General features: G+C 55.0%; 1 protein-coding gene and 1 pseudogene across 1 annotated transcript; both read right to left on the reverse strand.

The window, feature by feature from the left end:
* Window positions 1–1,162: 1,162 nt before the first annotated feature.
* LOC141476438 (uncharacterized) lies at window positions 1,163–2,528 on the reverse strand (annotated as a pseudogene).
* Window positions 2,529–16,764: 14,236 nt separating this feature from the next.
* On the reverse strand, window positions 16,765–40,617 carry LOC141476417 (uncharacterized). The gene is given in 8 exon segments (XM_074165095.1): window positions 16,765–16,911; window positions 17,069–17,100; window positions 18,233–18,355; window positions 36,169–36,196; window positions 38,356–38,403; window positions 39,233–39,353; window positions 39,355–39,564; window positions 40,187–40,617. Coding segments are annotated over 8 exon segments (1,140 nt in total).
* Window positions 40,618–70,418: the final 29,801 nt, after the last annotated feature.

A 70,418-nucleotide genomic window follows, 5' to 3' on the forward strand; every position in this document is an offset into this window, starting at 1 on the left:
ATCAAAGTGAGTGGACCTCGGCTGTTACAGCAGTAAGTGTAAGCAGGAGCCTCTCTGCACACCATCCCTGGGCATTCGCTGTAAACGTCAGACCTCCTCTGCGAGAAGCAGGCACTGAAAACCGTGCCGTTAATTTCAGAGAGTTAGAAGAGACTTAGCTGAAAAGTAAAATTACTGAAAAGAAAATTGGTTTGACCTCAAACCAGGACTCCTGGCATCTGAATTTAGACACCAGTGCAGGTCAAGCAGATACAACATGCATCCTAATGGTGACCTGGGCATCTCCAGGTTGGCCTTTGGAGGCCGAGCAAGGTATCACAGACTGCATGAAGTGACAGAATATTTCTGCAGGGTCTTCCTCTGAGCCTGGCAGTCTCTCTGTGGCGTAGCTCACCGTCCTGAGGGTCATGCCCCAGTAGTTCCTGCCAGTGAGAGAAAGAATGAAACCGCAGCAAATGCCTGTAGCTGCTGGTCAGCGCTCATCCCCTATTTCCCCTCTTTTGAGCAACAGGTCAGACCTGCTTTGTTCCTTCAAGAAAGCTGGCTGCCCTACCTCCCAGGAGGGCGGTTCACTTGAGGATGAACGGAGCATGTGGTCCCCCTTTGAGGATGAACGGAGCACGTGGTCCCCCTTTGATGGTGATACAGACACCGACACTTGACTTGTGCTTAGAAACTTTTCTTGCAATTAAGGACTAATTGATTCCTTGCAAGCAGGAACAGTGAAAACCAGCACAATGTTCAGGAAGGACCAGCTCACATTTCGCCTGCCCTTTAAGACCTGAAGATGTTTCCTCCTTCTTTGCTTATTTCTTCCCTGCTTTATGCAAAGACAAAGCCTGAGTAGCCGAGATTGTCCAGGTAACAGGATTAGAAGTACCAGTTTGGGTACAGATATAGCAAAACTAGGACCAGAAACTGATACTGGGGTGAAAAAAGAGAGGTGAAAGAGCAACAAAATGAGGGCAAAGAGATAGGAAGAGGGATAATAAGGTGACCAGTGCCGACAAGACCTGCTCCGGTGTAGAAGGAGGACTGAGATGGGAACAAGGCGGGTGCTTTCCCCAGCAAGCCCAGGACAGACAGATCGAGCCTCCTGGTGTTGGTGCATCAGCACCTGCTCTGGCCCCTTCGGCAGGAGTAGCTGCCCACCTCTTCAGAACTAACTGCTGGTTTCTGAAGTCTATTCTGTTCTGGAGGTGAGAGGCACACTTTGTTTATCTGCTTCTTGTCTCCCCCGCATCTCTCTAACAACACACTCTACAGTTTCCTTTATTTTTTTCATTGTGTTTCTGAAATCTACGTTTTCCCAGAAATTAGCATTATCTTGCTGGAGAGAAGGTTTCACTTTCTCTTGCATTATTTGCTTTGCACGCTCTTTCTTCTTTTTTTCAATGTGTTTCCTTACTTCTTCCTCTAATAAACTCTCCAGCTTGTCTTTCCAATGTTCTTCCTTATCTTTACAGCAGGAGCAGAAGTGGAAAATGCGGTACAGACCATAAAGTAAGCTGACAAGAGCAAGAATACCCATCCCTGCAATCTGGAAGAGAAAATATTAAATCTACTTATGTCAATGGACTTTATATTCCTAAAAATGTTTTGCACCTGAGTGAGGGGAGAACTTTACCATATTAAAGCCTTGCACTATTATTAAGCCACACAGTTCTTCTTGTAAAAGACATTCCTTGCTCCTGCCATTGCTAAATGACGACTGATGGTAAGAGAGAAACTCACTGAAACAAGGAATGTTGGTGTCTCTCTCTCAAACAGTAAATAATCTTATTTCTGATTTTCATAGAACTTGCTTTAAGAGCCAGATGCAAAGCACATGTGTAAACTTCCAGAATAACCATGGAGTCAGATGTTCAAAGCTCAGGTTTTAGCCTCAGAAAGAACATGTGTATTATAAACTTGTACTGATAAAAAAAGGTAATGCAAATGTAGGAAACATATCAAATAAAAATCAGAATTGCAACTTTACACTTCATTCTCCAGATGAAATGGTTTCCATATTACTGCACATTCCAGATTATTCACACACACAAAATAAGCGATATTAAAATACCTAAAGTCCTAGATTCCCAGGGCTCTTACCTGCCATATTGTGGAGGTTTCACTGGGTAATTCTGCTGCACTGCTTTGATTTGCATTTTGATCTCTGTTTCCTTGGCTTCTTGAAGCCACACAGTCTATGTCTCTGCCATCGCACAGCAGGATCACACACCAGATCAGAGGAGGTAGAAGTATCCTAAACATTATCTTAATCGTCCGGCAGCGCGAGCATTTCCCAGCGCAGCAAATGCAGGTCATGTATGAAGGATTGGAGGTAAGGTCAGGAAAAATACAATGAATGCTGGAAAGAAAAAGTAGGAAAAAACGCACCAATGCTTTAATGATGCCTTCTGAGGACATTTAAATTCAGTCTCCATTATTTCTTCGAGCACAATCAGAATTATGGAATAAAGTGATACAGACAAGACATTATAATGACTTTTCCAAAAACCCAAGAATTGATTTCTGACAGACATCTTGTTCGGTGGTCAATACTTCACCAACTCAGAGGACTAAGGAAGTCTTCTGCTCCTCTATATCACACAGCTCGTCTTCTTAAACACTATTGCTATGTTTGCAAGTGATTAAACAGCAGAGAGGAACTGGAAATTAAAACACACGGGGTAATTGGCTGCATACACAGCTACAATCTGACTTTCTAGATTTTGAAACCTGTGGTTTCAGATGTCACGTGCTCTGTACAGAGTCATAGATGCAGAGACTAACTGAGGCTGGAAAGGATCTCCAGATGTCATCTGATCCACCCCTCCTGCTCAAGCAGGGCCACCTGGAGCCCATTCCCCAGGACCTTGGCTTTTGAATATTTTCAAGGATGGAGACTCCACCACCTCCCTGGGTGGAGGGAGAGCCTGTAAGACTCGGGGAGCTCAAATTCAGTTTGGAGCTCAATGTCCTTCCTGTATTTTTCTGTGCATATGACATCTTCTTGGAGATTCACCTTGGTTGGGTAAGAGGCAAGAGACACAAGCTGCAACATGAGAAATTCCAATAAAACTTAAGGAAATTTGTTTTGGTTGCTTTTTACCATGAAGATGATCAAATATTAAAACAAGCTGAGGAAATTCCACCCTTGGAGGAGTTCAAGGCTCAAGCATCCTCATCTTACTAGACCTGCTTTGATCAGAGCATTGGAGTAGATGACCTCCAGAGGTCCCTTCCAACCTAAATTATTTTGTGTTTCCTTGGGTTGGTTTGTTTTTTTTTTTTTCCTTACTGATACAAGGCAAAAGAAGGCAAATAAAAATGAGAAGCCATTGACTCTTGCCATTGCATTATTGCCAAAATCAGTGTCAAGTCATAAAGTTTCTCAAGATGATGAGAGCTGAAGCCGAGTGCCAGCTGTACTTGTACAGACTGAGACCCCGAAATAGAGAGGTATACAATTAAACAAATTAGAAGAGGGATGCAGATAGAGCTCAATTGTGAAATCTAAGCTTTTCAATAAAATGGGAAACTGAGTGAGATGCAATGAGAGATGCCGAAGAGAAAGGAAAATAAAGTCATGGTGTGCTCATATACCCAGGATGTAAAAAGGGTTTGCTCTTCCAGCTTGAGATGCCTTGTAGACAGATTAGGGAAGCCTGCTCTAATGTTAATTTAGTTGTTAAACATCACAGTAACAATTACTAATTGTGAATAATCTTGACCTCCCAACTCAGACAATTAATAAGCAGCTATTTTACCTTGAGACAAAGGACGTACGATATCACAACACATGAGGAAGTGCTCTAAACCGGCCGCGTAACATTAGTTATCAGATGGGAGATCTCTGCACTTGCTGAAGACACACAAAGTCAAGGCTGTTTCTGGTGAAAGCTCCCGGAATTGCTTTCAAGTTTTGACAGTAGTTGCTTTGAACACTGTCTGCGCTCTGGTTTACACCACCGCTTTTGCTCTCTGTTCATCTCTGCCGGGCAATAACTCATTTGCAACTGGGCCCTGACCCCTCTCCGTTTCGTGCTCCAAGGATGGACACAGACTGCACCAAGTCTGGCTTTCTTCTCCCAGTGCAACAGCCACAGGGTGCCCCTGCAGACCTGGACTCTCGTGGCCCCTCTGTGACACGTGTGTGCGTGATCTGCAGCTCCAGGCTGTGCGAGATCTGCAGCAAAGCCGTGTCTCCGCTTACGTGCACTAAACCACTCACCAGGGTGACACTACAGAGCCTCCTCTCCTCAATAACCAGCCTCCTGCCTTCATCTTGGAGGTCCAGGTGGGCAGCTGGGGGACTTGGAAGAGAAAGTTGTTAGTCATAAAATATTGTCAGCTTGATATGCCGGCAGCCAAGGGTAGGTCCCTGGGCACCAGAGGGCTGATCACAGTCCCCTTGTAGAGGCACCTGGGTCAGCTGAGGGTCCCTGGGAGGCGAGTTATAAAGGCTTTCCTCAGAAGAGGGCGGCTGATGTTGCTCCTCTGTCTTTGAGTGAACCCTCTGAGCAGAGCTGGGAGAGCTGCTTTACTCCTGACTGGTGGGGCCACGTGTCCTGGGAGGGAGCTTTCAGCCCCAGTGCCTGCTGATCCAAGGCTTTCCTTCTCTGTTGCCATCACACCAGCAGATATGTCCTGGAAAAGTGCCGACCTGAGGATGGCTGAGCCCACCTGCCCATAGTCAGGCCTAAGGGGTGGCTGTGCCTGGCCCTCTGCACCCCACAGCCACCCCTCAGGGCTGTCCATCTGAGGGGCAGATGGGGATGGGGTCTCAGCATTGGCAGTCTCCAGACCTGCACTCCAACCCCCACCTGAAGGGTCTCCAGAGGGGCTGAAGGTTCCCCCAGAACCACAGAAGGGCAGAGATTGGAAGGGGCCTCTGGAGATCGCCCAGTCCAACCACCCCTGCCAAAGCAGGGTCACCCAGAGCAGGTTAAATGGAACACATCCAAGCGGGTTTGGAATAACTCCAGAGAAGGAGACTCCACACCCTCTCTGGGCAGCCTGTTCCAGGGCTCTCCCACCCTCACAGGAAAGAATCTTTTTCTTTGTGTTGAGGTGGACCTTCCTGTGTTCCAGCTTGTGCCCGTTGCCCCTTGTCCTATCACTGGGCACCGCTGAGAAGAGCCTGGCCCCATCCTCTTTACTCCCATCACTCAGATATTTATAAGCATTGATAAGATCCCCTCTCAGGGGATCCCCAGGGCTCTCAGCCTTTCCTCATCAAAGAGATGCTCCAGTCCCTGATCATCTTTGTAGCTTCCGCTGGACTCTCTCCAGCAGTTCCCTGTCCTTCTTGAACCGGGGGGCCCAGAACTGGACACAGCGCTCCAGATGTGGCCTCACCAGGGCAGAGCAGAGGGGGAGGATGACCTCCCTCAACCTGCTGGTCACACTCTTTTGAATGCGCCCCAGGAGACCATTGGCCTTCTTGGCCACAAGGACACGCTGCTGGTGATGTCACCTTTCAATGCTCGCAATGCTGAGTCGGGGCTCATCTGGAAAAAATAGGGCTCATCCAGGATTTTCAGACTTGTGGACATCTCCGAACATCTCCTCTGCAGACCTGGTGCCCTCTCTAGGAGACCTCTGCCCACCTGGGACCCCATGCCCTTGACGACCACCCCCAGAGTCCTGTAGCAAGTTCTGACCCTGCCCGGTTTCCCCCGGCAGAATCACTTCCATCCCCATTGAAGAAGAGCCGGGAGGAGCAGTCAGCAAAGGGCGAAGGAGAGTCGGGGAGAAGGGGCAGGAGGGCTTTGCCGGGAGGATGCTGCCCCCGAGGGACAGGTAAACACGGCTCGTGCTCCTGTCTCTGAGGGGAGGGAAATGAAGGCGGGGGCTCTGCAGGCGCAGCGTCCGCAGCGGGGGCTGAGCTCAGCAGGGCCCCCGCTCCTCAGAGCCTCTCGCTGTGGGAAAGGCACTGCTGGCCACAGACGTGCAGCAGTGGCCACCCCAGGCACGCTGCAAGCCACGGGCCAGGCAGCTCTTGACCCGCTGTCCCCAGCCCAGAGGAAAGCAGAGGCTTCAAGGAGAGGCTGTTGCCGCAGCGCCCCAAGAAATGCTGGGGCGGGTGGGATGTGCCGGGCTGTCTCCTTCTGGCCCTGCCTTCCTCCTGCTGCTGCTGGGTGAGTTGGGGGATTCCTTTGCCTTGGGGCTGAGGGCGGGAGGGGTGCTGAGCGGGGCAGGAGAGGGCCCGTCCTGGGCAGAGGGGAGGATGGGGACAGGCTGTGGGGAGCAGCCGTGCAGCACTGAGGGGCAGAGCTGCTGGGCTGAGGGGAGGGAGACCATTGCTTCCTCCAGCTACGGGGCAGCTCTCGGCAAAGGGCACCTTTCTCCAACACGTCTAGGGAGTGTTTGGATCGCAGGATGAGACTGAGTGGATGCTGGAGTGCTTTAGAGAGCCAGGGGCATCCACCTGGCTCCACAGCAAAACCACACAGGACAGGCTCCGGGTTGTGTCAAGGGAGGAGATGGAGGAGGTGCAGGATGGAGATACCTGGGTGGGAAGGGGCTCTCCCAGCAAGGACTCAGCGGTGGGAACCTGGGCAGGGGCACATGGGTGAGCTGGGTCACTGTGCCTCTAACCAAAGCCCTCTCTGCCCCACGCTGCAGGTGCCAGTGTGACCACCCAGGACATCTGCAGCTGCCCAGGGGATGGTGAGCACAGGGATGGGCCAGACAAGGGAGGAGTGCAGGGGTGGATGAAGGACGAGAGAGGGGGATGACTCCCCGTGTGTGATCCACTGGAGAAGACACTGTGGTAACGCTGGCAAATACCATCCCTGTGCCATCTCTCCAGGTGATCTCCTGGCTCCTGAACTCTTCCTGAACACCTCCAACGCTCTGGAGGGGGAACAGGTTTTGTTTCGCTGCTCCATTGAACGCCAGGCTCCAGCCACGAGAATTGTCTTCTGCAAGGATGGGGTGGAGAAGAACAACCAGAAAGCCCAATCGGGGCAGCAGAGCTACTTTTTCCTGCTGGATGTCATGCTGGGGAGCGCAGGGACATACAGGTGTGGGTACCAGCACAGGAAGGCAGGCAGCTGGGTGAGCTCTGCCCTCAGCAAACCACGGAACCTGGCTGTCACAGGTGAGATGTGGCACTGGGCACGGGCAGGCTCCACTCCAGAGTCCTAATGACACTAATTGAGGATGGGATCCCCTTCGTAACCCATAGTGTTTCCTTGGGCAGTTGGGATGCTCAGCTCAGTCTTTGCATCTGGGGCAATTCCACCGGGTTACGGGGGAGCATCCTGCTCCTCTCCTGCCCCAGCATCACGCAAAGGGCACAGTGGTGGTGCCAGATCGAACCCGGAGCCACAGCTGTGCAATGCAGGGATGGATTGATCCCCAGGGTTGAGAGATGGTGGGTGAGGGGGGCCCCACAGGTGCTTGGTCTGTGCAGCACCTGAGAGAGCTGGTGTTGCCAAGCGGTTGCGTGGTCAACATGTGAGGCTGCAGAGCAAGCAGGAGGCAAATACTTCGCTGCTGAGAGAGCCAATGTGAGAAAGGGACGGCTATTTTTAGAGCAAGGTCGCCTGAGCACGACCAGCTGCAGCGAGGAGCAGTGGCTGGGCTGAGTTGAGATGGTGCTGAGCTTGGCTGAGACCATACTGCATGGTGGGTTTCTGTGTCCTCTATGAGCTAGTCTTGAGAGTCTGGGATGCTGAAGATCCCTGGAAAAGTCAGGAGCATCCTCCTGCCCTCATGTTTCTGCCTGGCATTTCCTTCCTGACCCATCACAATTGGAAGAGGGCTCCCAAATTTCCATCTCTCTTCTCCAGGGCAGACACACATGACCATGTCCCATGCACAGCTGGGAGCCTACTTCCTCACAATCCCTTGTGACTTCTCAGATGCTGCTGTTCCTCTCCCTGGGCCAAGACAGTCAGTCCTGGTGGCAAAATCCCTCCCTCCTCCATGCAAACAGACAGGCTGCCACCAGAGTCCTGCTCCACCAACCTGTCTTGTTTTAGTCTGTTGTATCTGCAGGGTCAGATGTTTGGGGCTGGGCAGGAGATGACCCATAGGGAAAGTGTTCCCAGATGTGGGTCTTGCCAAGGCAGAAAGAGCAGGAGAGGCTGCTTGTTGAGAGCCCCTGACATCCCATGGCCAAAGACGAGCTCAGGAGACTCAGCCAGCCCACAGGCACGAGAAGGAGTCAGGAGAGGCAGGAAGAAAAGCCCCAGAGGATGCGCAGGGGTCAGCAGAGGACCGCCAAGAGACTTTGCGGCTCCTCTTTGTGGGGAAGCGCCTGCGGCCACACGTGGGTTGTTCCCAGGTGCAGCAACGCCCAGAGCGGACACCTCTTGTGCCGCTGCCTCAGTTGCTCAGAAAGCAGAGCCTGCCAGCTCCGGCCAGCCAGGGATGGGGAAGGGGCCGTCGGGCAGGGCCAGTTGGGCGCCCATGGCCCATCTCCCCACCATCGCCTTGCTGCTGTTGGGTGAGTGGGAGCTGAGCACATGTTGGGGATGGGGCTGGGGCTGCCAGGCTTTGGGAGCGGGGCCTGGGGACTTGGCAGAGAAAGGGTCTTGTGGGACTCGTGCGTGGGGAGAGGGAAGAGGCAGAGTTTTGTCATTTTTATTGTGCTGAATGGAAATGAAAGTTCTTTTCCTGGTGGTGATGGCAACTGTCATCTAACCAACGCCCTCTCTCCCCCATGGTGCAGGTGCCAATGTGATCGCCCAGGACATCTGCAGCTCCCCAGGGGATGGTGAGCACAGGGATGGGTGCAGAAAAATGGAGTGGTGCAGGGGATGGAGCTGGGAAAGGAGAGGAGTTTTGTTTCCTGGGTACAAGCCCTTGAAGGAGACTCTTCCCCTTCCCTCTCCAAAGCATTTTGCAGCCCCGCCATCACAAACACTTCCCTGTAGCATCCCTGAATCATTGCCTTTCTTCCAGGTGACCTCCCGGCTCCTCAGCTTACCCCCAACTTACTTTCTGCTCAACCTGGTGACACAGTTCTGGCTGGGTGCTCCATCCTGACAGCGTCCCCTGTCACCCAAGTTGTCTTCTGTAAGGATGGGGTAGAGGAGCACATCCTGAAAGGCCAGCACGGGCAGATGAGCTACTTCGTGGAACTAAAAATCACCCTGAGGAGCGCAGGGACGTACAGGTGTGGGTACCAGCACAGGAACGAGAGCAGCTGGGTGAGGAGCTTTGCCCTCAGTGCTCCCCAGCTCCTGGCTGTCACAGGTGAGACACAGCCCAATGGTGGGAGCAGAAGGGACAGGGAATTGCCACCACACGGCTCTACTGAGAATGGAGCTCTCTTCTGGGACAGGCAGGGCATGGTGCTGGTGTCCTTCTCCTGTGTGAGTGTGTTGCTGCCACTGATGGATGCTCTAAGGACAGATCCCCTCCAAGGGGGTCCCTATCTCCCCCCATCCCACACCTCTGCTGCAGACATGGGGCTCGGCAGTGCCCAGGATCAGAAAGCCAGGGCTGGGGCTGCTGAAGGAGCCTGGGCTGTGCCAGAGATGCTCCAAGGTGTCCCCTCTACCTCTTAGAACTTGTGTCAGGGAAACGGGACATTTGCATGAGCGGGGTTGTTCCCCAGGAGCCCGATGAAGTGAGACATGAGCTGCGGGGTGTGCTCAGTGTCCGGGATGGTCCCATTACAGGACAGGGAGACTCACGAGGTCTGCATTTCTCTGACAGGCAGCAGCCCTTCACCAGGAACAGTGCTCCCTCCCAGAGGTTGGTGATTTCCTTCAGCCCTTCCTACCATGTTGTTCCTTCAGGACTTGTCCACGTTGTGACCCTCCTGTCTTCCATGGCCAGCCATACCCCTCTGGATCTGAATCCTTTGCTCTGGCCTCGCGTTGCTCCTCCTGGTGTCTGCCCCCATCATCACCCTCATCCTGGAGAGATGCAGCCCCTGTGCCAGTGGGACCAGCCAGACTGGGGACATCCCCGTCACCATGACCTCACTGCCCTGGGCTCTAGGCTGTCCCCACTGCAGCCTCAGACAGCCATGCTCCCCAGGCCCTGCCTCCCACCAGCACTTCCCATCAGCCATGCTGTGGTGGCAGGAAAGGGCAGGTCATGGGGCAGAGCCTGGCTGGTTCTGATGCCCTGTGCAGAGACACCTTGTCTGGCAGAGGGTCTGTGGGAGACGAGATAGAAGGGGTTTGTTCACAAGTGGGGGGCTGATGTGTCTCATCTGTCTTTGAGTGAAGCCTCTGAACGGAGCTGGGAGAGCTGCTTTCCTCCTGACTGGGATGGCCACGTGTCCTGGGGAGGGAGCTGCCGTCCCCTGCATTTGGGAATCTGAAGTCTTGCCTCCTTTCTGCCATTGCCCTGGCACATGTGTCCTGGAAAAAGTGCCAACCTGTGGATGGCTGACCCCATCTCCCAAAACACTGGTCCAAGGGCTTACCAGGCCTGGCCCTCTGCAACCTACACCCACCCATTTGTGGGGGCAGGTGAATAGTCTGAACACCTCACCAAAGATAAAGGACGAAGGGCATCTCCAGGCAAATGAGGATGGAGTCAACCTCAGCAGACGCCAACATGCACCTCAGGTTCAACCCATCCTCCCACGGAGTCTCAAGCCTCACATAGCAACACCTCCTGTTACTGGCCTGAGACAAGAATGGGTTTTAAAGAGGCTGACGCTGTTTGGTGGTCTGGTGCGGAGCTGGGGTCGTCCAGCCACAAGGCAGAGCCCAGAGCGTGAGCAGCTGGGGCAGCTCTGGCCCCGAGGATGCAAAGCCGGGTGGGGGAGAAGGGGCGGGAGGGCTTTGCCGGGAGGATGCTGCCCCCGGGGGACAGGCAAACACGGCTCGTGCTCCTGTCTCTGAGGGGAGGGAAATGAAGGCGGGGGCTCTGCAGGCGCAGCGTCCGCAGCAGGGGCTGAGCTCAGCAGGGCCCCCGCTCCTCACAGCCTCTCGCTGTGGGAAAGGCACTGCTGGCCACAGACGTGCAGCAGTGGCCACCCCAGGCGCGCTGCAAGCCACGGGCCAGGCAGCTCTTGACCCGCTGTCCCCAGCCCAGAGGAAAGCAGAGGCTTCAAGGAGAGGCTGTTGCCGCAGCGCCCCAAGAAATGCTGGGGCGGGTGGGATGTGCCGGGCTGTCTCCTTCTGGCCCTGCCTTCCTCCTGCTGCTGCTGGGTGAGTTGGGGGATTCCTTTGCCTTGGGGCTGAGGGCGGGAGGGGTGCTGAGCGGGGCAGGAGAGGGCCCGTCCTGGGCAGAGGGGAGGATGGGGACAGGCTGTGGGGAGCAGCCGTGCAGCACTGAGGGGCAGAGCTGCTGGGCTGAGGGGAGGGAGACCATTGCTTCCTCCAGCTACGGGGCAGCTCTCGGCAAAGGGCACCTTTCTCCAACACGTCTAGGGAGTGTTTGGATCGCAGGATGAGACTGAGTGGATGCTGGAGTGCTTTAGAGAGCCAGGGGCATCCACCTGGCTCCACAGCAAAACCACACAGGACAGGCTCCGGGTTGTGTCAAGGGAGGAGATGGAGGAGGTGCAGGATGGAGATACCTGGGTGGGAAGGGGCTCTCCCAGCAAGGACTCAGCGGTGGGAACCTGGGCAGGGGCACATGGGTGAGCTGGGTCACTGTGCCTCTAACCAAAGCCCTCTCTGCCCCACGCTGCAGGTGCCAGTGTGACCACCCAGGACATCTGCAGCTGCCCAGGGGATGGTGAGCACAGGGATGGGCCAGACAAGGGAGGAGTGCAGGGGTGGATGAAGGACGAGAGAGGGGGATGACTCCCCGTGTGTGATCCACTGGAGAAGACACTGTGGTAACGCTGGCAAATACCATCCCTGTGCCATCTCTCCAGGTGATCTCCTGGCTCCTGAACTCTTCCTGAACACCTCCAACGCTCTGGAGGGGGAACAGGTTTTGTTTCGCTGCTCCATTGAACGCCAGGCTCCAGCCACGAGAATTGTCTTCTGCAAGGATGGGGTGGAGAAGAACAACCAGAAAGCCCAATCGGGGCAGCAGAGCTACTTTTTCCTGCTGGATGTCATGCTGGGGAGCGCAGGGACATACAGGTGTGGGTACCAGCACAGGAAGGCAGGCAGCTGGGTGAGCTCTGCCCTCAGCAAACCACGGAACCTGGCTGTCACAGGTGAGATGTGGCACTGGGCACGGGCAGGCTCCACTCCAGAGCCCTAATGACACCAACTGAGGATAGGAACACCCTTGTAATCCATGGTGTTTCCTTGGGCAGCTGGATGCTCAACTCAGCCTTTGCCACCAGGGCAACTCCTCCCAGTCCGAGGGGAGCATCCTGCTCCTCTCCTGCCCCAGCATCACGCAAAGGGCACAGTGGTGGTGCCAGATCGAACCCAGAGCCACAGCTGTGCAATGCAGGGATGGATTGATCCCCAGGGTTGAGAGATGGTGGGTGAGGGGGTCCCCACCGGTGCTTGGTCTGTGCAGTACCTGGGAGAGCTGGAGACTCTCACCCTGTCCCTTTCTCCTCCCAGGCAGCGGGTCCAGCTCCCAGGCAGGGCCGTCCACCACAGGTGAGTGATTCCCTCCCCGCACACCCAGTGTCCCCCAGCATCGGGACCAGGGATGCTGGGCTGCTGGCACCAGGGTGTGGGGAGGTTCATCAACCAGTAACTGGTCTGGCTCTAAGGGAAACTCATGCTGTGCTTCTCTAACAGCTGTCACCTCCCCAACGCCTAGTACCCTGAAAGTCTATCCCTTCCCCACTGGCATCGTTCTGGGAGTGGTGGCCGTCTCTCTCCTCCTCCTGGCTGCAGCCACCTACTGTGCCGTGAAGAGAGGTGAGTGATTTGGGGACACTGAGGGGAAACAACGAGGTGAAACCCAGAGGGGAGGTTAAATCACCCATCCTGGTTGAGCATTGCCAGTTCGTTACCCCATATCACAGGAAGGGGAAGGAACCTTTCCTTTATCACCTGTGGGGAGGAAAGTTTGCTGTGATGGGGAAGACCAATTTTCTCCGTACAGGTGGGAAATATTTTCTCCCAGCCCTCTGGGCACAAGAAGGGAGTCTCCGAGCTGGCCTGAGAGGGGCAAACACGGCTCCTCGACACTTGGGCTGTCCACAGCTGCTGAGAGCTTGGGAGAAGCCCGTCTGGACTCACGGTTGCATAGGCTAAGCCTAAAAACATGCCCCCCTGAGTGAGGTGTGGAGGTTCAGCCCATCATGTTCATGGGGCAGCCCAGAGCATGGAGAGCCAGGGCTGGGCAGTAACTCTGGCTCCCTGCCTCTCCCTTCCTTTTCCTTGCAGGGCCCTGCAGAGAGAGATGCCAAAGGTGAGCAGCAATCCCTCCTGGCTGCGGGACTGGAGGGGGGATGGACCCTGGGGTGGTCTTTGGCCAAGGTCAGCATGGTCTGTGTCCGTGGATGGCTTCCCCTAGGTAGAGGCCGGGAGCAGTGGGTCTTCCCTGGGCTTGACTCCAGCCGTGGGCCCGATGTAAGAAAGCACCATCCACGGGAATGTCCCCAGTGACCCCATCGCAGCCAGGGCACAGACCACAAAACCCTTTCTCCACTTTTCTCCAGGCAGCAGCATCAGCTTCCCAGCCACGAGACTGAAGTGACCGTCGACAATGAAATACAATGTGAGTACCACCTCCTCCCCCCGGGTGAGCCATGGACCCCTCTCTCCTTGGGGACCCCCTTTGTGTGGTTGGACTGCCCTCCAGCACCGCCAGCAGCCCCGAGCCCATCAACCAGCCGTGTGCTGGTCTCAGAATCTGCACACAGTTCCAGGGATGTGATCCGCTTTCCACCATCTCTGTGTCCACCCCTCCTTGTGCGGCCCCGCAGGACCTTTCCCAATGCCACCTACAGTCCCTGCAATTAATTTCCCAGTGGGATATGCAAAACAACTGCCCGGTGAACAAGGGCAGATTTCTCCCGGCTGCGTTGCACCCCGCTTCTTCCCCGCAGGCACAGCCCAGCTTCTGCCTGCAGGAGAAAGGTGACAGCAGCCCAGCCATCAAGGTGACCAACACCTTTTGAGGGCAGGGACTTCCCCCCACACTCGGGCCCCAGGCTGCAACCCAGCCCCTTGGGGCTTGGTGTTTTCCCCCTCTGCATTTTGACTTCACCCTGATTTGTGCTTCAAAGCAGAGCGCAGCAGCTGAGGATGTGGGTCCATTGATGGGCGCCGGTGGGGAAAACATCTCCTTGCAAACTCTGACACCCCCGGCTGCAGCAAAGGGGGTGCTGTGGGTGGGGGAAGGAAGGGGGAGATCTCCCCACCCTCCCTCTGCCTCCGTCTATTTTCAGGGTGACTTTGGTTTCAGAACTGGGCGCAGAGCGGCAGAGAAAGGTCTGCTGGTTGGGCAAAGAGAGAAAATGCCGCGGGTTGGGGGAAACGCAGGCAAAGCCCCACATCCCTGCTCCACCTCCCCAGCTGGAAGGGCAGCTCGCTCTGCTGCCCAGAGCGGGGTGAAATGAGGGGGAAACAGGGCAGGGGATTCAGTCCTGACCCCAGGGGAGCTGCTGTTCCAAGGCAGCTGGGTCTCACCCAACCCACAACGGGAAGCAAGAGCTGACAATGTGGTTTTTGTCCCCCAACAGACGCCACCATCGCCCACGTTGGACATAACAGGGTGAGTCGTGGCAGAGCTTTGGTGCCAAAGCAGGGAGCGGGGCCCCCAGGGACGGGATGTGCTGGTCGGGGTCTGCGGCGGTGGCTTGGGCTGGGGAGTCCCACTGGGTTGTTCCCACCATGAACCCAACCAATGCCTTTGGAGAAGACGACATGAATTACTGCGTCCACCTGCCCATATCTTGCTTCACCTGATTCCTCTCCATGGGTGACACTTCTCCAACAACAAAATATTTTTCCACCAAGAAAATGCTTTTTTTCTTAGTATCTTCAAAAATCATTTTCCTGCTTATCTGAAGTTCACAGCTCCCTCCACTGCTCTGATAGCCCAGGGAAGATGCTTGTGCAGGGCTCGGAGCCAGCAGGGGAACTAACAGGGTTTCATGTTCCCTCCACAGCCTGGCGTGCAGGAGATGAAGCCCACCACAACGTATGCCACGGTGAGCCGCTCCCGCAGCCAGCCCAGATAACGCTCCAGCACGGTGAGGGCACAGGGAGCCTTGCCCACCTTGGCCTTTTCTCTCGGGCAGAGAGCTCCCGCGCTGGGAAAATGGGGCTGCTGTGCCCAGGTTGGCCTTTCTTGGGCTTTGCTGTCCCAAGGAAAGGGCTGTGTGTTGGGAGCCTTGGGGATGCTCCCCCACCTCCTCACCTCACCACCGTCTCCACCTTGCCCTTCCCAAACCCACCGCCACCCACCAGCCAGGTCGGGGCTGACAGGCAGCCTTGGGAGCTGCCCGCGGCTTTGTCCCCATCACCAGGACCTTGCCGTGTCCCAACCCCTTCCCTTCTCCAGTTCTTGCTGGGGAATGGCCAGCGCTCGGCTGGGGAGGGCAACGCCCACCCACAAGCCCTGTCCATGCCAACACATCCACAGCCAACCCTTCCACCGTGCCCAGCCCTTGCCACACGCATCATCAATGGATTCTGGAGGACTTTCACCAACAGTGTCTCTGTGATGTGCACAGATATGTACAATGTGTGATATCTCAATGCATATAAAATACATGCCATCTATTGTGGATGTACAGGTGAGCGCCTGGAGTGCAGACATCTCCTTCCCACCCTGTAAAGTGTAACGTGTGTGTACATGAGCTGTGTGACACAGCTACGGGTGTGCTCTGATATCTCCCCGCACCCACGCACGACTGTAGATACGGGGACACAGGGACACGGGCACTGATGTGCTCACACCTCTCTCTCAAGAGCTCTGTGCAAGGATGAGGGGGTTTGGCTCAAATGAACAAGAAACCTCCAGGGATTTCTCTCAGCGCTGTCACCTCTCTCTGATCCCGTCCCTTAAGGAATGGGCTTGAGCTGCCCAGAGACAGCCGTAGAGATACAAAGGGGGGGCTGTCGAGATATGAAGGGACACACGGGGATGGAAAGGGGAGCTCTCTCTTGTCGGAGCTCACCTGAGACATCTACCACACCCTAAGCCCTTCATCTTCACACTCTGCTGCTGCCTCTCCTTTCCCATCCGGGCCATGATTTCCTTCCCAAGCCCAAAGCCCAGCCACAAGGCATTTCCTGCCCTCGCCGTACCCAAAACAGCCCATACAATTGGGGTGCTGAGAGGCCAGGCAAGGTCCTGGGGACACCTGGGCTCTCTCAGACCATGGTCTTGCATCAAAATTATCATCAGGTGGTGACTACGGGTTTGCATTCATGCTGAGGCTGCAGCTGGAGAGAGCTTTGCAGATTCCCATCCTGGCTGGGTTTTGATGTCCCCATGTCAGCCCCGTGCAGCAGGTTGTGGTCACAGCCCCTGGAGACAGACAGACACCGCTCTCGGGGGGCATTTCCCCTGAGACCTCTCCTGGGATAAGGCAAACAAGACAAGCTCCTTTGTGTTTGGGGGGAAACTTCATGCTTTTATTAACTCAGAGATCTTCCATGCTTTCCCCATTTGTCTCTGCTTCTCTCAGAGAACTTGTGGGGAGACTTCCTCCACCTGCACATCATGATCTTCACAGAGCTGGGAGTGGGGTGTTTTAGTTGAGGGGCTCTTGGGGTCTTCTGATGTCTCTCCAAGGAAACATTTCCTCCAGAAGAGCTAAAGCCCTGACTGAGTGGAGAAAATGAGAATTGTGTCCCATGAAGTTGCATTCCTGATCCCCCTCCAGAAATGTCCAGTAAATTTCCAGAGGTCCTGATGGAGTGGAGACAGAGCCAGCAAGGATCCATGTGAGCGACATGTCTTAGGTTGGATAACTCAGAAACTGACTGCATCACCCCTCTTTTTCTGTAAGTTGGCGTACAGTAAGGCGCCGGAGCAGTTTGGTCTGGAGATCTTCAAAATGCCAGAGACAGCATCCTCGCCTGTCTGGTGCCCATCACGGTTACAGGCCCTTGGGCCAGCCTGGCACAGTGGAAGGAGGACAATGAGAGCCACAGCAGAGCCATGGGAAAATCCCAGCCTCAAGAGGATTGGGCTTTGTCCTCCCCAGAAAACAGGACATCTTGGAGCCAAAGAAGAGCTTGCCCAGCCTGAAAGCCTCTGCAGGAGCTGCACTCACCTCAACTCTGCCCAGTTCACCAATGTTGACATCTGCAGGGAGAACTTGAGTTAGTGTCACACCATCAGTAGGACATTGGAGACATCAAAAAATAAACAGTTCTGGAAGGGAGGAGCCCCAGGTTTAAATGAGTAGATATTGGGACGGAATGGGGAATTTTGTTACAAGGAGGGTTTGAGATAGAGATTTATTGGGAATTAATTGAGAATACAAAGCATATTATTAAAAACATTGTATAGGGGACCAGCTCTGCATTGCAAGTGAGGACCCTGAAGCAGAAGATCATTGCGCCCAGTGCCAGGAGTGTAGGGGGAATCATCACTTACAGCAACTCCCGTTGTCAGCAGCAGAGAGCTCAGACCTTTAAGCATCCCCGAGCGGTGTGGAGAGAGCAAGGAGAAAAGGTGTTGAGGGTCTGTGGCCCCACTGCCATTGCGTAGCAATGGGCCATGGGCCTTTGGGGTCATTCCCATGGATGGTGATTTTTATATCGGCTCCATGCCTGGAGTCAAGCTCATGGCAAGTCCCACTCTTCCCTGCCTCCACCCCGGGGTACAAAACCCATGGACACAGACCATGCTGCCCCTGGTCAAGGACCAGCCCGCTACACCCAGGATGCTACGATCTCCATCCCCCCCAGCCCCGCAGCCAGGAGGGATTGCTGCTCACCTTTGGCATCTCTCTCTGCAGGGCCCTGCAAGGAAAAGGAAGGGAGAGGCAGGGAGGCAGAGTTACTGCCCAGCCCTGGCTCTCCATGCTCTGGGCTGCCCCATGAACACGATGGGCTGAACCTCCACACCTCACTCAGGGAGGGATTTTTCCAGCCCAGCCTGGGCAACTTTGAGTCCAGATGGGCTTCTCCCAAGCTCTCAGCAGCTGTGGACAGCCCAAGTGTCGAGGAGCCGTGTTTGCCCCTCTCAGGCCAGCTCGGAGACTCCCTTCTTGTGCCCAGAGGGCTGGGAGAAAATATTTCCCACCTGTATGGAGAAACTTGGTCTTCCCCATCACAGCAAACTTTCCTCCCCACAGGTGATAAAGGAAAGGTTCCTTCCCCTTCCTGTGATATGGGGTAACGAACTGGCAATGCTCAACCAGGATGGGTGATTTAACCTCCCCTCTGGGTTTCACCTCGTTGTTTCCCCTCAGTGTCCCCAAATCACTCACCTCTCTTCACGGCACAGTAGGTGGCTGCAGCCAGGAGGAGGAGAGAGACGGCCACCACTCCCAGAACGATGCCAGTGGGGAAGGGATAGACTTTCAGGGTACTAGGCGTTGGGGAGGTGACAGCTGTTAGAGAAGCACAGCGTGAGTTTCCCTTAGAGCCAGACCAGTTACTGGTTGATGATCCTCCCCACACCCTGGTGCCAGCAGCCCAGCATCCCTGGTCCCGATGCTGGGGGACACTGGGTGTGCGGGGAGGGAATCACTCACCTGTGGTGGACGGCCCTGCCTGGGAGCTGGACCCGCTGCCTGGGAGGAGAAAGGGCCAGGGTGAGAGTCTCCAGCTCTCCCAGGTACTGCACAGACCAAGCACCGGTGGGGACCCCCTCACCCACCATCTCTCAACCCTGGGGATCAATCCATCCCTGCATTGCACAGCTGTGGCTCTGGGTTCGATCTGGCACCACCACTGTGCCCTTTGCGTGATGCTGGGGCAGGAGAGGAGCAGGATGCTCCCCTGTTGCTCAGAGGAGTTGCCCCGGTGGCAAAGCTGGGCTGAACTGCATCCTGACCCCCAGCATCTCAACTGCCCAGGGACAAGCTATGGGGCACAGTAGGGTCCCCATCCTTGGATTTTGTTTATTGGAGTTGCACTTGCTTGTGCCCAGTGCCACATCTTACCTATGACAGCCAGGTTCCGTGGTGTGCTGAGGGCAGAGCTCCTCACCCAGTTGCTCTCGTTCCTGTGCTGGTACCCACACCTGTACGTCCCTGCGCTCCTCAGGTGATTTTCAGTTGCACAAAGTAGCTCTGCTGCCCGTGCTGGCCTTTCAGGCTGTGCTCCTCTACCCCATCCTTGCAGAAGACAATTCGGGTAGCAGAACATGCTGTCACGATGAAGCACCCAGCCACAACTGTGTCACCAGGATGAGCAGAACATAAGTCGAGGCTGAGGTGAGGAGCTGAGAGGTCACCTGGAAGGAAGGCAGTGATGCAGGGATGGTAGAGGAAAGTGTTTGTGATGGGAGGTGTGGGGGAGAGGGAAGGAGAGAGGGCTGAAAAGTACTGTAGATCAGGTACAGAAGACTCTCTCCTCAAGGACTTTTACCCAGGGAAAAAAGCTCCTCTCTTTCTCAGCCCCTCCCCTTGCACCACTCCTTTTTCATCACCCGTCCCTGTGCTTACCATCCCCTGGGGAGCTGCAGATATCCTGAGCAGTCACATTGCAACCTGTAGTGTGGGGTAGAGAGGGTGTTGGTTAGAGGGGCTGTGACCCGGCTCACCCATTTGCCCACATCTCCACTGCAGAATCCTTCCTGCTCAAGCAGTTTCTCACCCATGAACCTCCTGGATCTCCTCGGTCTCCTCAATTGACACAACCGAAAGCCCAATTTGGGTGGTTTTGCTGTTCCAGGTGGATGCCCCTGAGTCCCTAAAACACTCCAGCCTGTTCCCAGTCTCACATTGTGACCCAGACACCCTCAGAGGTGTTGGAGAAAGGTGCCCTTTGCCGAGAGCTGCCCCGTAGCTGGAGGAAGCAATGGTCTCCCTCCCCTCAGCCCAGCAGCTCTGCCCCTCAGTGCTGCACGGCTGCTCCCCACAGCCTGTCCCCATCCTCCCCTCTGCCCAGGATGGGCCCTCTCCTGCCCCGCTCAGCACCCCTCCCGCCCTCAGCCCCAAGGCAAAGGAATCCCCCAACTCACCCAGCAGCAGCAGGAGGAAGGCAGGGCCAGAAGGAGACAGCCCGGCACATCCCACCCGCCCCAGCATTTCTTGGGGCGCTGCGACAACAGCCTCTCCTTGAAGCCTCTGCTTTCCTCTGGGCTGGGGACAGCGGGTCAAGAGCTGCCTGGCCCGTGGCTTGCAGCGCGCCTGGGGTGGCCACTGCTGCACGTCTGTGGCCAGCAGTGCCTTTCCCACAGCGAGAGGCTGTGAGGAGCGGGGGCCCTGCTGAGCTCAGCCCCCGCTGCGGACGCTGCGCCTGCAGAGCCCCCGCCTTCATTTCCCTCCCCTCAGAGACAGGAGCACGAGCCGTGTTTGCCTGTCCCTCGGGGGCAGCATCCTCCCGGCAAAGCCCTCCTGCCCCTTCTCCCCCACCCGGCTTTGCATCCTTGGGGCCAGAGCTGCCCCAGCTGCTCACGCTCTGGGCTCTGCCCCGTGGCTGGACGTCCCCAGCTCCGCACCGGACCAGCAAACAGCATCAGCCTGACTCCAATCCTTTCGGGTCCCGGGCCAGTGAGCTGAAGCACTGGTGTGGGAGGCTTGAGACCCTCCTGGAGGGAGGGAAGGTTGTGCCTGGGGAGGAAATCAGGGGATGCTGACACCCCATCCCCATTTCTCCCACAGCTGAACACCCCCACTCCTTTGTTGCGGGTGAGGATTTCAGCCCAGTCCCCCTGCCCCACGGATGGATGGATGGATGTGGGGTGCAGAGTCCAGTGGACAGCACTTTGGGATGATGGGCTCAGCCATCCTCAGATCAGCACTTTGCCAGGACACATCTGCCAGCACGATGGCATCCGGGAGGGAAACCCTCCGATCCCCAGGGGCAGGGGACGGCAGCTCCCTCCCCAGGACACGTGGCCATCCCAGTCAGGAGGAAAGCAGCTCTCCCAGCTCCGTTCAGAGGCTTCACTCAAAGACAGATGAGACACATCAGCCCCCCACTTGTGAACAAACCCCTTCTATCTCGTCTCCCACAGACCCTCTGCAGATAAAGGAACCCCAAAAGGGGCCCTTCAACCAGCCGGCCGCTTCCCAAGGAACAGCTCTTGGCTGCTGGCATCACACCGGTGTTGGGAAGTGCTGGAGGGATGCAGGACCTGGAGGGCATGGCTGTCTGAGGCTGCAGTGGGGATAGTGGGAGCCAAGGGCAGTGAGGACATCAGATGACAATGGGGACAGGGGTGTCTGCAGGCTGGCCAGCAGGAGAGGCAGAGGGGCTGCATCTCTCCAGGACGAGGGTGATGATGGGAGCAGACATCAGGAGGAGTAAGGTGAGGGCAGAGCGCAGGATCCAGATCCAGAGGGGTATGGCTGGTGCTGGAAGAGAGGAATCACAATGTGGACAAGGAGTGTCCAGGTGGAAGGAGACGGTGGGAAAGGTTAAAAACAATGGCTCACCTGTGGGTGGGATCACTGGTTTTGGTGAGAGGCTGAAGACTGTCAGAGAAATGAAGTCCTTTTGAGTCTCATTCTCCTGCACTGGGACCATCCCAGACACCAAGCTGACCCCCAGCGCACGTTCTGGCTTCACCAGACTCCTGGGGAACCACCCAGCACATGCAAATGTCCCCAGTTTCCCTGACACAAGCTCTAAGAGGTAGAGGGGACACCTTGGAGCATCCCTGGCACAGCCCAGGCTCCTTCAGCAGCCCCAGCCCTGGCTTTGTGATCCTGGGCACTGCCGAGCCCCATGTCTGCAGCAGAGGTGTGGGATGGGGGGAGAAGGGGACCCTTTGGGAGGAGATCTTTCTCTAGAACATCCATCAGTGGCAGCAACACACTCACATGGGGAAGGACACCAGCACCATGCCCTGCTTGTCCCAGAACACAGCTCCGTCCTCAGCAGAGCCGCGTGGTGGCAATTCCCTGTCCCTTCTGCTCCCACCACTGGGCTGTGTCTCACCTGTGACAGCCAGGAGCTGGGGAGCACTGAGGGCAGAGCTCCTCACCCAGTTGCTCTCGTTCCTGTGCTGGTACCCACACCTGTACGTCCCTGCGCTCCTCAGGGTGATTTTTAGGAGCACAAAGTAGCTCTGCTGCCCCCATTGGGCTTTCAGGCTGCGCTCCTCCACCCCATCCTGGCAGAAGACAATTCTTGTGGCTGGAGCCTGGCGTTCAATGGAGCAGCGAAACAAAACCTGTTCCCCCTCCAGAGCGTTGGAGGTGTTCAGGAAGAGCTCAGGAGCCGGGAGGTCACCTGGAGAGATGGCACAGGGATGGTACGTGCCAGCGTTACCGCAGTGTCTTCTCCAGGCGCTCACACAAGGGGAATCATCCCCCTCTCTCGTCCTACATCCACCCCCGCACACCTCCCTTGTCTGGCCCATCCCTGTGCTCACCATCCCCTGGGGAGCTGCAGATGTCCTGGGTGGTCACACTGGCACCTGCACCATAGGGGAAAGACAGCGTTGGTAAGGTGTGGCCCATCCAGTTGACTGTACCCTGGTCCCCACTGCTGAGCCCTTACTGGGTGAGAACCAACCCACCCTTGAGTGTCTGCGACACATCTCCTCTGCCTCCTTGCGTGTCACCTCCCCAAACCAATTGTGGGTGGGTTTCATGTTTCCAGGTGGGTGACCCTGTCTCACCCACGGCCCCACAGCCTCACGGTGTCAGGACGGGCAGCTCTTCTGCTTTTTCCCAATGAATACTGGAAGGAAGGGTCTTTGCTCATTTGTCCTTATGCTGTGACCCACCATATCCACTTCAGAGCTCCACAAGCCAACAGTGAAGGGTCCCCAGTGAAGAGCCACCCAATAGCCCAAGTGCCACCTCGCTCTCGGCACAACTCACGGATCACTGCAGGCACAAAGCTTCTAATATGACAGTTGCCATCACCACCAGGAAAGGGATTTTCATTTCAGTTCAGCACGAGAAAAATGACAAAGCTCTGTCCCTCATTCCTGCCCCTGTACGTGTCCCACAAGACCCTTTCTCTGGGTGCTCAATACAGAACACAAGCAGTAATTCGTAAAAAGAAAAGAGAAAGAAGAGAGCCGTCCATCCCCCTTCTCCTGGTGCAACATTGGGGACGGGAATACGGGATTGGGGTCTGCGAAAAGGGACCATGGAGCCAGTGGCCTCTTCAAGCTGGTGAAGTACCCGAGAGGGCTTTCATGCCCAGCTCCTGGGTATAAAATCCCAGGTCAGACAGGCCTGTGCACAGATCTTTGCCCAACGCTGTGCAACCCATGGTCTTGAAACCTCTCTCCTGATTTAAGGCAGCTCTCCACAAAGCCAAGTCCCCAGGCCCCGCTCCCAAAGCCTGGCAGCCCCAGCCCCGTCCCCAACACGTGCCCAGCTCCCACTCACCCAACAGCAGCAAGGCGACGGTGGGGAGATGGGCCATGGGCGCCCAACTGGCCCTGCCCGACGGCCCCTTCCCCATCCCTGGCTGGCTGGAGCTGGCAGGCTCTGCTTTCTGAGCAGCTGAGGCAGCGGCACAAGAGGTGTCCGCTCTGGGCGTTGCTGCGCCTGGGAACAACCCACGTGTGGCCGCAGGCGCTTCCCCACAAAGAGGAGCCGCAAAGTCTCTTGGCGGTCCTCTGCTGACCCTTGCGCATCCTCTGGGGCTTTTCTTCCTGCCTCTCCTGCCTCCTTCTCGTGCCTGTGGGCTGGCTGAGTCTCCTGAGCTCGTCTTTGGCCATGGGATGTCAGGGGCTCTCAACAAGCAGCCTCTCCTGCTCTTTCTGCCTTGGCAAGACCCACATCTGGGAACACTTGCCACAGGGATCCTGTCCAGTCAGCCCTGAACATCTGGCTGAGTTGGTGGAGCAGGACTCTGGTGGCAGCCTGTCTCTCTGCATGGAGGAGGGAGGGATTTTGCCACCAGGACTGACTGTCTTGGCCCAGGGAGAGGAACAGCAGCATCTGAGAAGTCACAAGGGATTGTGAGGAACCAGGCTCTCAGCTGTGCCTTGGACACGGTCATGTGTGTCTGCCCTGGAGAAGACAGGGGGAAATATGGAAGGGCTCTTCCAATATAGAGAAGTCAAGGAGGAAATGCCAGGCAGAAACATGAGGGCAGGAGGATGCTCCTGACTTTTCCAGGGATCTTCAGCATCCCAGACCCTCAGGACTTACTGCTAGACAACAGTGGATCCCACCACACAGCATGGTCTCAGCCGAGCTCTGCACCATCTCAGCTCAGCCCAGCCACTGCTCCTCGCTGCAGCTGCTGGGCCTCGGCTGACCTGGCTCTAAAAAAAGCCCTCCCTTTCCCCCCTCAGCTCTCTCAGCAGCGAGGTATTCGCCTCCTGCTCGCTCTGCAGCCTCACAAGTCGACCTCGCGACCGCTTGGCCAGAGCACTCCTCTGTGCGCGCAGCAGGGGCTCTTCTCTTGAGAAAGGACATTTCCCTCCCGCTCCCCAACATCAACCCAACCCCTCCTTCACAAAGACCCGTGTCCCCCCCAGGCTTTGCTGGGCTTGAGCTGGCCTTGGAGCAGAACTGAAACCAGCAGCAGCAGCGGCTGCAAATCTCCAAGCGCGGGGCCAAAAGTTGGTGGGGGAGGGCAGGGGGCCGGAGGGCTGGCAACTGGACCAGCTCTTCCCATGGCCATGAGCCCAGCTGGCTGTGTTCCCCACTGCCTGAGGAAGGAGACAGGCTGCAGCTTTCCCCCCTCCTTAGGAAGGCCTTTTCAGCACAGCCTGGGAGGCTCTGCAGTGCTAGCACCCCCATTAGGTCGGGATGGGAGATGCGACCTCCTCCCAAATTGTCCCAAAGGAGCTTCATCCCCATTCACAAATGCCGCATCCCTGACGGGGAGGGCACTCCAGCCAAACCACGCACCCCCCTGCCAGGCAGGGCAAGGATTGATGGCGTCAACAGCATCCTCTGGAGAGAGGGATGGAGCCAGAGGAGAACAAAGCGCAGTTCGGGTGCCTGCACCCCACCAGGTCCCACCTTCCCAGCTCAGCCCCAGGCTGCAGCCATCCCCCAAACCCTGAAGGAGGGACACCCCCCTCCAAGCACCACCAGAGCACAGGGGCTTGCAAGTCGCATTGCTAAACCCCCCCAAGCCCTGACATGCTGGAGGTGCGGGACTCACCAGCAAACCCCACCCTGAGGCTATTTCGAGAAGACACACAAGCCCTGGCCTTTCTTCAGAGCTTTGACGGGCTTAGAAAAAAAAAGCCTTGTGGTAGGAAACAAGCCCTCCCTTCATAATGCAGCGTTTGAGGGGGCGGCTCTGCTCCCCTCAAACACCCTCTCTTGAACCAGCTTGGGTGCAGCTGGGGAAAAGCATCTGCAAAAGGCCTCTGCCTCACTGGTGGTTGCATTTTCCCTTCAACACTGGGAATTTCCCAGGCTGTCTGGGCTCTGGGATTAACTGGAGCTGTTTTCTGCTCTTCAAAGCTTTTCAGCTTCATGTTCTCCCCAATTTTCCAAAGCTTCCTCACGGCTAGAGAAGATGCAGAGCGCTGGAGAAGCTCTGGTCCCTCCACGTTCTCCCCAACATCAAGCCTCAGCCCCCCCCAAGTCACGTTCTACCCTTGGGGTACCAGAGAAGAGAAACATCCCAGAGCAGGAAATACAACTGGAGATTTGAAAAGGAAACCAAAAGCAAGCGGCCCACAATAGAAACGTGCAGGAGGGGAGAGAAAGGGCAGACAGAGGTCTCTTTCTGAGGATCTTCTGGCGGGCGCACTCCTTTGGCTTCAGAGGCAAAGGTGCTTCTCCCTGGAGAACATCATCTCCACGCCTGCCCCACAGAGGGGGTTTGACCCACCAGGGAATGAGGGATCCCAACCAGGTGAATCCAGCCCCCCTGGGGACGGAGCGCAGGGACTGAGCCCAGTGATTGTGCAGCAACCGGGGAGGATACACGGGTCTGGGAGGGTCTGGAGCAGGGGAGGATGCGCACGGGACCACGGAGACCCCTCTCCACCCATGGAAGCTCAGAGGAGACTGGACTGAAGAGCCGTCTCCCATTGCTCCTGGGGCAGATGGGGGTTCTACAAGCCTCAGCTCCACGCTCGCCACCTCTCTGAGCTCCTGCCAGTGGAGCTCCACGCTTGGTTTAATCGAGCAAATGCAGTGGAGCTCCCAGGCTGGTTTGGAGCAGACAAAGGCTCCTTAGAACTCTGGAGATCCCCTGGGCTTCCCCCACAAGCTTGTTGCTCCCTCCCTGTGGTGAGACCAGAGAAATGCTCTGGGCAATCCCTGGCAAGGACCATGCTGAACTGCCAGTTCCCGCAGGCCCTGGCTGGGGGAACTTGGCCCAAGATGGCATCCCTTGGCTCAAAGCCACCTGCACCGCATCTCCAACCTCCACAAGCACCTCTCCAGAGCCCTGGGCACCCAATTGCTTCATCTGCAGCCTCAGAGACACAGCCCTTGGCCAAAACCCACTGCCCGAGCCACTTGCAGGAGAAGAGTTGGCTCCAGCTGTCAACATCATAGCGGCATTTCTTGGGCATAAATGAAATTAAAAAGGTCAGTTAATTGAAAATCTGTTTGGCCTCTGATTGTCAGCCATTTGCGTGGGTCTCTGAAGGCCTCGTAGGTGCTTAATCCTCCACCACACGGAGGTAGGAGCCGGAGTCCCTCCCAAGTCTTGGCTGGAGACCTCGCCTCATACGGTTGGAGCCCAACAAGACATTGCCCAAAGGCACGTCCAGCACCGGGACCTGTTGCCAGCAGCACCCAAGCATGGGAGAGGATACTTCTGGAGGGCCTTCTCATCAGGAAGGTCCATCAAAGGCCCCATCTGATCCACCAGACTTTTGAGAAGGACTAAGGGGTGAAGGGAAAAGGGAAAGGTGGGTTTTGGGCTGGTGTCACCCACTCCCTGTCTGCAGGGAGGGAGGCCGAGGGGATGGGAGGTGGTGGAGAGGGCTGATGGAGACATCTCTGCATGGCTTTGCCCGTTCCCACCTCTCAGCTGCCTCTAACTCCTCAGCCAGTCACAGGAAAGTGCTTTTCCACTTGGGACAGTAGAAATAATACTTTTTTTCTTGCACCCCGTTGTGGCTTTGCACCTCATTTTCCCATTGGTTTTTTGGCTGTTTAGTGCTCTGACTTTACCTGGGCTGATAAACCGTGTGAAATCCATGGCAAAAAAATCTTATTTTTTTGCCTTTTTGAGACATTTCAAGTTATTTTGTCCCTGGTTTGCAGGCCGTTTGCCACCAGAAGAAGAGGCCACGTGTGAACCCCAAAGACAAGCCCACGCCGGGGCATCACCACCCGCAGCCCCACAGCGCCTGCGGCTCCTCCGGGGATCCCGGGACCTCCCTGTGCTGGGACTTGCCCTGAGGTGAGTGCGGAAGGTCAGCCCTCCCTTTTTCTTCCCCAAATGCCTCCTTTGGGTTCAGAAAAGCACCCTGGGGGGCGGGGGGGGTCCGGTGGGGGCAGAAGGGAAGGGCAGCTGGAGGATTGCCCTTGCCCAGGTGCCTCTTGGTGGTTTCATTTGACTTTCAACCCAAACGAATCTGTCTTTTTGGAGTCGGGGAGACCTTCCCCGGAGCCGTGAGGTTCAGAGCGGCCCCTCCTTGTGCAAAACCCTCAGGTTTCCCCTTTTTGCCCAGGACAAACTCAAGTTCCGTTGAGTTTTGTGGCCCGAGGCTTGCACACTCCAGTCCCTCACAGTCAGCAAAATGCCTCCAGTTTTAATTTGACCTCATTTGAAGTGATTGCCCAATTAATTGTCACATTATAACCCCCAATGATCCATCTTGTTTAACCACCGACGTCCAGAACGGTATCATTTCACGGCCAAACAGACCAGGAATTCACACGAGTAGGAAATAACGAATCTGAGTCTAATGGATTTCTGGAGAAAGGACTTAAAAATCCCTTTTTTTCTCTCATTTCCAGAGTATTTGAGAAGATCCTGACGGGAAACACCCCGATGAGGCTCCATCCCCCCCGGGCTGTTTGAAAGGCCCCGGGCACCGACACCGACCCACCGGCGGGGCCATTTTTCCCTGCATGGCGGGCCTGTGCTGGTGACTGGGAGCGCTCCCTGCCCTCCCTGCCAACAACAGCCCATCCCAGCAGGGAGAGCTCCATGTGCCCCTTGTCCCCCCCAGACCTCCAAGGCCCCTGGCCCTCCCTCCCATCGTTGCCACCCCTCAGCACTGGCAGCTCCCTGTCATCCCTGCACCCCCCAGAAAGCCAGCCCCCCCAGCCCCAGAGCCACCAACTGTCCCGTGGTGACAGCCTGTCTCTCCTGTCCCTTCGGGAGCCCCTGGACTCCTGGCCCCCCCTGCCACCCCTGAGCCATGGCCAGGGCCAGGCGTGCTCTCCCAAGGAAGACAGAGCAGAGGTGCCAGGCTGGATGGGAGGGAGAGGAGCCGGCAGGGACAGGGACAAGGCTGCGGAGGGACATGGCCTGCTTTGGGCCGGGGACACGGATGCTTCTCCTGGAGGGAGGGCAAGAAGAGAGACAAAGGAGAGCGACTGGGAGATGGAGACGAGCTCCTGCACCCTCCTCGCACACCTGCCAAAAAGAAAGGGTTTTGGAACCCGTCCCTGCTGCTGTGGTTCATCCTCCCGTCCCCCGGCCGGGGCTGCCACCCCCTCAGTGCCCGACCCCAGCGGGACGGGCTGGCACCGCCGGCCCCCAGCAAACTGGGGGGTGGTGGTGGCTGGTAGCCCAGTGGGTGTGCTGGGGCCTGGGGAGCTGGCTGGGCTGGAGAAAGGGGCCAGCAGGAACCTCTTGAAGGTCAACCAGTGCCTGGTTCCTGGGGAGGAACAGGCCACCTCCCCCTGGCCCAGACCCCCCCGATTCCCCCTAAACTGGCCTTTCCCCACCCTCCCCCCGAGTCCCCCAACCCGGACCTCCCACCCCAGAAGCCCTCAAACCAGTTTTGTCCCCCTCCCCCAAACATGTCCCTGGCGTCCCAACCGCGGGGCCGTTTTTCACCGTTGGTGAAAAGAAACCACTTTTTCCTCTGCATCCGGGCAGGGGTGTCGAATAATTCCTAAAATATCATTTTTATTAGAAATATATGGCATTGTTCACACATTAAGGAAAGGTATAAGATCAAAACGTTTCCAGGGTGGAACACGGCAGCAGCTGATGTGCGAGGAATCCGCTACAGCTACGATTCCCTGAACACTATTGCTGTCCAAGCACCACGGAGGATGGAGTGGAGTGAAGATCCCACGGCCAAGCTCTGTGATCACACAGCAGATGTGGGAACGAGATGGTCCTGTGGAACTGACAAGCGGCATCTTTGCTACCCTGAGCCAGCCGTCTGTCAAATTTTGGTGAAATGCTGCCCTTTGTGCAAACTTTGCTCATTACAATGTCATTCTAACACCAAAACACACCTCCAACCCGAAGGCTACCCGCCTCCAAGGTGCGACCACTCCTCCTCGAGCCTGCGCCCTGAATTTTTCGTAAACTCTACCTTTAAATGCAAGGCGAGAGAATTTTACACCAATCATAATAAAGGTATGTATGACTAGAGTCGCTCAAACTCCACCTGGAAGGTAAAAACAGGATAAAAATAGCCCGAGAAAGGGGGGATGCTGGGGAAGCCACTATCATGAACAAGTCAGGGAGGACCCCATCAGGGACTGCCTCTGACTCCCGGGACCAGTCGAGGGGCTGAGCCTTTCTTCCCCCCATAGGGACGCCTGTGGGTAAGGCTTAGACTGTGCCGAGTGCTTCCTCGGGGAACTTAGAAATCTCTCCAGAGGGTTACCTGTGACATTTAGAGCCAGGCTGTATTGTTTGGAACTTTGTCGCGCGCTTTGTACCATTAACAATATTTTTACTCGCACGCGCTTTGCAGACAGTGTATTTATCACCGGCAAACCATAAGAACTTTTCTCTCTGTTGCTTAAATAAACCGCACGCTTAAGTAGCTAGCCGTTTGGGTTTCTCGCTGAACGCGACCAGACGCTGGAGCGCGGCCATGCTGGTTCGTGAGCACGACTAGACTGAAGGTGCAGTCCACTGTCAGTGTATCCGGAATCATGGCAGTTTAATATATTAAACTTGACTGGGCTGATAGTGGTGAATGGGGCATCGCTCAGAATTTAAACCCAGCTGCACCCAGCCTCCCGCCTCGGTGAGGAGCGTTAGAACGCAAGGGGGTTTGTTTTCTGCCAGAACTATTTTGCCTCTTAAGGCAACAACTTGGACTCGGAGCTGAGCACACTCTCCTTCTACGTTGCTCGGACTTCAGACTGCATCCGGGAAATCCCCATCAAAGGCATCGAAGGCTCAACAAAGCTGTGCCCCTTCCTCAGGCCAGGCCTTGGTGAGGCAGGAGAGGAGGGGAAACCCCTCACCATCAACCACAACACAGACTGGGACTTCCCAAGCAGTCTGGCTCCAAAATAATACAGGAAAAACTGACCCGAGCTGCAGTAAACCTCATGGATTCCATGAAGAGGGAGAAGGGAGAGGGTAGCAGAGCAGCAGGGCTGGTCAGGGAAAAGCCCTGCTTTGCTCCATGCAAACCCTGACCATGAGAGTCAGACGAGTCTGGACTGGGAAATCCACCAAGACAGAGAACCCCACCTGGGCATGACGTTTGCAGTGCCATGTTCTCCGTCCCCTCCCCAGCGGACCCATCGGGAGCGATCAACCTGGGACAAGGGGATGCACCCACAGCTTCTGCAGCGACCATTTCCTTGGTTTCACCATTCCCACAAGTTTCTACTCCATGTTTCCCTTCACTAAATTGACAATAAAATTGGAAACAATGGTTTTCTTGTGGTGCCGAGTGCTGGGATGTTGTGCTGACTTTGACCTCTGGGACCTGTGGGTGACATTTAAAGTGCTGATGAAGGGTGACCCAAATCTTTCCTGCTCTGACTGCCTTAGACCCCATATTCCAAAGTTTCCCTGAAAGGGAAATGCAGGTGTTTGGGGCTCCCCATGGCCTTTGGCTGCATTTATTTGTTGCTGTTTGATGTATGAGCCAGTCTTACTAGAGATCCCTGGTCCCCAAAAATGGGGTGCTTGCTTTTTCCCCCTGAGGTTCTCCCTCTGAGGGTTCCTGTTCACTGAATTTCACTGAAGTTTTAGAGTTGGAAGGGACCATAGAGATCATCTAGTCCCACTCCCCTACTGAAGCAGGATTGCCCAGAGCATGTCAGAGCACGTTACTCAGGGCTGCATCCAGGCGGGTCTTGAAAATCTCCAGAGAAGGGGACTCCGCACCCTCCCTGGGCAGCCTCCCATGGCAGTTCCTCCCATGAGGTGCCTGGAGGAGCAGAAAAAAAAGAAAAAGAAGTTTCTATTTCTCTGCAGCACAAATGCAAGTGCAGGTCCCCATAGCAGGAGCCAACCCCAGTTCTGCCCAGCACGATGCAGACACAAGAGCAAATGCTGACAAAAATAAAGCCACCGCAGAGCAGTCTCCTAGGGAGATTATTTGGATTTTTCCCTGTCCCACGTCTGTGAACTGTCCTTCCCACCCTGCTGTGCAACATGGCACATCTGGGGACACGTGGGAAGATGGACAGACCCCTTGGGTCCTTCTGGCTGTACACTCCTGGGGGATGTGCAGGCATTAGGTCAAACCAGGGTCCCGCTCTGTGGGAGGTTTGAGAGGGCTGGTGGACCTTTCTGGCTGATCTGGCCATCAATGAACATCCTGCTCTGTTCTCACAGGTTTTACAGCCAGTGTCTCAGAGGGGGGGGTTATAGGGCTGTGACAATTAAGCACAGCTTTATGAGCTTGTATCGTTGGAAGAGTTGTGGTTTGCGTGGCTTATTTTGTCATTGGTGTAACTTCTCCAGACTGTGAGATCAGATCCCTCTCTCAACGGAGAGGACTGAACATCACAGGGTGCCAAACAGCTCTGACCATAGCCCAGCTGGAATCAATTTTCTGTTTCAAGGGAAAAGTCATTCTGCTGCAATTAGCAATAACCAGAGTCTTTCCTCTGTCCCAGTCACAGCTGGTACGGGGGACACCATGGGAGAGGAGAACGACCAAAAAAGATATCTGAGTAACTGTGGTTTACCCTAAAAGTGAAAAAGTTAAGATGTTTTAATCACAACCCTGTTATAACTTTTTTTATATAGCCCTATATAACTCTTATATATACAACCCTATATAACTCTTTCTGTTGGACATGGGGCGCTTGACTCAGCTGCTCACATGCAGACCTCTAGTGATGGTAGAGATGTCCTGGGCTGTCACTCCATGCACCCTCAGAAGGGTCCAGGTCTCCTCCACATGAGGTCATTTTCATGTTGATTAGCCAGGACATGTCTTCCAGGTGCTTAATTGCCCTGCAGGCATTTTGGAGCAGAAACTGTGGTCCAGGTGAGTGGCCCAAGGCCCATTTAGAGCAATCAGACACATCAAGCCTTTGGAAACTTCCCTGGGGATAAGCACGTTCCAATGAAATTACATTTCTCTTCCAAACTGTGCTCTGGCCCCTCTAAGACCACGCTCCAGGCCTTACTGGGTAGATTTCCAGGAAGGTGAGAGGTTCAGCAGCAAATTGAGGCATAGGGGCTTTATGGTCACAGGAATTTCTTGCTATGATGACTTTGTGAAATGTACGAGCCAAAGCTCCTCAGGTCCAAGCAGACCCACGTCCAGTCAGTTCATCACTTTCACCCTCACCTTTCCGAGGTGAGAGCAGACCAAGCTCCTAGGGATGATGGGGATTTGCTGATCTCTTCCAGCATCTCGCATTGACAGATGCGTACCCAAAACTAGTTTTCGTGTAGGTAGCTCTATTGGGTTTCCATGATCCCGGGCAACCGGCTCCAATTGGCCCTACCTGGGCAGTGGGGTTGGAGCAGATGACCTCCAACCTGAACCAGTCTGTGAAACAGTCTCCCACGGCAGCAACTGCCTTGGGGCAGAGGGAGGCTGGTGGGGGAGCACCTTGCAGATGTTTCCTGTCCTCTTTGCTGTGTTTGTGCAGGCGGTGTGCGAGGGGGAGGAAAACCACAGAAGCCACGGTGTGCTCTGCTCAGCAGCTCGCAAGCAGGGCTTCCCAAAAGGGAACGACTCTGTCTCTGGTTTGGCTTTGAGCAAAACACACCTCACAGAGCCCTGTCAAGTTATGGCAAGTTTTGGCAAAGTTTTGTCAATGGTAAGTTTTTTTAGTCTTGTGGTCACAAACAACAAACCCACAGAATGGAAAGACATGGTCAAGTGGCCAAGATGTGACTTTTCTTCTGCCTCTGTCCCTGGCAGCGACTGCACAGTTTCACTGGCGAAACAGTTCCCAGAGTTCTGGTCCGGCTTGATTGTCCTCATTAAATTCTTCCCTCAATGCAGCCAGAACCTCTCCTGCTTCAGTTGTGAAATCTTGAGATTTACTCTGAAAAAAGAGTTGCCAAAAAGTATTTGTAGGTCAATATCAGAGAAAATGGCCGAGTGGCTCATATGTTAAAGATGGATTTACATTATCATTACAAAATCCCATCATAACAAAGATTACTGAGTACATCTAAGTTTGGAAATAGATCTCAGTCTGTCGCGGGCGGAGTGATTAACTTCACTCGTAAGAGAGAAGTAGTGAAATATTTATTAAGGGGAAACGGTGATTTAACAAAATCAGGAATAAATGCGATAAAACCAGTAGTAAATGCGATAGTGTTTTACAAGATTCGATGTCAAGGTACACTCTATTATTTATTGCATAGAGGACAGGGTCAGACAAGCTGTCAGGGAGACCCTCCCGTTGAGTCACGAGGTTCAGAAAGGACCCCCTTGCTTTCCAAACTCCGTCTCAGGGAGGACTCTGAGTGCGGCTGGATCCAGTCCTAGTCCCAGACTTGGTCAATGGATTATGTCCAAAGGATTATATCTGCGCAATCAACCCTTCCTATTACTTAGCTAAGATTTCAAAGTTTAGCATGCTATTAGTCACTTACCGAGAATCTGTTGCGGCAAGGAATCTCTCAGCCTCAAGGAGTAGAACCTTAAGCGAGCGTCCTCACCAAAGGGGAGATCCTGGCGTGCAGCCGCTGCCCTGCAGGAGAGCTCCAAGGGCTCTGGGACTGTCCACTATTTATAGAGTGAGATCATTGACCTATAGTCGTATTCTCATGGGAACTTTATTAAAACGGAGAAGGATGAGATAGTGCAGGAGAAGCTGCAGGGAGAACTGGCTTCTCAACTCCAAAATTTTTTCCAAAATATTATGGAAGATGAAGACGTGACTAAAGAAGTGCAGAGCATTGTGCACACAGGCACTCCTGGAGCTCTGCCACGGCCACCCCAAGTACTTGCACCATCGCTCTGGGTGGTTCCTTCTTTGGGCACCACTCTCACATCTCGACCCTGCATCAGTTATCAGCTTGTCTTCTGCCTTTCTCTCCTCTAGAAATCTCCCTGTTCAATTGTGTGTACCTGAAACTCCAGCTGCTGGCCCCATTTTGTTCTCAGTGGTGTCAGGACAGAGGGACAGGCAGTCTCAGGTCCCTATGGCAAGGATCCTCAAGGAACGCAGCTCCATTTGGCAAGAACTCTGCTCAGCCTTGCTCTCCTTGTCAGTCCTCATGCTTATCAAACGAAAACAGCGAAAGGGCTTGCTGGAATTTACTGAACCAGGGGCATGAGTACGTGAAAGGGAAATCCTCCAAGACATCAGCCTTCAGGTGGTAAACACTCTTCCTTGCCATCTCCTGTCTCGGAGCAGAGCTTCCTGGCCATGGTGAGCAACAAAGGCTGCTCTCCTCCTCTTCTCTGCCCCCAGAGATGTCCTTGGTCCTTGATGCCCCCCAACACGATGTCCTCGGCTAAGAAAGCACCAGATCCTCTAGTGTTACGGGTGACCCACGTACAACTGCCCCTCCTTTCTCAAAGCCTCACATCTCACACCTCCCCTAAAAAGCCAGAAGAAGAGGGGCAACTGGAACTGGATTCCTTCCAGTTCCCCAAGACCAACGTCACCGGTGCTTTGCAGAGCAGAGGGCTCCCCAGGTCGATACAGCAGAGGCACTCATTACTGCCGGCAGTGGACATCCACTCCCTCTGCTTTGTTAATACGAAGCTGAAAAATCCCCTGGTGTTTGGCTTGGCCGAGATCTTTTCACCCCCCGTCCTTGCTTTAGAGCTTTTCCTGCTCCAAGGACAATGTTCAGCTGCTGCAGAAAACCGCATGTCTTCTGTAAGCTTTGTGTCGTGCCTGTCAGATCCAGGCAGGTCTCGTGGATGCCCACGGACAACCCAAGTGCCACTAGAAACCTCCTTGCACAGGACTGGGTGGTTTAGAGGAGGCTGCCTACCTTGAAGCCAGGTTTTTCAGCTCCAGTTTAGTCAGGGGTACAGTACGTGATAAAGTTGCCTGCGTGTTGCCTCGTGGTGATGTCATGGTTTGGGCTGGGCTGGCCACTACCATGAACAGCAGATGCTGCCTTTAACCTGTGTCCCCTTCAGAGAAGGGAGAGCATCTCCCTTCAGAGGAGAAGAGAGAAAATGAGAGGGAGAGAGACTTATGAGCTGAAAAGAAACTAAACTAATGAAATATTAAGAATAGAATAATAAAAAGAAAATATAATACCATTAATAAGAAAATAACAAAAATTTGTACAATATATATAAAGCCATATTGCACTCCCAGGATGACAATCACGACACTGGCAGGTACTGGGAAAGTCCCAGACTGGGCTCGGTGACAGACGGGAACTGGATTCAAGAACTGGGTTCAGGAACACACAGGTTGGATCAAAGGCAGATGAACAGACAGAGTCCTCCCTGGACGCTGGCGGCTGCAGAAAGAAGCTGAGCCTTTTGATCCCTCGGCTTTTATACTGAGCACGAGGCAGGTGGGATGGAACACCCCCTTGGGCAGCTTTGGGTCACCTCTCCCGTCCCCTCCTCCCTGCAGGTGCCACCCTTCTCCGCTCTTCTGCTTCCAACCCTCCACCTTGGTACATATCAAAGTGAGTGGACCTCGGCTGTTACAGCAGTAAGTGTAAGCAGGAGCCTCTCTGCACACCATCCCTGGGCATTCGCTGTAAACGTCAGACCTCCTCTGCGAGAAGCAGGCAATGAAAACCGTGCCGTTAATTTCAGAGAGTTAGAAGAGACTTAGCTGAAAAGTAAAATTACTGAAAAGAAAATTGGTTTGACCTCAAACCAGGACTCCTGGCATCTGAATTTAGACACCAGTGCAGGTCAAGCAGATACAACACGCATCCTAATGCTGACCTGGGCATCTCCAGGTTGGCCTTTGGAGGCCGAGCAAGGTATCACAGGCTGCATGAAGTGACAGAGTATTTCTGCAGGGTCTTCCTCTGACCCTGGCAGTCTCTCTGTGGCGTAGCTCACCGTCCTGAGGGTCATGCCCCAGTAGTTCCTGCCAGTGAGAGAAAGAATGAAACCGCAGCAAATGCCTGTAGCCAACAGCCGGCAGACTGCTTTCAGAGAAAGCCAAAGTGCCCTTACTGGGTTCGTTCTGGTGCGAGACCGGTTTCTGAGTCTGTGGGTTCAGATGGCGGGAGCAGAGCAGGGGAGAAAAGAAACCTTTGCTGCTCACCATGTCCAGGAGACTCTGCTCTGATGAAGAAGATGACAAGGAGCAGTGTTTAGGTATTGCCCAAAGGCTGCTATTTTGAAATATTTCCCTGGGGTGAAAAAATGAGCGGGGGCAATTGTCCCTCCTTCTCTGCTGTCTCCTTTTGCACCCAGTGGACAGTGCTCTTGGCCATCCACCATTAGTCTTACTAACAGAGCAAGTGGTAGCTCTGCAGGCACCTCGCAGGCTGTGGAGGAAGAGAGGAATGAGAACAGTTGATGAGAACAGGGATGTGGTGCTGGGTGAGAACCAGGACGTGGCACCAGGATCAGGAGTCCTTGGGACTTCTCTTCCTGCGACAAGCAGGCACAGTGGGTGAGCTGGCTGTCCGAGAGACAGCCTGGAAAGTCTCTTTATTATTAGAAATGGTGCATCAGCTAGATCAGGTAAAGCCAAAATATCTCCACGCAAAACATACCTAAGCAAGTGCCCTGTGACTCCCTCAGCTTCCACCAGCTCTGGTGTGGATCTTACCTCTGAACCTTCCTGTGCCCTCTCAATACTCTCTGAGTACCCTCTCCTCACTTCCAGCTCCTGCTTCCTTCTGCGTGTCCCCGTCCATGACACAACCAGTTGCAGGAAATCTTCAGCCCTGGTCAAGTTGTCCACCCACATCACCAAGAGGACAAAGTTACATCTCAGACAACTCCAAGGAGAGCAGTTCTGGTCTCCCGGACATCTGTGAGTGCTGCTGGGCATCCTCTGATCTTCTTCTCTCTCCAGTGTACTCTTGATCCATGCCTGAGATCTCAATCTTCACACCTTCTCTTTTCCTCTCTTGGCTCCCCGTTTTCTTCTCATAGTTTCTGTGAGTTATACACCGTTCGGCCCTTTTCTGTCCCGGAGAAGGTCTGATGGCAGAGTTAGGACATTCTCTAAAAGGGTAAGAACAAATGATCCCAGGTCTTCTGGGGGCTCACCCTGAGAAGCAGGTCTCAGTTGGGCAGTTCTGGCCTCAGCATCCTCAGCAGCGCAAAGTGCAAGAGAAGTAGTAACACTCCCCGGTCCACCTTGTTCTCCAACAGCAGGTAACAAACCCTGTCTGCTCTGCTTTTGTCTTGTTGGCAAATTTCTGCCCCCAAAAAGGGCCTATGTAGCTTTGCATGTTCAAGAAAGCCAGACTACAGAAGTGGGGATGGGCCCCAGCCAGAGACGTGCAAGCATCAGCTCTTCCCTCAAGGGAAATATCTGTGTCCTACAGGAGCCTCTCTCTCCATTTGGGATTTAGGTAAAAAGCGTGCCCTGATCTTTGCTGTTCAATCAGTGTTCCTCGTTTCTGTGCCAGGTTCCAGATTTTGGTCATTCTGGTAAATGTGATGGGACTAGAAGTGCTTGGGCAAATGAAAGTAAAGCTTGAGCTTGGGCTCTGCTGGCTCTCTCGAAAATGTTTTCACTGGACAGTCTGGGGTCTCTGATCCCACAGGACTGAGGGGTGATTGACAGCCGAGCAGTGGGCAACTTTCCCAGGGTGGGGCTTCAATCCACATACCTTGGAACTCCATTTAAGCTTCAGGAGCTCCATTTAGGTTCCAGGAGTTCCATTTAAGCTCAGGCTTGGGCCTTGGGTCCCTGTCTGAGGGACGTTATAGGTGGTTTTGTCTTAAGCTCCGTTATAGCCATGGCCATGGATTTCATTGATCCTTACCCATGGACCTTCTTTGTGAAAACAGGTGGGGAAGCTCATCGTCCCCCCACCATCCTGTAGAACTTCATAAACATGAATACATTTTGAAAGAACAGCAGCAGCCTCCAAATTCTTGGTGTGCAATGGAGGGAGCAGAGCTCCACTGAGGCAGAAAAAGCACGGTGGCACCGAGTTTCAGATTCTGAACCCAGAGGCCAGGTGTGCACGCTGCTGGTCAACGCTCATCCCCTATTTCCCCTCTTTTGAGCAACAGGTCAGACCTGCTTTGTTCCTTCAAGAAAGCTGGCTGCCCTACCTCCCAGGAGGCCGGTTCACTTGAGGATGAACGGAGCACGTGGTCCCCCTTTGATGGTGATACAGACACCAACACTTGACTTGTGCTTAGAAAGTTTTATTGCAATTAAGGACTAATTGATTCCTTGCAAGCAGGAACAGTGAAAACCAGCACAATGTTCAGGAAGGGCCAGCTCACATTTCGCCTGCCCTTTAAGACCTGAAGATGTTTCCTCCTTCTTTGCTTATTTCTTCCCTGCTTTATGCAAAGACAAAGCCTGAGTGGCCGAGATTGTCCAGGCAACAGGATTAGAAGTACCAGTTTGGGTACAGATATAGCAAAACTAGGATCAGAAACTGATACTGGAGTGGAAAAAGAGAGGTGAAAGAGCAACAAAATGAGGGCAAAGAGATAGGAAGAGGGATAATAAGGTGACCAGTGCCGACAAGACCTGCTCCGGTGTAGAAGGAGGACTGAGATGGGAACAAGGCGGGTGCTTTCCCCAGCAAGCCCAGGACAGACAGATCGAGCCTCCTGGTGTTGGTGCATCAGCACCTGCTCTGGCCCCTTCGTCAGGAGTAGCTGCCCACCTCTTCAGAACTAAGTGCTGGTTTCTGAAGTCTGTTCTGGTGTGAGCAATCTAGTGAGCAATAAAGGTGAGATAAGAAATACATATAAACAAAGACTACCAGACAACCTTTAATAAAGCTTTTTAATATCACCTGAGAGTAGAGTACGAAAGAGAAGATATCAAACTGGCAGTAGACCTAGGAGTCCAAAAGGTGTAAGAGGGATGAGATCTACGGAAAACTGGGGGTCATCAGCATAAGTGTGGCCATAGGTGACCTTGTTGAGAGGGTATAATTTCTTATTTCATAATTGCAGAGATGAGAAGCACACTTTGTTTAACTGCTTGTTGTCTCCCCCATGTCTCTGTAACAACACACTCTACAGCTTCCTTTATTTTTTTCACTGTGTTTCTGAAATCTACATTTTCCCAGAAATTAGTATTAACTTGAGAGAGAAGGTTTCACTTTCCGTTCCATTATCTGCTCTGCACGCTCTTTCTTCATTTCTTCAATGTGTTTCCTTACTTCTTCCTCTAATAAACTCTCCAGCTTGTCTTTCCAATGTTCTTCCTCATGGTTACAGCAGAACCAGAAGAGGAACATGTGGTACAGGCCATAAAGCAAGCTGACAACAGTAAAAACAGCAATCCCTGCAATTTGGAGGAGAAAACAGTAAATCCACTTGTGTCAAAGGACTTTATGTTCCTAAAAATGTTTTGCACCTGAGAGGAGAACTTTACCATATTAAAGCCTTGCACTATTATTAAGCCACACAGTTCTTCTTGTAAAAGACATTCCTTGCTCCTGCCATTGCTAAATGACGACTGATGGTAAGAGAGAAACTCACTGAAACAAGGAATGTTGGGGTCTCTCTCTCAAATAGTACGTAATCTTATTTCGGATTTTCATAGAACTTGCTTTAAGAACCAGATGCAAAGCACATGTGTAAACTTCCAGAATAACCATGGAGTCAGATGTTCAAAGCTCAGGTTTTAGCCTCAGAAGAACATGTGTATTATAAACTTGGACTGATAAAAAAAGGTAATGCAAATGTAGGAAACATATCAAATAAAAATCAGAATTGCAACTTTACACTTCATTCTCCAGATGAAATGGTTTCCATATTGCTACACATTCCAGGTTATTCACACACACAATAAGCGATATTAAAATACCTAAAGTCCTAGATTCCCAGGGCTCTTACCTGAGATGGTAAGACTCGATGGTAAGATGGTTGGACTCGATGATCTCAAAGGTCCCTTCCAACCACTAAGATTCTGTGAGATATTGTGGAGGTTTCACTGGGTAATTCTGCTGCACTGCTTTGGTTTGCACTTTGATCTCTGTTTCCTTGGCTTCTTGAAGCCACACAGTCTATGTATCTGCCATCGCACAGCAGGATCACACACCAGATCAGAGGAGGCAGAAGTATCCTAAACATTATCTTAATCGTCCGGCAGCACGAGCATTTCCCAGCGCAGCAAATGCAGGTCATGAATGAAGGATTGGAGGTCAAGGTCAGGAAAAATACAATGAACGCTGGAAAGAAAAAGTAGGAAACAACGTACCAATGCTTTAATGACACCTTCTGAGGACATTTAAATTCAGTCTCCATTATTTCTTCAACTACAATCAAAATTATGGAATAAAGTGATACAGACAAGACATTATAATGACTTTTCCAAAAACCCAAGAATTGATTTCTGACAGACATCTTGTTCGGTGGTCAATACTTCACCAACTCAGAGGACTAAGGAAGTCTTCTGCTCCTCTATATCACACAGCTCGTCTTCTTAAACACTATTGCTATGTTTGCAAGTGATTAAACAGCAGAGAGGAACTGGAAATTAAAACACACGGGGTAATTGGCTGCATACACAGCTACAATCTGACTTTCTAGATTTTGAAACCTGTGGTTTCAGATGTCACGTGCTCTGTACAGAGTCATAAAAGCAGAGACTAACGGAGGCTGGAAAGGATCTCCAGATGTCATCTGATCCACCCCTCCTGCTCAAGCAGGGCCACCTGGAGCCCATTCCCCAGGACCTTGGCTTTTGAATTTTTTCAGGCATGGAGACTCCACCACCTCCCTGGGTAACAGTCTGTAAGACTCGGGGAGTTCAAATTCAGTTTGGAGCTCAATGTCCTTCCTGTATTTTTCTGTGCATATGACATCTTCTTGGAGATGCACCTTGGTTGGGTAAGAGGCAAGAGACACAAGCTGCAACATGAGAAATTCCAATAAAACTTAAGGAAATTTGTTTTGGTTGCTTTTTACCATGAAGATGATCAAATATTAAAACAAGCTGAGGAAATTCCACCCTTGGAGGAGTTCAAGGCTCAAGCATCCTCATCTTACTAGACCTGCTTTGATCAGAGCATTGGAGTAGATGACCTCCAGAGGTCCCTTCCAACCTAAATTATTTTGTGTTTCCTTGGGTTGGTTTTTTTTTTCCTTACTGATACAAGGTAAAAGAAGGTAAATAAAAATGAGAAACCATTGACTCTTGCCATTGCATTATTGCCAAAATCAGTGTCAAGTCATAAAGTTTCTCAAGATGATGAGAGCTGAAGCCGAGTTCCAGCTGTACTTGTACAGAGACCCCAAAATAGAGAGGTATACAATTAAACAAATTAGAAGAGGGGTGCAGATAGAGCTCAATTGTGAAATTTAAGCTTTTCAATAAAATGGGAAACTGAGTGAGATGCAATGAGAGATGCCGAAGAGAAAGGAAAATAAAGTCATGGTGTGCTCATATACCCAGGATGTAAAAAGGGTCTGCTCATCCAGCTTGAGATGCCTTGTAGACAGATTAGGGAAGCCTGCTCTAATGTTAATTTAGTTGTTAAACATCACAGTAACAATTACTAATTGTGAATAATCTTGACCTCCCAACTCAGACGATTAATAAGCAGCAATTTTACCTTGAGACAAAGGACGTACGATATCACAACACATGAGGAAGTGCTCTAAACCGGCCGCGTAACATTAGTTATCAGATGGGAGATCTCTGCACTTGCTGAAGACACACAAAGTCAAGGCTGTTTCTGGTGAAAGCTCCCGGAATTGCTTTCAAGTTTTGACGGTAGTTGTTTTGAACACTGTCTGCGCTCTGGTGTACACCACCGCTTTTGCTCTCTGTTCATCTCTGCCAGGCAATAACTCATTTGCAACTGGGCTCTGACCCCTCTCCGTTTCGTGCTCCAAGGATGGACACAGACTGCACCAAGTCTGGCTTTCTTCTCCCAGTGCAACAGCCACAGGGTGCCCCTGCAGACCTGGACTCTCGTGGCCCCTCTGTGACACGTGTGTGCGTGATCTGCAGCTCCAGGCTGTGCGAGATCTGCAGCAAAGCCGTGTCTCCGCTTACGTGCACTAAACCACTCACCAGGGTGACACTACAGAGCCTCCTCTCCTCAATAACCAGCCTCCTGCCTTCATCTTGGAGGTCCAGGTGGGCAGCTGGGGGACTTGGAAGAGAAAGTTGTTAGTCATAAAATATTGTCAGCTTGATATGCCGGCAGCCAAGGGTAGGTCCCTGGGCACCAGAGGGCTGATCACAGTCCCCTTGTAGAGGCACCTGGGTCAGCTGAGGGTCTCTGGGAGGAGAGTTATAAAGGCTTTCCTCAGAAGAGGGAGGCTGATGTTGCTCCTCTGTCTTTGAGTGAACCCTCTGAGCAGAGCTGGGAGAGCTGCTTTACTCCTGACTGGTGGGGCCACGTGTCCTGGGAGGGAGCTTTCAGCCCCAGTGCCTGCTGATCCGAGGCTTTCCTTCTCTGTTGCCATCACACCAGCAGATATGTCCTGGAAAAGTGCCGACCTGAGGATGGCTGAGCCCACCTGCCCATTTTCAGGCCTAAGGGGTGGCTGTGCCTGGCCCTCTGCACCCCACAGCCACCCCTCAGGGCTGTCCATCTGAGGGGCAGATGGGGATGGGGTCTCAGCATTGGCAGTCTCCAGACTCGCACTCCAACCCCCACCTGAAGGGTCTCCAGAGGGGCTGAAGGTTCCCCCAGAACCACAGAAGGGCAGAGATTGGAAGGGGTCTCTGGAGATCGCTCAGTCCAACCACCCCTGCCAAAGCAGGGTCACCCAGAGCAGGTTAAATGGAACACATCCAGGCGGGTTTGGAATAATTCCAGAGGAGACTCCACACCCTCTCTGGGCAGCCTGTTCCAGGGCTCTCCCACCCTCACAGGAAAGAATCTTTTTCTTTGTGTTGAGGTGGACCTTCCTGTGTTCCAGCTTGTGCCCATTGCCCCTTGTCCTATCACTGGGCACCGCTGAGAAGAGCCTGGCCCCATCCTCTTTACTCCCATCACTCAGATATTTATAAGCATTGATAAGATCCCCTCTCAGTCTCCTCCTCTCCAGCTGAACAGCCCCAGGGCTCTCAGCCTTTCCTCATCAAAGAGATGCTCCAGTCCCTGATCATCTTTGTAGCTTCTGCTGGACTCTCTCCAACAGTTCCCTGTCCTTCTTGAACCGGGGGGCCCAGAACTGGACACAGCGCTCCAGATGCGGCCTCACCAGGGCAGAGCAGAGGGGGAGGATGACCTCCCTCAACCTGCTGGTCACACTCTTTTGAATGCGCCCCAGGAGACCATTGGCCTTCTTGGCCACAAGGACACGCTGCTGGTGATGTCACCTTTCAATGCTCGCAATGCTGAGTCGGGGCTCATCTGGAAAAAATAGGGCTCATCCAGGATTTTCAGACTTGTGGACATCTCCGAACATCTCTGCAAACTTCGTGTCCTCTCTAGGAGACCTCTGCCCACCTGGGATCCCATGCCCTTGACGACCACCCCCAGAGTCCTGTAGCAAGTTCTGACCCTGCCCGGGTTTCCCCCGGCAGAATCACTTCCATCCCCATTGAAGAAGAGCCGGGAGGAGCAGTCAGCAAAGGGCGAAGGAGAGTCGGGGAGAAGGGGCAGGAGGGCTTTGCCGGGAGGATGCTGCCCCCGAGGGACAGGCAAACACGGCTCGTGCTCCTGTCTCTGAGGGGAGGGAAATGAAGGCGGGGGCTCTGCAGGCGCAGCGTCCGCAGTGGGGGCTGAGCTCAGCAGGGCCCCCGCTCCTCACAGCCTCTCGCTGTGGGAAAGGCACTGCTGGCCACAGACGTGCAGCAGTGGCCACCCCAGGCGCGCTGCAAGCCACGGGCCAGGCAGCTCTTGACCCGCTGTCCCCAGCCCAGAGGAAAGCAGAGGCTTCAAGGAGAGGCTGTTGCCGCAGCGCCCCAAGAAATGCTGGGGCGGGTGGGATGTGCCGGGCTGTCTCCTTCTGGCCCTGCCTTCCTCCTGCTGCTGCTGGGTGAGTTGGGGGATTCCTTTGCCTTGGGGCTGAGGGCGGGAGGGGTGCTGAGCGGGGCAGGAGAGGGCCCATCCTGGGCAGAGGGGAGGATGGGGACAGGCTGTGGGGAGCAGCCGTGCAGCACTGAGGGGCAGAGCTGCTGGGCTGAGGGGAGGGAGACCATTGCTTCCTCCAGCTACGGGGCAGCTCTCGGCAAAGGGCACCTTTCTCCAACACGTCTAGGGAGTGTCTGGATCACAGGGTGAGACTGAGCGGATGCTGGAGTGCTTTAGAGAGCCAGGGGCATCCACCTGGAACAGCAAAACCACACAAAACAGGCTCTGGGTTGTATCATGTCAAGGGAGGAGATGGAGGAGGTGCAGGATGGAGATACCTGGGTGGGAAGGGGCTCCCCCAGCAAGGACTCAGCGGTGGGAACCTGGGCAGGGGCACATGGGTGAGCTGGGTCGCTGTGCCTCTAACCAAAGCCTCACGCTGCAGGTGCCAGTGTGACCACCCAGGACATCTGCAGCTGCCCAGGGGATGGTGAGCACAGGGATGGGCCAGACAAGGGAGGTGTGTGGGGGGTGGAGATGGGAGGGGAGAGGGGTTTTGTTCCCCACCTGTGAACCGCTGGAGAGGAGACACTTCCTCTCCCCGTCCAAAGTACTTTGCAGCCCCCTCAACAGTAACTCTGGTTCTGAGCATCCCTGTGCCATCTCTCCAGGTGACCTCCCAGCTCCTGAACTCTTCCTGAACACCTCCAACGCTCAGGAGGGAGAACGGGTTTTCTTTCGCTGCTCCGTTGACGGGCACTCTTTTGCTACACGAATTGTCTTCTGCCAGGATGGGGATGAGAGGTTCAGCCTGGAAGCCCAACAGGGAGAGCTGATCTACTCTCTGGTCCTGACCATGACAGTAGGGACCGTGGGAAGATACACGTGTGGGTACCTGAGCAGGAAGGAGAGCAACTTGGTGGGGAGCTCTGCCCTCAGTACTCCCTGGAACCTGACTGTCACAGGTGGGACGTGGAGCTGGGGTACAGACAGGCTCTACCCCAGGGCTCTACAGAATCAACATGACTATGAAGACCCTACTGTGCCCCATGGCGTGTCCCTGGGCAGTTGGGATGCTGGGGTCAGGATGCAGTTCAGCCCAGCCTTTGCCACCGGGGCAACTCCTCCCAGTCCCGGGGGAGCATCCTGCTCCTCTCCTGCCCCAGCATCACGCAAAGGGCACAGTGGTGGTGCCAGATCGAACCCAGAGCCACAGCTGTGCAATGCAGGGATGGATTGATCCCCAGGGTTGAGAGATGGTGGGTGAGGGGGTCCCCACCGGTGCTTGGTCTGTGCAGTACCTGGGAGAGCTGGAGACTCTCACCCTGGCCCTTTCTCCTCCCAGGCAGCGGGTCCAGCTCCCAGGCAGGGCCGTGGCAGTGTGGGGCTGAGGGATGTTGGGCTGCCATTACCAGGACATAGAGAGATTCTTTAGGTGGGATCTGGTCTGGCTCTAAGGGCACCTCCTGCTCTCTGATTCTCCCCATGATGCTCACTCTTCCCCAAAACCTTCTGTCTCTCCCAGTTCCCCATCACCGGCTCGTCCACCCCTTCCCCACAGCCATCGTTCTGGGAGCAGCGGCCGTCTCCCTCCTCCTCCTCCTGGCTGCAGCCACCTACTGTGGCGTGAAGAGAGGTGAGTGAATGGGGGAAACCGAGGATAAACCATGATGCTGAAATTACACCCTGATTCTGAACTGCTACTGTCTGACCCGTGCTGGTTTAGGATGGCCATCTCCAAACCCCAGTTCTCAGAAAGCTCAGCCACTCAGGCCTTTCCTTTATCACCTGGGGAAAGCAGAGGTTCTGAGATGGGAAGACTTCTCCTCCAGGATGATTGAGCTTGAATACCAATGTGGAGAGCACGAGAGTTAACACTTCCCTACGCTGGGCAGACATTTGCTCCCAGCCCTCTAAAAACAGAAGGGAGTCTCCGAGCTGGCCTGTGCAGAGCAAACACAGCTCCTCAACATTTGGGCTGTCCACAGCTGCTGAGTGCTTTGGAGAAACCACTCTGGGAAATGGGATGTGTGGTTGCCCAGGCTGGGCTGGAAAATTCTCTCCCTGAGTGAGGTGTGGAGGTTCAGCCCATCGTGTTCATGGGGCAGCCCAGAGCATGGAGAGCCAGGGCTGGGCAGTAACTCTGCCTCCCTGCCTCTCCCTTCCTTTTCCTTGCAGGGCCCTGCAGAGAGAGATGCCAAAGGTGAGCAGCAATCCCTCCTGGCTGCGGGGCTGGGGGGGATGGGGACGGGGGAGTCCCTCCCGGATGCCCTGGGGTGGTCCTTGGCCAGGGGCAGCATGGTCTGTGTCCGTGGGTGGCTTCTCCCACGGTGGAGGCAGGGAGGAGCGGGGCTTGCCCTGGGCTTGACTCCAGCCGTGGACCTGATGCAAGAAAGCACCATCCCTGGGAATGACCCTATGGCCCCATTGCTGTGGGATGGCAGTGGGGCCACAGACCCTCAACAGCTTTTCTCCTCGCTCTCTCCACACCGCTCATGATGACGGCAGTGCTGAAGACTCTTATGCCGACAACAGGAATTACTGTAAGTGACAATTCCCCCTGCACCCTCCTCCTCCTCCTGGCACTGGGCACAATGTTCTTCTGCTTCAGGGCGCTCACTTGCAATAAAGAGCTCATCCCGTATTCAATGTTCTTCATAAATATGTTTGTATACCAAATAAATTCAATCTCAATAAATCCTCTTTATAATAAAAGTCCCCGTTCCATCCCAATACCGACTCCTTAAACCCGGGGCTCCTTTTTTTCCAAACCTGTTTCTTTTTTATGTCTCCAATGTCCTGCTGATGATGGGACACTAACTCACGTTCTCCCTGCAGATGTCTACATTGATGAACTTGTCACAGTTGAGGTGAGTTCAGCTCCTGCAGAAGCTTTCAGGCTGGGCAAGCTCTTCCTTGGCTCCAAGATGTCCCCTTTTTTCATGGGAGGACAACCCCCTTGAGGCAGGGATTTTCTTATACCTCTACTGTGGCACTCTTTGTCCTCCATCCACTGTGCCAGGCTCGCCAGGGGGTCTGTAACCATGATGGGCACCAGGAGAGTGAGGCTGCTGTCTCTTCTATATTAAAGGTCTCCAGACCAAATTGCTCTGATGCTTCACTGTACGCCAACTTATGAGACAGCGAGAGGTGATGCAGCCAGTTTCTGAGTTATCCCACCCAAGACATGGATCACGTGGATCCTTGCTGACTCTCTCTCCCCTCCATGAGGACCTCTGGACATTTGCTGGACATTTCTGGAGGGGATCAGCAATGTAACTTCATGAGCTGTAATTCTCCTGTTCCCCGACAAGTCAGGGCTTTAGACCTTCTGGAGGAAACGTTTGCTTTGAGAGATCTCAGAAGACCCCAGGAGCCTGTCAGCTAAAACACCCCACACCCAGCTGTGTGAAGATGATGATGAGCCCGAAGGGAGGTGTCCCCACAAGTTCTCTGGGAAAGGCAGAGACAAACGTGGAAAACATGGAAGATCTGCAAGCTGTAAATAAAATCATGAAGTTTCACCCCAAAACACAAAGAGCTTCTCTTGTTTGCCTTATCCCAGGAGAGGTCTCAGGGGAAATGCCCCCCAAGAGCGGTGTCTGTCTGTCTCCAGGGGCTGTGACCAAAACCTGGTGCACGGGGCTGACATGGGGACATCAAAACCCAGCCAGCCTGGGAATCTGCAAAGCTCTTTCCAGCTGCAGCCTCAGCATGAATGCAAACCCGTAGTCACCACCTGATGATAATTTTGATGCAAGACCATGGTCTGAGAGAGCCCAGGTGTCCCCAGGACCTCTTCTGGCCTCTCAGCACCCCAATTGTATGGGCTGTTTTGGGTATGGCGAGGGCAGGAAATGCCTTGTGGCTGGGCTTTGGGCTTGGGAAGGAAAGCATGGCCAGGATGGGAAAGGAGAGGCAGCAGCAGAGTGTGAAGATGAAGGGCTTAGGGTGCGGTAGATGTCTCAGGTGAGCTCCGACAAGAGAGAGCTCCCCTTTCCATCCCCGTGTGTCCCTTCATATCTCGACAGCCCCCCCTTTGTATCTCTACAGCTGTCTCTGGGCAGCTCAAGCCCATTCCTTAAGGGACGGGATCAGAGAGAGGTGACAGCGCTGAGAGAAACCCCTGGAGGTTTCTTGTTCATTTGAGCCAAACCCCCTCATCCTTGCACAGAGCTCTTGAGAGAGAGGTGTGAGCACATCAGTGCCCGTGTCCCCATGTCCCCGTATCTACAGACGTGCGTGGGTGCGGGGAGATATCAGAGCACACCCGTAGCTGTGTCACACAGCTCATGTACACACACGTTACACTTTACAGGGTGGGAAGGAGATGTCTGCACTCCAGGCGCTCACCTGTACGTCCACAATAGATGGCATGTATTTTATATGCATTGAGATATCACACATTGTACATATCTGTGCACATCACAGAGACACTGTTGGTGAAACTCCTCCAGAATCCATTGATGATGCGTGTGGCAAGGGCTGGGCACGGTGGAAGGGTTGGCTGTGGATGTGTTGGCATGGACAGGGCTTGTGGGTGGGCATTGCCCTTCCCAGCCGAGCGCCGGCCATTCCCCAGCAAGAACTGGAGAAGGGAAGGGAAGGGGTTGGGACACGGCAGGGTCCTGGTGGTGGGGACAAAGCGGCTGGCAGCCCCCAAGGCTGCCTGTCAGCCCTGACCTGGCTGGTGGGTGGCGGTGGGTTTGGGAAGGGCAAGGTGGAGACGGTGGTGAGGTGAGGAGGTGAGGGAGCATCCCCAAGGCTCCCAACACACAGCCCTTTCCTTGGGACAGCAAAGCCCAAGAAAGGCCAACCTGGGCACAGCAGCCCCATTTTCCCAGCGCGGGAGCTCTCTGCCCGAGAGAAAAGGCCAAGGTGGGCAAGGCTCCCTGTGCCCTCACCGTGCTGGAGCGCTATCTGGGCTGGCTGCGGGAGCGGCTCACCGTGGCATACGTTGTGGTGGGCTTCATCTCCTGCACGCCAGGCTGTGGAGGGAACATGAAACCCTGTTAGTTCCCCTGCTGGCTCCGAGCCCTGCACAAGCATCTTCCCTGGGCTATTGGAGCGGTGGAGGGAGCTGTGAACTTCAGATAAGCAGGAAAATGATTTTTGAAGATATGAAGAAAAAAAAACATTTTCTTGGTGGAAAATTATTTTGTTGTTGGAGAAGTGTCACCCATGGAGAGGAATCAGGTGAGGCAAGATATGGGCAGGTGGACGCAGAAATATATCATCTTCTCCAAAGGCATTGGTTGGGTTCATGGTGGGAACAACCCAGTGGGACTCCCCAGCCCAAGCCACCGCCGCAGACCCCGACCAGCACATCCCGTCCCTGGGGGCCCCGCTCCCTGCTTTGGCACCAAAGCTCTGCCACGACTCACCCTGTTATGTCCAACGTGGGCGATGGTGGCGTCTGTTGGGGAGAAAAACCACACTGTCAGCTCCTGCTTCCCGTTGTGGGTTTGGCTGAGACCCAGCTGCCTTGGAACAGCAGCTCCCCTGGGGTCAGGACTGAATCCCCTGCCCTGTTTCCCCCTCATTTCACCCCGCTCTGGGCAGCAGAGCGAGCTGCCCTTCCACCTGGGGAGGTGGAGCAGGGATGTGGGGCTTTGCCTGCGTTTCCCCCAACCCGCGACATTTTCTCTCTTTGCCCAACCAGCAGACCTTTCTCTGCCGCTCTGCGCCCGCCTCTGAAACCAAAGTCACCCTGAAAACAGGCGGAGGCAGAGGGAGGGTGGGGAGATCTCCCCCTTCCTTCCCCCACCCACAGCACCCCCTTTGCTGCAGCCGGGGGTGTCAGAGTTTGCAAGGAGATGTTTTCCCCACCGGCGCCCATCAATGGACCCACATCCTCAGCTGCTGCGCTCTGCTTTGAAGCACAAATCAGGGTGAAGTCAAAATGCAGAGGGGGAAAACACCAAGCCCCAAGGGGCTGGGTTGCAGCCTGGGGCCCGAGTGTGGGGGGAAGTCCCTGCCCTCAAAAGGTGTTGGTCACCTTGATGGCTGGGCTGCTGTCACCTCTCTCCTGCAGGCAGAAGCTGGGCTGTGCCTGTGGGGAAGAAGCGAGGTGCAACGCAGCCGGGAGAAATCTGCCCTTGCTCACCGGGCAGTTGTTTTGCATATCCCGCTAGGAAATTAATTGCAGGGACTGTAGGTGGCATTGGGAAAGGTCCTATGTAGCCGCACAAGGAGGGGTGGACACAGAGATGGTGGAAAGCGGGTCACATCCCTGGATCTGTGTGCAGATTCTGAGACCAGCACACGGCTGGTTGATGGGCTCGGGGCTGCTGGCGGTGCTGGAGGGCAGTCCAACCACACAAAGGGGGTCCCCAAGGAGAGAGGGGTCCATGGCTCACCCGCGGGGAGGAGGTGGTACTCACATTGTATTTCATTGTCGACGGTCACTTCAGTCTCGTGGCTGGGAAGCTGATGCTGCTGCCTGGAGAAAAGTGGAGAAAGGGTTTTGTGGTCTGTGCCCTGGCTGCGATGGGGTCACTGGGGACATTCCCGTGGATGGTGCTTTCTTACATCGGGCCCACGGCTGGAGTCAAGCCCAGGGAAGACCCACTTCTCCCGGCCTCTACCTAGGGGAAGCCACCCACGGACACAGACCATGCTGACCTTGGCCAAAGACCACCCCAGGGTCCGTCCCCCCTCCAGTCCCGCAGCCAGGAGGGATTACTGCTCACCTTTGGCATCTCTCTCTGCAGGGCCCTGCAAGGAAAAGGAAGGGAGAGGCAGGGAGCCAGAGTTACTGCCCAGCCCTGGCTCTCCATGCTCTGGGCTGCCCCATGAACACGATGGGCTGAACCTCCACACCTCACTCAGGGAGAGAATTTTCCAGCCCAGCCTGGGCAACTTTGAGTCCAGACGGGCTTTCCCCCGCTCTCAGCAGCTTTGGACAGCCCAAGTGTCGAGGAGCCGTGTTTGCCCCTCTCAGGCCAGCTCGGAGACTCCCTTCTTGTGCCCAGAGGGCTGGGAGAAAATATTTCCCACCTGTATGGAGAAAATTGGTCTTCCCCATCACAGCAAACTTTCCTCCCCACAGGTGATAAAGGAAAGGTTCCTTCCCCTTCCTGTGATATGGGGTAACGAACTGGCAATGCTCAACCAGGATGGGTGATTTAACCTCCCCTCTGGGTTTCACCTCGTTGTTTCCCCTCAGTGTCCCCAAATCACTCACCTCTCTTCACGGCACAGTAGGTGGCTGCAGCCAGGAGGAGGAGGGAGACGGCCACCACTCCCAGAACAATGCCAGTGGGGAAGGGATAGACTTTCAGGGTACTAGGCGTTGGGGAGGTGACAGCTGTTAGAGAAGCACAGCGTGAGTTTCCCTTAGAGCCAGACCAAATCCCAGTTGATGATCTTGCCCACACCTGGTGCCAGCAGCCCAGCATCCCTGGGCCCAATGCTGGGGGACACTGGGTGTGCGGGGAGGGAATCACTCACCTGTGGTGGACGGCCCTGCCTGGGAGCTGGACCCGCTGCCTGGGAGGAGAAAGGGACAGGGTGAGAGTCTCCAGCTCTCCCAGGTACTGCACAGACCAAGCACCGGTGGGGACCCCCTCACCCACCATCTCTCAACCCTGGGGATCAATCCATCCCTGCATTGCACAGCTGTGGCTCTGGGTTCGATCTGGCACCACCACTGTGCCCTTTGCATGATGCTGGGGCAGGAGAGGAGCAGGATGCTCCCCCGGGACTGGGAGGAGTTGCCCCGGTGGTAAGTCACAGGGCTGAACACAACTATTCATCGAGAGTGTAGCGATAGGATGAGTGAGAATGGTTTTAAACTGAAAAATGGGAGATTTGATTAGAATCCCCACCCTCAGCTGGGGTTTGTGGGGCCCCAGAGTTGCACCTCCCCGTTTCCCAGTGCCACGTCTCACCTGTGACAGCCAGGAGCCGTGGTGTGCTGAGGGCAGAGCTCCTCACCCAGTTGCTCTCGTTCCTGTGCTGGTACCCACACCTGTACGTCCCTGCGCTCCTCAGGGTGATTTTTAGTTGCACGAAGTAGCTCAGCTGCCCCTGTTGGGCTTTCAGGCTGTGCTCCTCCACCCCATCCTTGCAGAAGACAATTCGGGTGGCAGGGGACACCATCAGCATGGAGCATCCAGCCAGAACGGTGTCACCAGGATGAGCCGAAAGTAAGTCGAGGGTGAGATGGGGAGCCGGGAGGTCACCTGGAAGGAAAGCAGTGATTCAGGGATGCTACAGGGAAGTGTCTGTGATGGTGGGGCTGTAAAATGCTGTAGATCAGGGAGGGAAGAATCTCTCCTCAGGGACTTGTACCCAGGGAACAAAACTCCTCTTTTTTTCCCAGCTCCATCCCCTGCACCACTCCTTTTTCTGTACCCATAACGTGCTCACCATCCCCTGGGGAGCTGCAGATGTCCTGGGTGGTCACACTGGATCCTACAGCAAGGGGCAGAGAGGGTGTTGGTTAGAGGGGCTGTGACCCGGCTCACCCACCTGCCCAGGTCTCCACTGCAGAATCCTTCCTGCTCAAGCAGCTTCCCACCCATGAACCTCCATCCTGGATCTCCTCGGTCTCCTCAATTGACACAACCGAAAGCCCAATTTGGATGGTTTGCTGTTGCAGGTGGATGCCCCAGAGTCCCTGAAACACTCCAGCCTGTTCCCAGTCTCACGTTGTGACCCAGACACCCTCAGAGGTGTTGGAGAAAGGTGCCCTTTGCCGAGAGCTGCCCCGTAGCTGGAGGAAGCAATGGTCTCCCTCCCCTCAGCCCAGCAGCTCTGCCCCTCAGTGCTGCACGGCTGCTCCCCACAGCCTGTCCCCATCCTCCCCTCTGCCCAGGATGGGCCCTCTCCTGCCCCGCTCAGCACCCCTCCCGCCCTCAGCCCCAAGGCAAAGGAATCCCCCAACTCACCCAGCAGCAGCAGGAGGAAGGCAGGGCCAGAAGGAGACAGCCCGGCACATCCCACCCGCCCCAGCATTTCTTGGGGCACTGCGGCAACAGCCTCTCCTTGAAGCCTCTGCTTTCCTCTGGGCTGGGGACAGCGGGTCAAGAGCTGCCTGGCCCGTGGCTTGCAGCGCGCCTGGGGTGGCCACTGCTGCACGTCTGTGGCCAGCAGTGCCTTTCCCACAGCGAGAGGCTGTGAGGAGTGGGGGCCCTGCTGAGCTCAGCCCCCGCTGCGGACGCTGCGCCTGCAGAGCCCCCGCCTTCATTTCCCTCCCCTCAGAGACAGGAGCACGAGCCGTGTTTGCCTGTCCCTCGGGGGCAGCATCCTCCCGGCAAAGCCCTCCTGCCCCTTCTCCCCCACCCGGCTTTGCATCCTCGGGGCCAGAGCTGCCCCAGCTGCTCACGCTCTGGGCTCTGCCCCGTGGCTGGACGTCCCCAGCTCCACACCGGACCAGCAAACAGCATCAGCCTGACTCCAATCCTTTCGGGTCCCGGGCCAGTGAGCTGAAGCACTGGTGTGGGAGGCTTGAGACCCTCCTGGAGGGAGGGAAGGTTGTGCCTGGGGAGGAAATCAGGGGATGCTGACACCCCATCCCCATTTCTCCCACAGCTGAACACCCCCACTCCTTTGTTGCGGGTGAGGATTTCAGCCCAGTCCCCCTGCCCCACGGATGGATGGATGGATGTGGGGTGCAGAGTCCAGTGGACAGCACTTTGGGATGATGGGCTCAGCCATCCTCAGATCAGCACTTTGCCAGGACACATCTGTCAGCACGATGGCATCCGGGAGGGAAACCCTCTGATCCCCAGGGGCAGGGGACGGCAGCTCCCTCCCCAGGACACGTCGCCATCCCAGTCAGGAGGAAAGCAGCTCTCCCAGCTCCGTTCAGAGGCTTCACTCACACACAGAGGAGACACATCAGCTGCCCATTCTGCACAAATCTTTTATATCTCACCTCCCACAGACCCTCTGCAGATAAAGGAACCCCAAAAGGGGCCCTTCAACCAGCCGGCCGCTTCCCAAGGAACAGCTCTTGGCTGCTGGCATCACACCGGTGTTGGGAAGTGCTGGAGGGATGCAGGACCTGGAGGGCATGGCTGTCTGAGGCTGCAGTGGGGATAGTGGGAGCCAAGGGCAGTGAGGACATCAGATGACAATGGGGTGTCTGCAGGCTGGCCAGCAGGAGAGGCAGAGGGGCTGCATCTCTCCAGGACGAGGGTGATGATGGGAGCAGACATCAGGAGGAGTAAGGTGAGGGCAGAGCGCAGGATCCAGATCCAGAGGGGTATGGCTGGTGCTGGAAGAGAGGAATCACAATGTGGACAAGGAGTGTCCAGGTGGAAGGAGACGGTGGGAAAGGTTAAAAACAATGGCTCACCTGTGGGTGGGATCACTGGTTTTGGTGAGAGGCTGAAGACTGTCAGAGAAATGAAGTCCTTTTGAGTCTCATTCTCCTGCACTGGGACCATCCCAGACACCAAGCTGACCCCCAGCTCACGTTCTGGCTTCACCAGACTCCTGGGGAACCACCCAGCACATGCAAATGTCCCCAGTTTCCCTGACACAAGCTCTAAGAGGTAGAGGGGACACCTTGGAGCATCCCTGGCACAGCCCAGGCTCCTTCAGCAGCCCCAGCCCTGGCTTTGTGATCCTGGGCACTGCCGAGCCCCATGTCTGCAGCAGAGGTGTGGGATGGGGGGAGAAGGGGACCCTTTGGGAGGAGATCTTTCTCTAGAACATCCATCAGTGGCAGCAACACACTCACATGGGGAAGGACACCAGCACCATGCCCTGCTTGTCCCAGAACACAGCTCTGTCCTCAGCAGAGCCGTGTGGTGGCAATTCCCTGTCCCTTCTGCTCCCACCACTGGGCTGTGTCTCACCTGTGACAGCCAGGAGCTGGGGAGCACTGAGGGCAGAGCTCCTCACCCAGTTGCTCTCGTTCCTGTGCTGGTACCCACACCTGTACGTCCCTGCGCTCCTCAGGGTGATTTTTAGGAGCACAAAGTAGCTCTGCTGCCCCCATTGGGCTTTCAGGCTGCGCTCCTCCACCCCATCCTGGCAGAAGACAATTCTTGTGGCTGGAGCCTGGCGTTCAATGGAGCAGCGAAACAAAACCTGTTCCCCCTCCAGAGCGTTGGAGGTGTTCAGGAAGAGCTCAGGAGCCGGGAGGTCACCTGGAGAGATGGCACAGGGATGGTACGTGCCAGCGTTACCGCAGTGTCTTCTCCAGGCGCTCACACAAGGGGAATCATCCCCCTCTCTCGTCCTACATCCACCCCCGCACACCTCCCTTGTCTGGCCCATCCCTGTGCTCACCATCCCCTGGGGAGCTGCAGATGTCCTGGGTGGTCACACTGGCACCTGCACCATAGGGGAAAGACAGCGTTGGTAAGGTGTGGCCCATCCAGTTGACTGTACCCTGGTCCCCACTGCTGAGCCCTTACTGGGTGAGAACCAACCCACCCTTGAGTGTCTGCGACACATCTCCTCTGCCTCCTTGCGTGTCACCTCCCCAAACCAATTGTGGGTGGGTTTCATGTTTCCAGGTGGGTGACCCTGTCTCACCCACGGCCCCACAGCCTCACGGTGTCAGGACGGGCAGCTCTTCTGCTTTTTCCCAATGAATACTGGAAGGAAGGGTCTTTGCTCATTTGTCCTTATGCTGTGACCCACCATATCCACTTCAGAGCTCCACAAGCCAACAGTGAAGGGTCCCCAGTGAAGAGCCACCCAATAGCCCAAGTGCCACCTCGCTCTCGGCACAACTCACGGATCACTGCAGGCACAAAGCTTCTAATATGACAGTTGCCATCACCACCAGGAAAGGGATTTTCATTTCAGTTCAGCACAAGAAAAATGACAAAGCTCTGTCCCTCATTCCTGCCCCTGTACGTGTCCCACAAGACCCTTTCTCTGGGTGCTCAATACAGAACACGAGCAGTAATTCGTAAAAAGAAAAGAGAAAGAAGAGAGCCGTCCATCCCCCTTCTCCTGGTGCAACATCGGGGACGGGAATACGGGATTGGGGTCTGCAAAAAGGGACCATGGAGCCAGTGGCCTCTTCAAGCTGGTGAAGTACCCGAGAGGGCTTTCATGCCCAGCTCCTGGGTATAAAGTCCCAGGTCAGACAGGCCTGTGCACAGATCTTTGCCCAACGCTGTGCAACCCATGGTCTTGAAACCTCTCTCCTGATTTAAGGCAGCTCTCCACAAAGCCAAGTCCCCAGGCCCCGCTCCCAAAGCCTGGCAGCCCCAGCCCCGTCCCCAACACGTGCCCAGCTCCCACTCACCCAACAGCAGCAAGGCGACGGTGGGGAGATGGGCCATGGGTGCCCAACTGGCCCTACCCGACGGCCCCTTCCCCATCCCTGGCTGGCCGGAGCTGGCAGGCTCTGCTTTCTGAGCAGCTGAGGCAGCGGCACAAGAGGTGGGGGCCAAGCGCGGGGCCAAAAGTTGGTGGCGGAGGGCAGGGGGCCGGAAGAGCTGGCAACTGGACCAGCTCTTCCCATGGCCATGAGCCCAGCTGGCTGTGTTCCCCACTGCCTGAGGAAGGAGACAGGCTGCAGCTTTCCCCCCTCCTTAGGAAGGCCTTTTCAGCACAGCCTGGGAGGCTCTGCAGTGCCAGCACCCCCATTAGGTCGGGATGGGAGATCCGACCTGCTCCCAAATTGTCCCAAAGGAGCTTCATCCCCATTCACAAATGCCGCATCCCTGACGGGGAGGGCACTCCAGCCAAACCACGCACCCCCCTGCCAGGCAGGGCAAGGATTGATGGCGTCAACAGCATCCTCTGGAGAGAGGGATGGAGCCAGAGGAGAACAAAGCGCAGTTCGGGTGCCTGCACCCCACCAGGTGCCACCTTCCCAGCTCAGCCCCAGGCTGCAGCCATCCCCCAAACCCTGAAGGAGGGACACCCCCCTCCAAGCACCACCAGAGCACAGGGGCTTGCAAGTCGCATTGCTAAACCCCCCCAAGCCCTGACATGCTGGAGGTGCGGGACTCACCAGCAAACCCCACCCTGAGGCTATTTCGAGAAGACACACAAGCCCTGGCCTTTCTTCAGGGCTTTGACGGGCTTAGAAAAAAAAAGCCTTGTGGTAGGAAACAAGCCCTCCCTTCATAATGCAGCGTTTGAGGGGGCGGCTCTGCTCCCCTCAAACACCCTCTCTTGAACCAGCTTGGGTGCAGCTGGGGAAAAGCATCTGCAAAAGGCCTCTGCCTCATTGGTGGTTGCATTTTCCCTTCAACACTGGGAATTTCCCAGGCTGTCTGGGCTCTGGGATTAACTGGAGCTGTTTTCTGCTCTTCAAAGCTTGTCAGCTTCATGTTCTCCCCGATTTTCCAAAGCTTCCTCACGGCTAGAGAAGATGCAGAGCACTGGAGAAGCTCTGGTCCCTCCACGTTCTCCCCAACATCAAGCCTCAGCCCCCCCCAAGTCACGTTCTACCCTTGGGGTACCAGAGAAGAGAAACATCCCAGAGCAGGAAATACAACTGGAGATTTGAAAAGGAAACCAAAAGCGAGCGGCCCACAATAGAAACGTGCAGGAGAGGAGAGAAAGGGCAGACAGAGGTCTCTTTCTGAGGATCTTCTGGCGGGCGCACTCCTTTGGCTTCAGAGGCAAAGGTGCTTCTCCCTGGAGAACATCATCTCCACGCCTGCCCCACAGAGGGGGTTTGACCCACCAGGGAATGAGGGATCCCAACCAGGTGAATCCAGCCCCCCTGGGGACGGAGCGCAGGGACTGAGCCCAGTGATTGTGCAGCAACCGGGGAGGATACACGGGTCTGGGAGGGTCTGGAGCAGGGGAGGATGCGCACGGGACCACGGAGACCCCTCTCCACCCACGGAAGCTCAGAGGAGACTGGACTGAAGAGCCGTCTCCCACTGCTCCTGGGGCAGACGGGGGTTCTACAAGTCTCAGCTCCACGCTCGCCACCTCTCTGAGCTCCTGCCAGTGGAGCTCCACGCTTGGTTTAATCAAGCAAATGCAGTGGAGCTCCCAGGCTGGTTTGGAGCAGGCAAAGGCTCCTTAGAACTCTGGAGATCCCCTGGGCTTCCCCCACAAGCTTGTTGCTCCCTCCCTGTGGTGAGACCAGAGAAATGCTCTGGGCAATCCCTGGCAAGGACCACGCTGAACTGCCAGTTCCCGCAGGCCCTGGCTGGGGGAACTTGGCCCAAGATGGCATCCCTTGGCTCAAAGCCACCTGCACTGCCTCTCCAACCTCCCTCCACAAGCACCTCTCCAGAGCCCTGGGCACCCAATTGCTTCATCTGCAGCCTCAGAGACACAGCCCTTGGCCAAAACCCACTGCCCGAGCCACGTGCAGGAGAAGAGTTGGCTCCAGCTGTCAACATCATAGCGGCATTTCTTGGGCATAAATGAAATTAAAAAGGTCAGTTAATTGAAAATCTGTTTTGCCTCTGATTGTCGGCCCTTTGCGTGGGTCTCTGAGGGCCTCGTAGGTGCTTAATCCTCCACCACATGGAGGTAGGAGCCGGAGTCCCTCCCAAGTCTTGGTTGGAGACCTCGCCTCATACAGTTGGAGCCCAACAAGACATTGCCCAAAGGCACGTCCAGCACCAGGACCTGTTGCCAGCAGCACCCAAGCATGGGAGAGGATACATCTGGAGGGCCTTCTCATCAGGAGGGTCCACCGAAGGCCCCATCTGATCCACCAGACCTTTGAGAAAGACTAAGGGGTGAAGGGAAAAGGGAAAGGTGGGTTTTGGGCTGGTGTCACCCACTCCCTGTCTGCAGGGAGGGAGGCCAAAGGGATGGGAGGTGTTGGAGAGGGCTGATGGAGACATCTCTGCATGGCTTTGCCCGTTCCCACCTCTCAGCTGCCTCTAACTCCTCAGCCAGTCACCAAAAAGGCTTTGATTTGCATTTCAGAGCTCCCTCACACCCTTCTTCCCCACAAAGCCCAGCAGACCTCATCCTGCCCTCACCACCAAACCACAGCCCCAGGGAGGCCCCATCCACCTCTGCTGCCCCACCACATTCCTTCTTGCCTCCAGCTTTGGCTGCTCCTGATATGTCCAACCGCAAAACAAAAATAAAATTATTAAAAAAAATAAAGTCCCCGCCCCCAAATCTGTTCACTGGCAGGAAACATCAAGCCCAGACACCGGCGTGACACAGCTCATGGTGACCACCAACCTCTCATCAGATAACGTGGCACGTGAAGGCCACCAGAGCTGTTTCCTCCTTCGCCACATGGGAAGGAAAGCAGAGCAAAAGGAAGAGATCTGTCCCAGTGCTCCCAGTGCTCGGCTGGAGGTGTTCCAGCTACACCAGGTTTTATCAGCAAAATGCGTCCCCTCTGGATGGAGGGATGGGCGGGCAGATGGATGGAGAGCGCAGAGGTGGGTTGGGTTAGGAGAGAGATGACCCACAGACAGGCACAATCTCTGCAGGAACATCAGGAAGGGAAACGCAGGGATGGTCTGACAGATGTAGGGCCAGGTTCCATGTTCTGAACCCAACCTCCACCTAGAAAATGGGGTTCAAGGGGCTGGAGAAGAGGAAGATGGAGAACAGGAAGGTCTCTGCCCCCTACACCAGGACCCCCAGCTGGACAAACATCAAAACTAAACCCAAGCTGGAATTCACACCAAGAAGCACCTTCAGGGGAGCAGCTTTCCACCCGACCTGGCATCCAAGCAAGATCCCAAGCCCCAGACACAGCTCAACCCACCCACAGGACCTTCAAACCACACTCCCATTCCTCACCACTCAACAGGGAGTCCTCCGAGCTGACAAAAAAGGGGATCAGGAGACAAAAGAACCATCTTCCATCCTACTTGGGGCTTCTTCCCCTACTGTCTTAGGGCAACACAGCACAAGTTTGGATGCACCATTGCTTTGCTCAACCATTTATTGAGGGCAGCAGGTTCTGCCTGGTGTTTATAGCAACACGGACAAGGTACCTCCTCCACCCCTTGGTGGTGCTGCCACCTCTGGATTGCGAGGAGGAACTCCCTTGATTCTTCATGAGGACTTGGATGACCGACTTGGCAGCCCTGGACACGATGGCCGTGACCCTCACGTGGCCAGCAGAGACCACGGCACCTCCTGGCACACACTGAGCTTGACTTGGTGGAACACGGTGCCCTCGTCAGGGCTGGCGGGTTGACTATTCCTCATTAAGAGAGGGAAAAGCCTTTCTTTTTGGAGCGTGTCTGAGGAGGGTGCAGGAGCTCGTCTCCATCTCCCAGTCGCTCTCCTTTGTCTCTCTTCTTGCCCTCCCTCCAGGAGAAGCATCCGTGTCCCCGGCCCAAAGCAGGCCATGTCCCTCCGCAGCCTTGTCCCTGTCCCTGCCGGCTCCTCTCCCTCCCATCCAGCCTGGCACCTCTGCTCTGTCTTCCTTGGGAGAGCACGCCTGGCCCTGGCCATGGCTCAGGGGTGGCAGGGGGGGCCAGGAGTCCAGGGGCTCCCGAAGGGACAGGAGAGACAGGCTGTCATCACGGGACAGTTGGTGGCTCTGGGGCTGGGGGGGCTGGCTTTCTGGGGGGTGCAGGGACGACAGGGAGCTGCCAGTGCTGAGGGGTGGCAACGATGGGAGGGAGGGCCGGGGGCCTTGGAGGTCTGGGGGGGACAAGGGGCACATGGAGCTCTCCCTGCTGGGATGGGCTGTTGTTGGCAGGGAGGGCAGGGAGCGCTCCCAGTCACCAGCACAGGCCCGCCATGCAGGGAAAAATGGCCCCGCCGGTGGGTCGGTGTCGGTGCCCGGGGCCTTTCAAACATCCCGGGGGGGATGGAGCCTCAGGTGGGACTTCCTGGGGGTCTGGTGGGACTTTTCCTCATGGGGGTGTTTCTCGTCAGGATCTTCTCAAACAATCTGGAAATGAAGAAGAAAGGCATTTTTAAATCCTTTTTTTAGAAATCCTTTAGATCAAGCTTTGTTATTTCCTACTTGTGTGAATTCCTGGTCTGTTTGGCCGCGAAATGACACCGTTCTGGATGTCGGTGGTTAAAGAAGATGGATTCTTGGGGGTTAAAATAGAAGAATGAATTGGTTGAGCGCTTAAATGAGGTCAAATTAAAACTGGAGGCATTTTGCTGGCTGTGAGGGACTGGAGTGTGCAAGCCTCGGGCCACAAAACTCAACGGAACTTGAGTTTGTCCTGGGCAAAAAGGGGAAACCTGAGGGTTTTGCACAAGGAGGGGCCGCTCTGAACCTCACGGCTCCGGGGAAGGTCTCCCCGACTCCAAAAAGACAGAATGTTGGGGGTTGAAAATCAAATAAAACCACCAAGAGGCACCTGGGCAAGGGCAATCCTCCTGCTGCCCTTCCCTTCTGCCCAACCCCCCCCACCCCCAGGGTGGTTTTCTGAACCCAAAGTAGGTGTTTTGGGGAAGAAAAAGGGAGGGCTGACCTTCCGCACTCACCTCAGGGCAAGTCCCAGCACAGGGAGGTCCCGGGATCCCCGGAGGAGCCGCAGGCGCTGTGGGGCTGCGGATGGTGATGCCCCGGCGTGGGCTTGTCTTTGGTTATGACACGGGGTCTCTTCTTAGGATTACCAACAGCCTGCAAACCGGACAAAAAATAGCTTGAAATATCTCAAAAAGTCAAAAATCCGCCGGGAAAATGGAGTGGAAAGACAAAACTTGGAAGAAAAACAGTATTATTTCTACTATCCCAAGCAGAAAAGCTCTTTCCTCCATGAAAATCTACCAAAGGGGTTGAAAATGTGCGATTCCGACGCGCTGAAGCCACACAGCGACCCCATTTCCCCCCCCCAATATACTTAAAAATATATATATTTCCGTGAACCAAATCCCCGTTTCCTGGCAAGAAACGTTTGAGCAGGTGGATTCGTTGAGGAAACAAACCCCCCCAGCAGTATCTCTACCTCATCTCCAGCTTTTTCTGCCTCGTCCCAGCCTCTCTTCAGCCTTTTCTGCGTGAGGTGAGGGCGAGTGCAGCCAAATCGAATCTTCTTTTTCCAGGTATAATAGTATTCCACGCACTGGGCCACGGTTTTAGTCTGGATCTATGGGGAGAAATCCAGGGATATTAAATACTCCCTTGTCATTACAAATGAGGGCAATGATGTCTTGTCCCGCTGGGTTTTTAGTAGGAAGAAGGGTCCTAAGGACAGGATTCCAACGTGGGATTGAAAATAGGACTTCCTGGGTTAAAAGCGTCCCCGCTAACCAGCTCCGCCCTGGTCCAACGGCTTTACCTCCTTCTGGATGAGGCGAAAATTCTTCTTATGGAGATAAAAAGCCTCTTTGAACAACCGCTGTTCCAGACAGGTCCAAGTGTCCGAGCCTTGGGATAAACAGCCACAGGCAAATTATTACAAGAGGCATTTCCCTGCCTCAAAAAGCCCCACAAATGGATTAAAACTACTATTTCCCCACCCAAAGAAATGACATGTTAAAGGGTAAATCCCAAAGCAAGGGATCTGTTCTCCTCCCATTTACCTGCGTAATGGTAATCAGCCAAGGGGTGGCATTCGGGTCTCCGGGGGGGCCCAGAGCGCAGCATTTCCAGAGCTTCCTGCCAGATTTAATGGGAGAAAAGGACTTCAATTCCTCTGGCAGAGAAGGAAAAAGGGCAAAAAAAGGAAAAAGGGAAATTCCATTCTCCCAACTGTCCCAGAATCCAAACAAGCTCCAATGGATGCACCGGGACGGGCTCTGTCACCCCACCAGACCTTAACGCTGCCACGGGCAGCACCCAGCGTCTTGAGCAAAGAGATTCCGGCCCCTGGAAGAGCCAACTCAGAGCAACTCCCAGCTCAAACCAGTCACAAAGCGGGTTCTTCAGGGGGAAGCGCTGCTCCCTACCGCAACGTTGCCCCGAGCCTCGTGCAGGCAATGCAGAGCCAGCTCCGCGTTCAGCCCTGCCCCTGCTCTGCCGCTGGAAGAGGCCATCTTCAGCAGGTTTGAAACTACAAAGGCAAGAAAAAACACCAATGAGTCAGGTTTTCCTCAAAGAAGGAGAAAAGATGCCACAGGAGATGGATGGGAAATGGAGGAAGGGCAGAAAACAGACCGGAAACCAGAAAAGGCCCAGAAAAAAGGCCCATATTCCAACTATTGCCACAGGAAGAGCAGCTTTTGGAGCGGGATCTCCAGAGAGAAACTCCTCCCTGGCTGCAGATGAGGTGGGACCGCAAACCCCCCCCTTTCTCATGGAAGATGCTTCCGAGAGCACCATCGGTTCTTATTTGGCTCGTTTTTGGGAGGAAAGTGGCTATCTCCTTCCCTCGAATGCTACGGGGCCAAGAAAAGACGGGAGAGAACCCAAATGCCCTATCAAGTAACTCTGAAAAGGTGGAATTTTCCCCTTTCCCAGAAGAAAAGCCTGAAGAGAAACCTTTCTCCTGCGGCTCGGGGTTGCTTTCCATGTCACCCCAGGGCTTCCAAACAAGGGAGGCTCACTCTTCTTCCTCTCCCAATAAAGATCTGTCCCGCAGGGCAGGGAGCTCTGCCTGGAACTGGTCCCCGACATTGATGCGGCTGAAAGGGGGAGGAAGAGGAGGGGGAGGAAGGCACGTCGGGAATGGATACGGCGCAACAAACGCTTCAGAAGAGGGAAAACATGATGAATTGGGGCAAAACCGATCCCTATTTCCCAGCAAAACATCACTCATTCTTCCGCCACCAACTTCCACCGCCCCTTCCCACCCCCAGCGTTACCCTTCGGCCACTGGAGGCTTTTTGGGCCCCATCGGGCAGGACAATTTGGGTTTTTCACCCGAAAACCAGTCCATCTAGTGAGTAACACTATTCAGAGTGGTAGGAAGCTGCCACAGCCACGGCCAGCGAGCGACCACTGCGTCGGAATGTTGTGTGGAACGCGGGAGGCCGGCAACGGGCTGTGACGTCAGCAAAACCAGTGCTTTACTGGGACAGCACTGGGCGTTTGGGGGGGTTTCTGGCCCATATGGGGGACCCTCCACCCAAAAACACGCTGTGGAGAAGGGGCCGAGCAACACCCACCCCCACCCCCAGTTCCCTCCTCCCGTTTTCCCAGCGGTCGCCCTCATTCCCACGGCTGAACGTGGATTTTTGCCTCATCCTCCATCAAAAAAAACCCAAATCCTGGCTGTTCTGCCCAAAAATATAACAATACCACGCTGGGGATAAAAATCTTTCCGCCAAGACCCTCCTTTAGCCTTCCTTGCCCTCCTCCTCCTCACACACCACTCCAGCCCCCACAAAATTTCCCCCTTCTCAGGGAAATCATGGCTCTGGAGATGGACCCTCCGGCTACCACTTCACCCCTGCGTCTGCCCCGGGGCAGAAGGCGGGGATTGAGCCATTTGGGGCTTTTCTAGAAGCAAAAGGAGCAAAGTGAAACCCTGGGGGCCCTTTACATCCCTCCTCCCCCAATCCCCAAGGAAAAATCCCCTCCTTTTTACTCTTTCCAGCTTTTTGGGGATGCAAAAGCAGAGCCGGGGCCTGTGGGCTCAACTCCTCGGCTCCCAGGGACTCCAGGTGGTAAAACCAGTCAGCAGAAGACGAGCCCAGTAGGGAAACTGGGATGAGTGGGCGGCTGCGCCCCGGACACGCTGGTTTCGGTCCAACCACCGCCTCTTTTTAATGCTTGGATTCAGTTTTGAACCCCAAACTCGTACCATAAAAACCAGGCGGTGGCTTTAGGAGGAGCTTCAACTGCTCCCTGTTAACGCCCGGGTTTCCACCGTGGTCATTCATCCCCCAGGAAGGGGGAGAATGTTTGAATTTAGGAATTCTCCGGCAGAAAATGCCTCCAAATGGGTGGAGTTGCTCCATTTAATGATAGCCGGCTGGATTCCTTTCCAGCTCTCCGGAGAACAAGAGCTGGGGAGAAGAAACCCCCCCGCCAGCTTTTGTGTGGCCAGAGAGAGAGCTCAAAGGAATAAAAGTCATTTCCCAAATTGTCTTGAAATCCTTCAAATCTCTTCCTCAAAGCCCAAGGATTTCCCCAGGTTTCCCATCCCCCTTGACACTTCCCACCTCCCCTTTTCTTTTCCTGCAGCTCCAGGTGATTAACGGGGGACGTACTTCCAATCAATTCCTCCCACGGACCCTGCAACCTTTGCCAAAGTCTCACCAAAACAAAGGCCTTTTGCCTAAATACACTCAAAGCACAAAAAATAACCACCCACCTGCTTCCCAGCTGCTGTCGTCACCGGGACCGACACGGGACCCACCCTCACCTCCCCCAGAAGCATCTCGGGCTTTTGAGGGACAATTTCCATCTCCTGCTGCCTCCAGCCACAGTTTCTGGGCACAAACAGAAGCAGGAGGGGGTTTTCTGGCATCAGCCAAGTCAAAGACATCCAAACTTGGCAAATTCTTCTCTGAAATCCCTGCTGAATCCTTTCTCCATTGCTCCACTCTCAGCACAGGAGGGGAGCTGCTCCGTGCCCCTCAACCACCAATTAAAGCCAATGAAACGGGGCTTAATTAGACCTGGAGCAGAACTGGAGGGCGGGAGGGCAACGAGCCTCCGAAAGGAAACATCAAAAAGGGGCAAGGAAGGAAGATTTGGCGCTGCTGAGCAAACCCCAAGCCCTACCACAACCAGCCCCAGATAAAAGGCACCTCATGGGAGAAGAAATCCCCATTTCTGGTTAAAACCCCAGGCCAGGAGCTGCCGGGCCCCCCCAGGAGGGCTCTAGGGAGGGAAGAGGGTCTTTTCATGGAAAGATGCAGAAAGAGAAGGGGCAGAAGCGTTTCCCCCACCCTGGGAGAGGCTGAGGGGCAGGAAGGAGGAGGGAAAGGCTGCCCAGGAGTGGGCTTTGGGGGAGTTTGGGGGTTCTCCGTGGGGCAATCACTGCTCCCGGCATCGCAGGAGGCAGCGGGACCACCCCAGGGCCAGGTTTTGGGCTGAAGGAGCCTCCATCCCCGAGGGAAAGCCTGCTCTGGCCTCGCAGGAGGCTCTGGGGTCACCCTGGGGATGGGTTGGGGGCAGTCTGGGCTCTGTCACCCACCCCTGGGTCACACCATCTTCCATGACATGGCAGGGTGCCAGACGCTCCTGCCCTCGGGCATGGCATGGGACAGTGACAGCCTGATGGCACTGCTCACACCGCTGCACGGACCCACTCGCACACGCAAACCCGTGACCAACCGCCTGTACCTGCTGGCGGATCACCAACCCTTGGAGACACGTCCAGCTGTGTACGGAAAGGACGCGTCCGTGTCAGCCGGTCGGTCAGACCGCACAGAGATGGCACAATCCCATCCAAAGGCGCCCCAAAGCCACCTCGGGGAGCTCTCCTTGGCTGGTCCACGGGGGCTGCCCAGACAAGGAGATGTCCCTTAATTATATCCATTGGCAACTTCTATTATCATCAGAAGGTTGATCAGACCCCAGCTCCAGCATCACCACCCCAACAGGCTCCAGTCTGTGAGACTCGGACAGTTTGACAGCTCTCCCAGCGCCCTTTAGAAAATTCACTCCGAGACAGAAGAGAAACACCAAGTGTCCACTTCAGAACAAATCCTTTATAATTCACCTCCCACAAACGCTCTGCCAACACATGCGCCTCTGCACTGGTCACTTTAGCCACTTCTCCTCCAAAGCCCTCTGGACACCCATTCCAACTGTGACCATTGTGTGGTTGTGTGATCTCAAGAGCGTGCTGGTGTGTTAATGCAGGACATCAAGGTCTCTTCAGAGGTACTTGTGTTCTGCAGGCCAGGTGCCCGGGTGGTTCCGAGTCCCCGGATGAGGCAGCTCCTGCTGACAGTTTTAGCTCCGAGGATGTGACAGAATGGAAACCAGCCTTGTGGTGGACCCCAACCCTCAGAGGTGGGGGCTTTGGAGGAGAAGTGAGGGCCTGTGAGGGCTTTGGAGGAGAAGTGGCTAAAGCAGCTTTCTCTCCCTGGAGATGAGCAGCGTTTGGGTAGAAAAGCAGCGGTTGAGTCAGAAAAGCTTCTGGTTAGTGCTGCGCTCAGGCCGTGGAGCTCTGTCTCCTGGAGCTACATTTCCTTTGGAGCCATCATTTTCTCAGCTGAGCCTGTGCGAGTCTCACAGACTGGAGCCCGTTGGGGTGGTGACGCTGGAGCTGGGGTCGATGGACCAAGTCTGATCAACCTTCTGATGATAATAGAAGTTGCCAATGGATATAATTAAGGGACATCTCCTTGTCTGGGCAGCCCCCGTGGACCAGCCAAGGAGAGCTCCCCGAGGTGGCTTTGGGGCGCCTTTGGATGGGATTGTGCCATCTCTGTGCGGTCTGACCGACTGGCTGACACGGACGCGTCCTTTCCGTACACAGCTGGACGTGTCTCCAAGGGTTGGTGATCCGCCAGCAGGTACAGGCGGTTGGTCACGGGTTTGCGTGTGCGAGTGGGTCCGTGCAGCGGTGTGAGCAGTGCCATCAGGCTGTCACTGTCCCATGCCATGCCCGAGGGCAGGAGCGTCTGGCACCCTGCCATGTCATGGAAGATGGTGTGACCCAGGGGTGGGTGACAGAGCCCAGACTGCCCCCAACCCATCCCCAGGGTGACCCCAGAGCCTCCTGCGAGGCCAGAGCAGGCTTTCCCTCAGGGATGGAGGCTCCTTCAGCCCAAAACCTGGCCCTGGGGTGGTCCCGCTGCCTCCTGCGATGCCGGGAGCAGTGATTGCCCCACGGAGAACCCCCAAACTCCCCCAAAGCCAACTCCTGGGCAGCCTTTCCCTCCTCCTTCCTGCCCCTCGGCCTCTCCCAGGGTGGGGAAAAGGCTTCTGCCCCTTCTCTTTCTGCATCTTTCCATGAAAAGACCCTCTTCCCTCCCTAGAGCCCTCCTGGGGGGGGCCCGGCAGCTCCTGGCCTGGGGTTTTAACCAGAAATGGGGATTTCTTCTCCCATGAGGTGCCTTTTATCTGGGGCTGGTTGTGGTAGGGCTTGGGGTTTGCTCAGCAGCGCCAAATCTTCCTTCCTTGCCCCTTTTTGATGTTTCCTTTCGGAGGCTCGTTGCCCTCCCGCCCTCCAGTTCTGCTCCAGGTCTAATTAAGCCCCGTTTCATTGGCTTTAATTGGTGGTTGAGGGGCACGGAGCAGCTCCCCTCCTGTGCCGAGAGTTGAGCAATGGAGAAAAGATTCAGCAGGGATTTCAGAGAAGAATTTGCCAAGTTTGGATGTCTTTGACTTGGCTGATGCCAGAAAACCCCCTCCTGCTTCTGTTTGTGCCCAGAAACTGTGGCTGGAGGCAGCAGGAGATGGAAATTGTCCCTCAAAAGCCCGAGATGCTTCTGGGGGAGGTGAGGGTGGGTCCCGTGTCGGTCCCGGTGACGACAGCAGCTGGGAAGCAGGTGGGTGGCAATTTTTTTGTGCTTTGAGTGTATTTAGGCAAAAGGCCTTTGTTTTGGTGAGACTTTGGCAAAGGTTGCAGGGTCCGTGGGAGGAATTGATTGGAAGTACGTCCCCCGTTAATCACCTGGAGCTGCAGGAAAAGAAAAGGGGAGGTGGGAAGTGTCAAGGGGGATGGGAAACCTGGGGAAATCCTTGGGCTTTGAGGAAGAGATTTGAAGGATTTCAAGACAATTTGGGAAATGACTTTTATTCCTTTGAGCTCTCTCTCTGGCCACACAAAAGCTGGCGGGGGGGTTTCTTCTCCCCAGCTCTTGTTCTCCGGAGAACTGGAAAGGAATCCAGCCGGCTGTCCTTAAATGGAGCAACTCCACCCATTTGGAGGCATTTTCTGCCAGAGAATTCCTAAATTCAAACATTCTCCCCCTTCCTGGGGGATGAATGACCACGGTGGAAACCCGGGTGTTGACACGGAGCAGTTGAAGCTCCTCCTAAAGCCACCGCCTGTTTTTTATGGTACGAGTTTGAGGTTCAAAACTGAATCCAAGCATTAAAAAGAGGTGGTGGTTGGACCCAAACCGGCGTGTCCGGTGCGCAGCTGCCCACTCATCCCAGTTTCCTTACTGGGCTCGGCTTCTGCTCACTGGTTTTGACACCTGGAGTTCCTGGGAGCTGAGGAGTTGAGCCCACAGACCCCGGCTCTGCTTTTGCCTCCTAAAAAAGCTGAAAACAGATGAAGGAGGGGATTTTTCCCTGGGGATGGGGGGAGGAGTGATGGAAACGGCCCCCGGGGTATCGCTTTGCTCCTTTTGCTTCTAGAAAAGCCCCAAATGGCTCAATCCCTGCCTTCTGCCCCGGGGCAGACGCAGGGGTGAAGTGGTAGCCGGAGGGTCCATCTCCAGAGCCATGATTTCCCTGAGAAGGGGGAAATTTTGTGGGGGCTGGAGTGGTGTGTGAGGAGGAGGAGGGCAAGGAAGGTTAAAGGACAGTCTTGGCGGAATGAGTTTTATCCCCAGTGTGGTTTTGTTATATTTTTTGGGGCAGAACATCCAGGATTTGGGGGTTTTTTGATGGAGGATGAGGCTAAAATCCACGTTCAGCCGTGGGAATGAGGGCGACCCCTGGGAAAACAGGAGGAGGGAACCGGGGATGGGGGTGGGTGTCACTTGGCCCCTTCTCCACAGCGTGTTTTTGGGTGGAGGGTACCCCATATGGGCCAGAAACGCCTCAAAATGCCCAGTGCTGTCCCAGTAAAGCACTGGTTTTGCTGACGTCACAGGCCGTTGCCGGCCTCCTGTGTTCCACACAACATTCCGACGCGGTGGTCGCTCGCTGGCCGTGGCTGTAGCAGCTTCCTACCACTGTGGAGAGTTATACTCACCAGTTGACTGTTTTTTTGGGGAAAAACCCAAATTGTCCTGCCCGATGGGGCCCAAAAAGCCTCCAGTGGCCGAAGGGTAACGCTGGGGGTGGGAAGGGGCGGTGGAAGTTGGTGGCAGAAGACTGAGTGATGTTTTGCTGGGAAATAGGGACCGGTTTTGCCCCAACTCACCACGTTTCCCCTCTTTTGAAGCGTTTGTTGCACCGTATCAGTTCCCCACATGCCTTCCTCACCCTCCTCTTCCTCCCCCTTTCAGCTGTATCAATGTCGGGGAACAGTTCCAAGCGGAGCCCCCAGCCCTGCGTGATAGATCCTGCTTGGGAGATGAAGAAGACCGAGCCTCCCTCGTCTGGAAGCCCTGGGGTGACATTGAATCCAACCCCGAGACGCAGGAGAAAGGTTTCTCTTCAGGCTTTTCTTTGGGGAAACGGGAAAATTCCACCTTCTCAGAGTTACTTGATAGGGTGTTTGGGTTCTCTCCCGTCTTGTCTTGGCCCCGTAGCGTTCGAGGGAAGGAGATGGCTCGTTTTTGGGAGGAAATTGGCTAGATAAGAGCCGATGGTGCTCTCGGGAGCATCTTCCATGAGAAAGGGGGGGTTTTGCGGTCCCAGCT

The sequence above is a fragment of the Numenius arquata genome, chromosome 32 (assembly GCF_964106895.1).
Source record: "Numenius arquata chromosome 32, bNumArq3.hap1.1, whole genome shotgun sequence".
Taxonomy (NCBI): Eukaryota; Metazoa; Chordata; class Aves; order Charadriiformes; family Scolopacidae; genus Numenius; species Numenius arquata.